At 40.4% G+C, this 72,089-nt stretch overlaps 1 protein-coding gene and 1 pseudogene across 2 annotated transcripts; both read left to right on the top strand.

The window, feature by feature from the left end:
- Positions 1–31,311: 31,311 nt before the first annotated feature.
- LOC147371010 (male-enhanced antigen 1 pseudogene) lies at positions 31,312–32,200 on the top strand (annotated as a pseudogene). Its single transcript, XR_015165699.1, has one exon. The product of XR_015165699.1 is annotated as a male-enhanced antigen 1 pseudogene (transcript).
- A 1,495-nt stretch (positions 32,201–33,695) lies between these two features.
- On the top strand, positions 33,696–65,959 carry ADH4 (alcohol dehydrogenase 4 (class II), pi polypeptide). The gene is made up of 9 exons (XM_086406699.1): positions 33,696–33,803; positions 36,603–36,704; positions 37,661–37,802; positions 39,624–39,711; positions 49,953–50,184; positions 54,523–54,783; positions 59,922–60,057; positions 60,542–60,680; positions 65,550–65,959. The coding sequence occupies exons 1-9, from the start codon at positions 33,786–33,788 to the stop codon at positions 65,572–65,574; spliced, it is 1,143 nt and encodes a 380-aa protein (XP_086262825.1). The 5' UTR covers positions 33,696–33,785; the 3' UTR covers positions 65,575–65,959.
- The last annotated feature ends 6,130 nt before the right edge of the window (positions 65,960–72,089 follow it).

The raw sequence follows: 72,089 nt of genomic DNA, 5'->3' as shown, positions 1-72,089 counted from the left end.
CATCAGAAGCAAAAAGTTATGCTTCCTTACCAAGGAGTGAAAAAGATGGTCTCCTTGACTGAACCTGAGCCAGGCTGTTCTGAGCCCTCTTCTGACTAAGCCTTGACCTTGGATTCTGTCCTTAGCCTGCTTAGTCCTGCTGGATCATTAATCAGTATTACTCAACAATCCTGTTGGGTGAGTTTAGCAAAACTTCTCCATTCTCAGTATCTAATCCAAGTCCTCAACCCTCACCCTTTATATCTTACCATCCTAGCATGACTTCAGCAAGAATTTATTGAATTGGTGTACCAAAAATAATCCTATTCTGAATGATTCCTCTTAGCAAACTTCCATTGACTCCCAACCTGCTCCTTAGTATAAATCTCCACATGTCCTCATTACATTCACAGTCAAGCCAGATATCTCTCCCATACTGCAAAACCTTCATTACAGTTCAGTTCAGTTTAGTTCAGTCACTCAGTCATGTCCGACTCTTTGCAACCCCATGAACTGCAGCACACCAGGCCTCCCTGTCCATCACCAACACCCAAAGTCCACCCAAACCCATGTCCATTGAGTCGGTGATGCCATCCAACCATTTCATCCTCCATCATCCCCTTCTTCTCCCGCCCTCAATCTTTCCCAGCATCAGGGTTTTTCAAATGAATCAGCTCTTCACATCAGGTGGCCAAAGTATTGGAGTTTCAGCTTCAGCATCAGTCCTTCCAATGAATATTCAGGACTGGTCTCCTTTACGATGGACTGGTTGGATCTCCTTGCAGTCCAAGGGACTCTCAAGAGTCTTCTCCAACACCACAGTTCAAAAGCATCAATTCTTTGGCACTCAGCTTTCTTTAAAGTCCAACTCTCACATCCATACATGACCACTGGAAAAACCATAGCCTTGACTAGACAGACCTTTGTTGACAAAGTAATGTCTCTGCTTTTGAATATGCTGTCTAGGTTGGTTCATTTCAGTAGTCCCTCTTCAATAGTGTTCCTTACCATCTTTAGTGTCATGAATAATTTTGTCTTTAATAGGATTCAACTGCAACTGAAGGTTATTAGAAAGTAAAGGTAGCCCAAGAAAATGACTTGTGTGTTTTCACTGAATCATCAAAATAGTCTTAGTTTTTTAAAAACATGAATGAATATAATTTGTTGGGCTTAAATTCAATATTTAAAGAGAATGTAAGACAAGAATTAATGTCACATTGTTCTTCAAAAAGTTACTGTCATGAAAGATAAATAAAGCCTAAGAAATTGTTCACAATTAAAGGAGACAAATGAGATATGACAACTAAATTCAATATATGATCCTGGACTGGAATTTGCACTCATAGGGAAAAACATGTCATAAAGGGCATTATTCGGAGAAGGCAATGGCACCCCACTCCAGTACTCTTGCCTGGAAAATCCCATGGATGGAGGAGCCTGGTAGGCTGCAGTCCATGGGGTCACGAAGAGACAGACACGACTGAGGGACTTCACTTTCACTTTTCACTTTCATGCATTGGAGAAGGAAATGGCAACCCACTCCAGTGTTCTTGCCTGGAGAATCCTAGGGATGGGGGAGCCTGGTGGGCTGCCGTCTGTGGGGTCGCACAGAGTTGGACACAACTGAAGCGACTTAGCAGCAGCAGCAGCAGCAGCAAAGGGCATTATTAGGAAGTGGTTAAAACTAGAATATGGACTTCTTTATACTTAATTTTTTTTTTTTTAAACAATCCCAACTTACAAAAAAAGTAGCAAGTGCAGAACAAAGAATATGTCTTTTGAACTATTTGAGAATAAGCTGACAATATCTCACAACCCCCAAATACTTTAATGCATATTTTGTACAAAGATATTCTTACAGTAAGAATATCAAAATCAGAAAATTAGTATTGATATTCTTTGATCATTTAATCCTCAGACCCCATTTGAATTTCTTAACTGTCCCAGTAATGTCCTCAGACCAAAAGGATATGTTAGGTAGTTAGAATAGGAAAAGGGAGTCCTGAATGGCGGTGGCTAAAAGACAAGGAAGGGAAAAGCCCGCAAAAATAGAACAAAGGAAGGTCCGAGGACCATAGTGAGGACCTTAGGTACAACAAACAGCACTCCTGGCTAGCTCAATTTACATAGTACAGGCCCAGGGGGAGGGAAAAAACATATAAAAAGAGTAGCCAAAGAGCTGGGGTGTCTCTCTCGCGCATGTGCACTCTCTCTGTCTCTCTCTCACTCGCTCTCTCTTTCTCCCTCTCTCTCTCACTCTCTCCTTATGTCTTTTGGGTCGGCATGCCCTCATGCCTCGAGGATGTATTTTCCTTTATTTTCTACATAAAACTGAGCTGTAACACAAGCTATAACACTGATCTGTCCAAGACCTGAGACAAGGTCTGTCTGAGGGCTTTAACATACATCACTTCAAATTTTAATCTGTGACGAGACAGAACTGAGGAAATTACACACTCCCCTGACAGATCCATTTCGCAATCACAAGTCGCATGTAGTTATTATGTCTCTTTAGTCTTTTAAGCCCTCTATCTCTCTTTGACTGTTATGGCCTTGGTGCATGCATTCTAAGTCTTTTAAATCATGTCTGACTTTTTGCGACCCCGTGGACCGTAGACCACCAGGCTCCTCTGTCCATAGGGATTCTCCAGGAAAGAATACTGGAGTCAGTTGCCAAGCACTCTTTCAGCGGATCTTCTAGACCCAGAGGTCAAACGTGTGTCTCTTATGTCTCCTGCATTGGCAGGCATGTTCTTTACCACTAGTATCACCTGGGAAGCCTTATGGCCTTGGTACTTTTCTGTTACCTTAAAAATTTTTCTTTTAAATAAAGAGATTAAAAAAAAAAGAATCAATGGCATTACTAGAAATTTTGTGACTCTAATATTAATATTTATGTATGTATAAGTTGGGCTTCCCAGGTAACACAGTAGTAAGGAATCCACTTGCCAACACAGGAGACACAAGAGACACAGGTTTGATCCCTGGTCAGAAGATCCCGGAGAAGGCAATGGCTACCCACTCCAGTATTCTTTCCTGGAGAATCCCACAGACAGAGGAGCCTGGCAGGCTATAGTCCATGAAGTCACAAAGAGCTGGATATGACTGAGCTACAGAGCACATACCACAATGTACATATTTTCAAGCTTCCAACCAAGTCTCAAGACTGAGAGAATATTGCTAAAGCAGTAATTACCATGTGATCATAGTGTTCTTTGGAACCATTGAGAGTTCTATAATAATCTATACAAAGTAGATTAGGTATGAAATTTCTGTTTTCTTTATTTATTTAATTTTTTTTTACTTTACAATATCTTATTGGTTTTGCCATACATTGACATGAATCCACCATGGGTGTACATGTGTTCCCCATCATGAACCCCCCTACCACCTCCCTCCCCATCCCATCCCTCTGGGTCATCCCAGTACACCAGCCCCAAGCACCCTGTATTCATTTCACATACGATAATTTACATATTTCAGTGCCATTCTCCCATATCATTCTGCCCTCATCCTCTCCTACAGAGTCCAAAAGACTGTTCTATACATCTGTGTCTCTTTTGCTGACTCGTATACAGGGTTATCGTTACCATCTTTCTAAATTCCGTATATATGCGTTTGTATACTGGATTGCTATTTTTCTTTCTGGCTTACTTCACTCTGTATAATAGGCTCCAGTTTCATCCACCTCATTAGAACTGATTCAAATGTATTCTTTTTAATGGCTGAGTAATACTCCATTATGTATATGTACCACAGCTTTCTTATCCATTCATCTGCTGATGGACATCTAGGTTGCTTCCATGTCCTGGCTATTATAAACAGTGCTGCGATAGACACTGGAGTACATGTGTCTGTTCAATTCTGGTTTCCTCGGTGTGTATGCCCAGCAGTGGGATTGCTGGGTCATATGGCAATTCTATTTCCAGATTTTTAAGGAATCTCCACACTGTTCTCCATAGTGGCTGGACTAGTTTGCATTCCCACCAACAGTGTAAGAGGGTTCCCTTTTCTCCACACCGACTCCAGCATTTATTGTTTGCAGACTTTTAGATAGCAATCATTCTTACTGGCGTGAAATAGTACCTCATTGTGGTTTTGATTTGCATTCCTCTGATAATGAGTGATGTTGACCATCTTTTCATGAGTTTGTTAGCCATCTGTATGTTTTCTTTGGAGGAATATCTATTTAGTTCTTTGGCCCACTTTTTGATTGGGTCGTTTATTTTTCTAGAGTTGAGCTGCAGGGGTTGCTTGTATATTTTTGAGATTAATTCTTTGTCAGTTGCTTCATTTGCTATTATTTTCTCCCATTCTGAAAGCTGTCTTTTCACCTTGCTTACAGTTTCCTTTGTTGTGCAGTTCGGTTCAGTTCAGTTCAGTAGCTCAGTCATGTCCGACTCTTTGCGACCCCATGAATCGCAGCACTCCAGGCCTCCCTGTCCATCACCATCTCCCGGAGTTCACTCAGACTCATGTCCATCTAGTCAGTGATGCCATCCAGCCATCTCATCCTCTGTCGTCCCCTTCTCCTCCTGCCCCCATTCCCTCCCAGCATCAGAGTCTTTTCCAATGAGTCAACTCTTCGCATGAGGTGGCCAAAGTACTGGAGTTTCAGCTTCAGCATCACTCCTTCCAATGAAATCCCAGGGCTGATCTCCTTCAGAATGGACTGGTTGGATCTCCTTGCAGTCCAAGGGACTCTCAAGACTCTTCTCCAGCACCACGGTTCAAAAGCATCAATTCTTCGGCGCTCAGCCTTCTTCACAGTCCAACTCTCACATCCATACGTGACCACGGGAAAAATCATAGCCTTCACTAGATGGACCTGTGTTGGCAAAGTAATGTCTCTGCTTTTGAATATGCTATCTAGGTTGGTCATAACTTTCCTTCCAAGGAGTAAGCGTCTTTTAATTTCATGGCCGCAGTCACCATCTGCAGTGATTTTGGAGCCCAGAAAGTCTGACACTGTTTCCACTGTTTCCCCATATATTTCCCATGAAGTGGTGGGACCGGATGCCATGATTTTCATTTTCTGAATGTTGAGCTTTAAGCCAACTTTTTCACTCTCTCTCCACTTTTACTTTCATCAAGAGGCTTTTTAGTTCCTCTTCATTTTCTGCCATAAGGGTGGTGTCCTCTGCATATCTGAGGTGATTGAGATTTCTCCCAGCAATCTTGATTCCAGCTTGTGTTTCTTCCAGTCCAGCGTTTCTCATGATGTACTCTGCATAGAAGTTAAATAAGCAGGGTGACAATATACAGCCTTGACGTACTGCCTTTCCTATTTGGAACCAGTCTGTTGTTCCATGTCCAGTTCTAACTGTTGCTTCCTGACCTGCATACAAATTTCTCAAGAGGCAGGTCAGGTGGTCTGGTATTCCCATCTCTTTCAGAATTTTCCACAGTTTATTGTGATCCACACAGTCAAAGGCTTTGGCGTAGTAAATAAAGCAGAAATAGATGTTTTTCTGGAACTCTCTTGCTTTTTTGATGATCCAGCGGATGTTGGCAATATGATCTCTGGTTCCTCTACCTCTTTTAAAACCAGCTTGAACATCTGGAAGTTCATGGTTCATGTATTGCTGAAGCCTGGCTTGGAGAATTTTGAGCATTACTTTACTAGCGTGTGAGATGAGTGCAATTGTGCGGTAGTCTGAGCATTCTTTGACATTGCCTTTCTTTGGGATTGGAATGAAAACTGACTTTTTCCAGTCCTGTGGCCACAGCTGAGTTTTCCAAATTTGCTGGCATATTGAGTGCAGCACTTTCACAGCATCATCTTTCAGGATTTGAAATAGCTCAACTGAAATTCCATCACCTCCACTAGCTTTGTTCCTTGTGATGCTTTCTAAGGCCTTGACTTGACTTCACATTCCAGGATGTCTGGCTCCAGGTTAGTGATCACACCATTATGATTAACTTGGTCGTGAAGATCTTTTTTGTACAGTTCTTCTGTGTATTCTTGCCACCTCTTCTTAATATCTTCTGCTTCTGTTAGGTCCCTACCATTTCTGTCCTTTATCGAGCCCATCTTTGCATGAAATGTTCCCTTGGCATCTCTAATTTTCTTGAAGAGATCTCTAGTCTTTCCCATTCTATTGTTTTCCTCTATTTCTTTGCATTGATCACTGAGGAAGGCTTTCTTATCTCTTCTTGCTATTCTTTGCAACTCTGCATTCAGATGCTTATATCTTTCCTTTTCTCCTTTCCTTTTCGCTTCTCTTCTTTTCACAGCTATTTGTAAGGCCTCCCCAGACAGCCATTTTGCTTTTTTGCATTTCTTTTCCTTGGGGATGGTCTTGCTCCCTGTCTCCTGTAGAATGTCACGAACTTCAGTCCATAGTTCATCAGGCACTGTATCTATCAGATCTAGTCCCTTAAATCTATTTCTCACTTCCACTGTATAATCATAAGGGATTTTATTTAGGTCATACCTGAATGGTCTAGTGGTTTTCCCTACTTTCTTCAATTTACATCTGAATTTGGCAATAAGGAGTTCATGATCTGATGTCCAGGGAGCAGTGGCTGCACGGGTGCAGGAGGGCCTAGAGGAGCTATTCCACATTCAAGGTCAGGAGGGGAGGTGGTGAGGAAATACCCCTCATCCAAGGTAAGGAGCAGCGGCTGCGCTTTGCTGGAGCAGCTGTGAAGAGATACCCCACTTCCAAGGTAAGAGAAACCCAAGTAAGATGGTAGGTGTTGCAAGAGGGCATCAGAGGGCAGACACACTGAAACCATACTCACAGAAACTAGTCAATCTAATCACACTAGGACCACAGCCTTGTCTAACTCAGTGAAACTAAGCCATGCCCGTGGGGCAACCCAAGACAGGCGGGTCATGGTGGAGAGAGGTCTGACAGAATGTGGTCCACTGGAGAAGGGAATGGCAAACCACTTCAGTATTCTTGCCTTGAGAACCCCATGAACAGTATGAAAAGGCAAAATGATAGGATACTGAAAGAGGAACTCCCCAGGTCAGTAGGTGCCCAATATGCTACTGGAGATCAGTGGAGAAATAACTCCAGAAAGAATGAAGGGATGTTAGCCATCTGTATATCTTCTTTGGAGAAATGTCTATTTAGTTCTTTGGCCCATTTTTTGATTGGGTCATTTATTTTTCTGGAGTTGAGCTGTAGGAGTTGCTTGTATATTTTTGAGATTAGTTGTTTGTCAGTTGCTTCAGTTGCTATTATTTTCTCCCATTCTGAAGGCTGCCTTTTCACCTTGCTAATAGTTTCCTTTGTTGTGCAGAAGCTTTTAAGTTTAATTAGGTCCCATTTGTTTATTTTTGCTTTTATTTCCAATATTCTGGGAGGTGAGTCATAGAGGATCCTGCTGTGATGTATGTCGGAGAGTGTTTTGCCTATGTTCTCCTCTAGGAGTTTTATAGTTGCTGGTCTTACGTTTAGATCTTTAATCCATTTTGAGTTTATTTTTGTGTATGGTGTTAGAAAGTGTTCTAGTTTCATTCTTTTCCAAGTGGTTGACCAGTTTTCCCAGCACCACTTGTTAAGAGATTGTCTTTAATCCGTTGTATATTCTTGCCTCCTTTGTCAAAGATAAGGTGCAGTCACCATCCACAGTGATTTTGGAGACCAGGAATGTAAAATTTACCACTGTTTCTATTTTTTCACCATCGATTTGCCATGAAGAGATAGGACCAGATGCCCTGACACAAGAGGGGTGATGGTGCTCACATTTTTTAGGCTCACTTGTTCAGTCGTGCTGAGGGGAGAGAGGAACACTGCAAACAAATATCACTGGCGTGTGCTCACAGTGATTCATCCACACTGGGTTTGCCCCTGCTCACAGCGTGTGTGCTTTCCCAGTCTACACTGCTCAGGCTGTAGGTTGCTCTGCCAGGAACTGTCTGGTGCGGGCCCTGGGTTGCATGCACTCCCCACATCTAAGCCGCTCAGGTTCAGGTTCTCGGGTACTCCACAAAGGTGCAGACTTGGTTGGGCCTGCGTTTTGTGCCCGTCCCAGGTCAAGCAGCTCAGGTGACCAGGTGCTTAGCAAGCACAGTCACCCCCAGTTGAAGGCTGTGACTTACTGCCCTCCCCCCCCGCTCCCCCCCCCCCCCCCCCCCGTCCCAGCTACTCTGTTTTCTGAGTGTACAAAGGGTGTGCCTTCTCAGGTGTGCCGTGTGTCTCTTCTGGGGAGCTGATCTCTGGTTGCAACCCTCCCAGCAAATGTCGACTGTCCAGAATCGCAAGAAGTCTTGGTTAGCATCGAAGTCAGCTTGCAATTTGGTATAGGATGCTTCTCTGGAGCCACGATTGTCCCCTTCCGGCTCTGGCTGCCGTCACCTGCCTGTCTCTGAAGGGGGATGGGCCAGTCTGCAGCTGGCTAGCTCTGCTCAGTTCTTTGTTCTGTGAGCTGGCCTGGCAGTGTCTTAGGTTAGGGCTTTTCCTGGGTTAGCTATCCCACAGATTGGATTGCTATCTCAAGCTAGTTCCCTCAGATTGCCCTCGGGGCATTCAGGCCCAGTCCTTACCCTAAGCAGTGCAACCCACCCCTCCCTGTCCAGCCCCCGCTTGCTAGTGGGGGATGCGAGCGTCTGGGCTGCTGCTCCACTGGGAGTTACTGTTAGGCACGTAATCTGTGGGTTTTAATTTTTTGTTTATTTTTCCTCCTGGTTATTTTGCCCTCTGAGATTCCAAGGCTCACCACAGACCCACCGGAGAGAGTGTTTCCTGGTGCTTGGAAACTTCTCTCTTTTTTAAGACTCCCTTCCCGGAATGGATCTCCATCCCTACCTCTTTTGTCTCTCTTTTTATCTTTTATATTTTGTCCTACCTCCTTTCAAAGACAATGGGCTGCCTTTCTGGGTGCCTGATATCCTCTGCCATCATTCAGTTGTTTTGTGGAATTTGCTCAGCATTCAAATGTTCTTTTAATGAATTTGTAGGAGAGAAAGTGGTCTCCCCGTCCTATTCTTCCGCCATCTTGAAATTTTTGTTTTATAGTGACCCTTACTGATTAACCTAGATCTTACATAGGTGGTCCCTATTAGATGCAATCCCCATTCTGAGATTTCTAAATTGATTACTTAGGACTGGTTTATGAGCTCCACGCAGGAGTGGGGTTCAGAAACCAGTCCGAAGAAATCAATTTATATGCTACAGCTAAGACACAAATGAAACTAACTCCATAATAGAAAACAATGAAGAAAACACAAGGAGAATAAAAATAAGATTTCTAATTAGGGACACCCGTGGTATACATTTGGGGATTTCAAAATAAAATTATAAAAGGAATGAAATATAAATATCAAAAATATGCCAAGAGCAGAAAAATTAAAATGAATAAACCTCCATAGTTGGATATGTTAACTATATTCAGTTCAATTCAGTCACTCAGTCATGTCCAACTCTTTGAGACCCCATGAATCCAGCACGCCAGGCCTCCCTGTCCATCACCAACTCCCAGAGTTCACTCAAACTCATGTCCATAGAGTCAGTGATGCCATCCAGCCATCTCATCCTCTGTCGTCCCCTTCTCCTCCTGCCCCTAATCCCTCCCAGCATCAGAGTCTTTTCCAATGAGTCAACTCTTCGCGTGAGGTGGCCAAAGTATTGGAGTTTCAGCTTTAGCATCAGTCCTTCCAATGAATACCTAGGACTGATCTCCTTTAGAATGGACTGGTTGGATCTCCCTGCAGTCCAAGTGACTCTCAAGAGTCTTCTCCAACACCATAGTTCAAAAGCATCAATTCTTCGGCACTCAGCTTTCTTCACAGTTAACTATATTAGAATATGTAAATGTTCTTTCCAGCTTCAAACGGTTGAAATAACAAAAGATCAGAAAGAGGATTCTTACAGTATCAACCCAAGAATTTGGGATTTCACTTTGTGGGTCCTACCAAATGAAACATTTCTTCTTCCAACATAGTTTCTTAAGTTTCACGACTTTTGAACTGGAAGGAATTTATAAAAGACAAGATCTAGTTCAAGTCTTTCACTTTTAAGATGATGAAATCTAGGCACATGGATGACCATTCACTCTCAAGATTAAATGGCTGAGTCTGCTCTCGATCCAAGGTCTCCTGATTCTTAGTCCAGTACTTTACCCCTACATAGAAAAAGTCATTGATTTTGTGATGGATAGGGAAATCCTATCCACATGTAACTATAGGAATGACAATTTCCTCAGCAATTTACCACAGATGAACGTAAAAGATTGAAAACCTATAAGGTAATCTATCTAGCTCATCTCTTCATAGATTCTGCCTCTTCCTTAAATTTATGAGAAGCTAGGAGTCATCTTTGTTGATGGGACCAGGTATGGTCATTAAACTCCCTGGAAAATTAGAATCTAGACCAAATAAAGTGTTTTGATTCAGCCTCTTCCTAGGAGTCTGGCTTAGGAATATGTGACCTGGGGAAATAGTAATCATAATTTCAACCAAACGAAGAGAGATCAAAAGAAGGCCCATCTGCAGCAAGAGGAATGAAGATGCACAGAAAGAAGAGAAATGGAGACATTCCCATGGAGGCCTACTGCCTAGTTTCAGTTCCTGCCTGAGGCTGATTTGACTCTGCTTTGGAATTCCATGATACATCTCTGGCCAAAAGCCAGGTCAAGTGAGATGCTGCAATCAAACAATCCCAAGTAATTCTATAACCTTTGCAATACAAAATAAAGTACATTTCAAGCAGTCCTTTATTTGTGTAAGGTGATATTCACCAAAATAGGCACATCTTTTTTCTCATTAGCCATAATATATTTATACTGATCCATTAATATTTCCTCATGCAATCCTCTTTGTAATCCTTCAACACAAACATTAGCAATTTAACAATTTGATCTAAAATCCTGGAATGGAGAAAATCTAACTCATAACAGTTGAACCAATGACACTGACATAGCACACTTAACCTATTGGCTGACACAGAGAAGCATGTGGTGACTGATACATGCATGAAACACACACAAATGGAACAGGGAAATCATAAAAGTAGGTGTCAATATTTTTCCATGTCTCTTCATGGGAGGTATTGTTTTGACTTTGAGCCATTAATTTTCTTTAAGTAAATGTATATCTAGAGTAGAGAGTAAAGAGCATTTATCCAGGTTTATTGTGATACTGTTTGATTCCCCAATATTATTCTTCTCCCAGATGATGTAATTAAGCCAAACAGCACTTTTAAATATATTCCCTTGCAATTATTTGCCTAGAGATGAGCATGTGATTTGAGTTGGCCTAATTAGTTTACAATCTCCCATGAGTTTAACTGGGTTATACCTGGCTTTATTTCTTTGTTTTCCAGAACCCCTCATCCTGGGTGATATAACTTTTTTTCCTTTTTTTTTTTTTTTAAGATTTTTTTTTTATGTGGACAATTTTTAAAGTTTTTATTGAATTTGTTATAATATTGCTTCTGTTTTATGTTTTGGTTTTTTTGGCCTTGAAACACATGGGATCTTAGCTCCTTGGCCAGGTATCAAATCTTCACCCCTTACACAGGCAGGTGAAGTCTCAGCCACTGGATCTCCAGGGAAGTCCTTGATGTTTTTTTTCTTTTCTTGAACTGCAAATCTAGTCAGAAAATTCAAACCAGTTTCTTCTCTCTCCTTCTGCCTTCCCTCTCCCCATCTTTCAATTTCATACAAACAAGGAAGTATATAGTACCAATCAAGGACTGTAATCAAAAGGAAAAAGAGCCTTTGATGAATTTCATAGTGACAGTAAAGCAGAGAAAAAAATAAAGTGAGGGTTCTTATTGACATCACTGAACCACTAAATCAACCAACTGCAGAGCCAGTCCTGCCCCTGGAAATCTAATTAAAGTCATAATGATCTTAGGAAGCTAGCTTGAGTCAGAGATTTCAATCATTTTTTTGAACAAAATATCTTGAATAATTTAAGCCCTCCTTACTCTAAACAAAATAACCCAACTTTCTTTTGATTTCCCAAAAGCCAACTGACTTGTCTGAACTGTGAATTCTAATTTGAGTTTCATAAATGTATGTACTGATCAGCAAGGATATGGGCTTTGCTGAGATCAGCAATGCATTTCTGACAGGCCCTGTATATCTCCGACTATAAATTAGGACTAACTGGCATCACAGTGTGCAGTCACCTAGGAGGTTTTTGTGGGTTTTCTTGGCTGCACTCTGCAGCATTCGGGATCTTAGTTCCCTGACTGTGCCCTCTGTATTGGGAGTACAGAGACTTAACCACTGGACTACCAGAGAAGCCCCACCTATGAGTTTAATTTTATGCCTCTTTTCTCAGAACTACCTTATCCCTAGATGAAAAAAAATCCTGTTTTTTTAGGACTTTAAAATTAGTAGGATTATCATGGGCCAGATGTTTACTTCATGCAATGTGAGTATATTAATCTGTATTCAAAAATATACTTTAAAAAGATGAATCACATAAACTTATTTAAAGTGTAAGAGTAATCATCTCCAAAAATACATAAATAGCTAATTTTCTCTGTAATTTTTACCGACTTCCATTTATTCCATCCCACCACCACCCCTCCCCTCAATCAAGAAAAAAATGCAACAGTTAATATGCATTTTAAAAATACCTCCAAAAGTAACTGTTCTGTCTTAGCCCAAACCATCTCAGATTAGAAATATCTTTCTTTTTATTAAACAGTCTTGACTGTAAGATTATGAGAAAAACTGCAGCAATGCAGAGCAACAGTGCTCTGGGGCTGGGAGAGTGCCGCCACTCCTGCTGAGGAGTGTCCCAATCTCCTCTTGGGAAGAGAATCAGAGACAGCCACACACCTGCATCTTGCTAGCCAGATTTACTGCCCGAAGACAAAATCACCATTTCACTCAAAACTGCTTTCACCACCAGCAAATGCTCTGTCATTTGGTTATTACTACTTTAGTATCTTCTCACTGGCATAAATTAAACTATCTTTATAAAATCACGACCCATGACCTCAGGCCTGTTTTCTCTATAAAACCCTTATGGGAAAACAAAAGTCTCTTAACAACATGGGTGATTGAACTTCTAAGCCACTTAACAAATGACATTAGGAACACTGGTGAAAATAATTAAAATCAACAAACAAGATGTTTGTTAAACCTGAAACTTAAGTTACTAGGTTTACTGAACAAACTACACCCTTTTTCTACTGTGTTCCAGCTCTCCCAAATAATACTGTCCTTTATAGTTTCAAGTTAATTTCCAGGAATCTGTCTTATTTCACCCACCACTTTTCCAATTCATCAGTATGATTCCTCCCCTTCAAGCCAGGTTTAAAGTTATTATATTTATGGATACATATTTCTGTAGGTTTCATATGTCAGTCCTATTTCTCTGATTAGATTGAAGACAGGGTGTTTCTCTTTTACCTAATAAATAAGCCAAATACATAGCACTATAACCAAAAGTGAGGTCTGGCTGCTTGCTGCTCCAAAGCCAACAAACAGGCAAGGTTAGTGGAAAGGAAAGTTTGCTTTATTTTGGATGCTGGCAACCGGTGGTGGGGTGGGGAGGGGTGGGAACTCCTGTCCAAAGGCCAACTCCTCCCACCCCAGGCCACTGATAATCAGTTGGCAAGAGCTTTTATAGATGAAGGGAGGGGGCTATATTCGGAAACAGCACTGTCAGCTCTGACATTCATCTTTTTCTTTTAATAATATGAAAGACTTTTATTTCATATTGGTTTGTAAAACGCCATAAAGGAAGGATTGAAAATTTTTACTGTGTAAAAGTACAAAATAAAATTTTCTTAAGGTGATTTTGAGATTTAGCCTTAGGTCATACTTGTGGGTCTAGATCTCCAACAATCATCTTGAAATTGGTCAGAAGTGGTCTGACCAGTGTCATCTTGATTGTCTTAAGTAGAGCTAATCTTCAGTTTCAGGTTGGTTTGTTCCCATTTCCTTAAGGCCAGTTCTTGGAATTGTGACAGCTTATGTCATGGCCACAGTCTGTCAACAGTAGTTAACTTCTACCTGATGGTGATTTCAGTATCTGTAAGACAGCTCACAGGATATGGCTCAGAATATTATCTGTAGCCCTTGAAGAGGAACTAAAGGTCCTTAACTATGGTTAATTACAGCTATTATCATTTAGTCTCCCTGCCCCCAATTTTTTTTTCATTTCTTTATTAACTTTTTAAAAATCAATTTATTTTTTAATGAAAGATAATTCTTTACAGAATGTTGTTGTTTTTTGTCAAACCTCAACATGAATCAGCCATAGGTATACATATATCCCCTCCCTTTTCAACCTCCCTCCCATCTCCATCCCCATCCCACCCCTCTAGGTTGATACAGAGCCCCTGTTTGAGTTTCCTGAGCCATACAGCAAATTCCCATTGGCTATCAATTTTACATATGGTAGTGTAAATTTCCATGTTACTCTTTCCATACATCTCACCCTCTCTTCCCCTCTCCCCATGTCGATAAATCTATTCTCTATTTCTCCATTGTTGCCCTGTAAATAAATTCTTCAGTACCATTTTTCTAGATTCTGTATATATGTGTTAGAATATGATATTTATCTTTCCCTTTCTGACTCATTTCACTCTGTATAATAGGTTCTAGATTCATCTACCTCATTAGAACTGACTCAAATGTGTTCCTTTTTATGGCTGAGTAATATTCCATTGTGTATATGTACCATGATTTCTTTATCCATTCATCTGTTGATGGACATCTAGGTTGCTTCCATGTTTTAGCTATTGTAAATAGTGCTGCAAGGAACAATGGGATACATGTGCCTTTTTCAATTTTGGTTTCCTAAATGTATATGCCTAGGTAGTGGGATTGCTGGGTCATATGGTGGTTTTACTCCTAGTTTTTTAAGAAATCTCAATACCATCTTTCATAGTGGCTGTACCAATTTACATTCTCATCAAAAGTGTAAGAGTGTTCCCTTTTCTCGACACCTTCTCCAGTATTTACTGTTTACAGACTTTGATGATGGCCATTCTGACCAGTAGGAGGTGATATCTCATTGTCCTTTTCATTTTCATTTCTCTGATAATGAGCAATGTTGAGCATCTTCTCATGTGTTTGTTAGCCATCCATATGTCTTCTTTGGAGAAATGTCTGTTTAGGTCTTTTCCCCACTTTTTGATTGGGTTGTTTGTTTTTCTGGTATTGAGTTGTATGACATGCTTGTATATTTTGGAAATTAATCCTTTGTCAGTAGATTCATTTGCTATTATCTTCTCCCATTCTGAGGGTTTTCTTTTCCTTTGCTTATAGTTCCCTTTGCTGTGCAAAAGCTTTTAAGTTTAATCAGGTCCCACTTGTTTACTTTTGTTTTTATTTCCATTACTCTAGGAGGTGGGTCTGAGGTTATTGATATTTCTCCCAGCAATCTTGCTTCCAGCTTGTGTTTCTTCCAGTCCAGCGTTTCTCATGATGTACTCTGCATAGAAGTTAAATAAGTGGGGTGACAATATACAGCCTTGACGAACTCCTTTTCCTATTTGGAACCAGTCCCTTGTTCCATGTCCAGTTCTAACTGTTGCTTCCTGACCTGCATATAGGTTTCTTAAGAGGCAAGTCAGGTGGTCTGGTATTCCCATCTCTTGAAGAATTTTCCACAGTTTATTGTGATCCACACAGTCAAAGGATTTGGCATAGTCAATAAAGCAGAAATAGATATTTTTATGGAACTCTCTTGCTTTTTTCATGATCCAGCGGATGTTGGCAATTTGATCTCTGGTTCCTCTGCCTTTTCTAAAACCAGCTTGAACATCTGGAAGTTCACAGTTCACGTATTGCTGAAGCCTGGCTTGGAGAATTTTCAGCATTACTTTACTAGTGTGTGAGATGAGTGCAATTGTGCAGTAGTTTGAGCATTCTTTGGCTTTTCCTTTCTTTAAGATTGCCAGGAGAAATATCAATAATCTCAGATATTCAGATGACACCACCTTTATGGCAGAAAGTGAAGAGGAACTAAAAAGCCTCTTGATAAAAGTGAAAGAGGAGAGTGAAAAAGGGCTTAAAGCTCAACATTCAGAAAACTAAGATCATGGCATCTGGTCCCATCACTTCATGGGAAATAGACAAGGAAACAGTGGAAACAGTGTCAGACTTTATTTTGAGGGGCTCCAAAATCACTGCAGATGGTGATTGCAGCCATGAAATTAAAAGATGCTTACTCCTTGGAAGGAAAGTTATGACCAACCTAAATAGTATATTGAAAAGTAGAGATATTACTTTACCAACAAAGGTCCGTCTAGTCAAGGCTATGGTTTTTCCAGTGGTAATGTATGGATGTGAGAGTTGGACTGTGAAGAGAGCTCAGCGCCGAAGAATTGATGCTTTTAAACTGTGGTTGATGCTTTTGATCTGTGGTGTTGGAGAAGACTCTTGAGTGTCCCTTGGACTTCAAGGAGATCCAACCAGTCCATCCTAAAGGAGATCAGTCCTGGGTGTTCATTAGAAGGACTTATGCTGAAGCTGAAACTCCAATACTTTGGCCACCTCATGCGAACAGTTGACTCATTGGAAAAGATTCTGATGCTGGGAGGGATTGGGGGCAGGAGGAAAAGGGGACGACAGAGGATGAGATGGCTGGATGGCATCACTGACTCGATGGACATGAGTCTGAGTGAACTTCAGGAGTTGGTGATGGACAGGGAGGCCTGGCATGCTGGATTCATGGGGTCACAAAGAGTCAGACACGACTGAACTGAACTGAACTGAGGAGGTGGGTCATAGAGGATCTTGCTTCAATTTATGTCATTGAATGTTCTGCCTATGTTGTCCTCTAAGAGTTTTATAGTTTCTGGTCTTACATTTAGGTCTTTAATGCATTTTGAGTTTATCTCTGTGTATGGTGTTAGGAAGTGTTCTAATTTCATTCTTGTACATGTAGCTGTCCAGTTTTCCCAGCACCATTTATTGAAGAGGCTGTCTTTGCCCCATTGTATATTCTTGCCTCCTTTGTCAAAAATAAGGTGCCCATAGGTGCATTGGTTTATTTCTGGGCTTTGTTCCATTGTCTTGTTCCATTGGTCTGTATTTCTGTTTTTGTGCCAGTACCATACTATCTTGATGACTGTAGCTTTGTAGTATAATTGAAGCCAGGAAGGTTGATTCCTCCACCTCCATTCTTCTTTCTCAAGACTGCTTTGGCTATTCAGGGTCTTTGTGTTTCCATATGAATTTTTTGTTCTGGTTCTGTGAAAAATGCCATTGGTAATTTGATAGGAATCACACTGAATCTGTAGACTGTGTTTGGTAGTATAGCCATTTTCACAATATTGATTCTTCCTACCCAGGAACATGGAATATCTATTTGTTTATGTCACCTTTGATTTCTTTCATTGGTGTCTTATAATTTTCCAGGTACAGTTCTTTTGTCTCCTTAGGTAAGTTTATTCCTAGATATTTAATTCTTTTTGTTGTAATGTTGAAGGGGATTGATTCCTTACTTTATCTTTCTGATTTTTCATTGTTAGTATACAGAAATACAAGTGATTTCTGTGTATTGATTTTGTATACTGCAACTTTGCTAAATTCACTGATTAGCTCTGGTAATTTTCTGATACTATCTTTAGGGTTTTCTTTGTAAGGTATCATGTCATCTGCAAACAGTGAGAGCTTTACTTCTTTTCCCATCTGGATTCCTTTTATTTCTTTTTCTTCTCTGAACGCTGTAGCTAGGACTTCCAGAACTATTTTGAATAAGAGTGGTGAAAGTGGACACCCTTGTCTTGTTCCTGCTCTTAGGGGGAATGCTTTCAGTTTTTCACCATTGAGAATAATCTTTGCCATAGGCTATCATATATGGCCTTCACTATGTTGAGGTAGGTTCCTTCTATGCTCATTTTTGACAAGTTTAAATCATAAATGGGTGCTGAATTTTGTCAAAGGCTTTTTCTGCATCTATTGAGAGTATCATATGATTTTTATCTTTCAATTTGTTAATATGGTGTATCACATTGATTGATTTGTGTATATTGAAGAATCCTTGCATCCCTGGAATAAACCCAACTTGATCATGGTGTATGAGCTTTTTGATGTGTTGCTGAATTCTGTTTGCTAAAATTTTGTTGAGAATTTTTGCATCTATATTCATCAGTGGTATTGGCCTGTAGTTTTCTTTTTGTGTGTTGTCTTTGTCTAGTTTTGATATCAGGGTGATGGTGGCCTCGTAGAATGATTTTGGAAGTGTTCCTTCCTCTGCAATTTTTTGAAAGAGTTTTAGAAGGATAGGCATTAGCTTTTCTCTAAATGATAGAATTCTCCTATGAAGCCATCTGGTCCTGGGCATTTGTTTTGGGGGAAACTTTTTTATCACAGCTTCAATTTCAGTGCTTGTTCATAATTTCTATTTCTTTCTGGTTCAGTCTTGGAAGATTGAACTTTTCTAAGAATCTGTCCATTTCTTCCAGGTTATCTATTTTATTGCCATATAGTTTTTCATAATAGTCTCTTATAATCCTTTGTATTTCTCCATTGTCTGCTGTGACCACTCCTTTTTCATTTCTAATATTGTTGATTTGATTCTTCTCTCTTTTTTCCTTGATGAGTCTGGCTAAAGGTTTGTCAATTTTGTTTATCTTCTCAAAGAACCAGCTTTTAGTTTTATTAATCTTTACTATTGGCTCTTTCATTTCTTTTTCATTTATTTCTGCTCAGATCTTCATTTCTTTCCTTCTACTAATTTTGGGGTTTTTCTGTTGTTCTTTTTCCAGTTGTTTTCGGTATAAAGCTCGGTTGTCTATTCGATGGTTTTCTTATTTCTCGAGGTAGTATTGTATTGCTATAATCTTCACTCTTAGAAATGCTTTTGCTGCATCCCATAGGTTTTGAGTTGTCGTGTTTTCATTGTCATTTGTTTCTAGAAATTTTTTGATTTCCCTTTTGATTTCTTCAGTAACCTGTTGGTTATTTAGAAACGTGTTGTTTAATCTCCATGTGTCTGTGTTTCTTAGTTTTCTTCTTGTAATTGATATTTAGTCTCATAGCATTGTGGTCAGAAGAGATGCTTGATTTGATTTCAATTTTTTTTAATTTACTGAGGTTTGATTTGTGACCCAGGATGTGGTCTATCTGGAGAATATTCCATGTACACTTGAGAAGAAGGTGTATTCTGCATTTAGATGGAATGTCCTGAAGATATCAATGAGATCCATCTCATCTAATGTATCATTTAAGACTTGTGTTTCCTTATTAATTTTCTGTTTTGATGATCTGCCCATTGGTTAAAATCTCCTACTACTATTGTGTTATTGTCAACTTCTCCTTTTATGTCTGTTAGTGTTTGTCTTATGTATTGAGGTGCTCCTATGTTGGGTGCACAGATATTTACAATTTTTATGTCTTCCTCTTGGATTGACCCCTTGATCATTATGTAGTGTCCTTCCTTATCTCTTGTAATCTTCTTTATTTTAAGGTCTATTTTGTCTGATATGAAGATTGCTACTCCTGCTTTCTTTTGCTTCCCATTTGCATGGAATATATATTTCCACACTCTCACTTTCAGTCTATATGCATCTTTAGGTCTGAAGTGGGTTTCTTGTAGACAGCATATATATGGGGTCTTGTTTTTGTATCCATTCAGCCAGCCTGTGTCTTTTGGTTGGAGCATTTAATCCATTTACATTTAAAGTAATTATTGATATATATATTCCTATTGCCATTTTCTTAATTGCTTGGGGTTGATTTTGTAGATCTTTTTTCTTCTCTTGTATTTCTTGACTATATAACTCCCTTTAACATTTGTTGTAAAGCTGGTTTTGTGGTACTGAATTCTTTTAACTTTTGCTTGTCTGAAAAGTTTGATTTCTCCATCAATTTTGAATGAGATCCTTGCCAGGTACGGTAATCTTGGTTGTAGATTTTTCCCTTTCAGTACTTTAAATATATCCTGCCATTCACTTCTGGCCTGTAGAGTTTCTGCTGAAAGATCAGCTGTTAAGCATATGGGATTTCCCTTGTATGTTACTTGTTGCTTCTCTTTGGCTTCGTTTAATATTTTCATTGTGTTTAGTCTTTGTTAATGTGATTACTGTGTGTCTTGGCATGTTTCTCCTTGGATTTATTCTGTATGGGACTCTTGGACTTGATTAACTATTTCCTTTTCCATCTTGGGGAAATTTTCAACTATAACATCTTCAAAAATTTTCTCATACCCTTTCTTTTTCGCTTCTTCTGGGACACCTATAATAAGAATGTTTGTGTGTTTTATATTGTCCCAGAGGTCTCTGAGACTATCCTCCATTCTCTTCATTCTTTTTACTTTATTCTGCTCTTCAGAAGCTATTTCTACCACTTTATCTTCCAGCTCACTGATTCGTCTTCTGCTTCAGATATTCTGTTATTGACTCCTTCTAGAGTATTTTTTTCAGTAATTATGTTGTTTGTCTCTGTATGTTTATTCTTTCATTCTTCTAGGTCTTTATTAACGGGTTCTTGCATTTTCTCCATTTTATTTTCCAGGTTTTTTATCATCTTTACTATCATTATTCTGAATTCTTTTTCAGGTAGTTTGCCTATTTCCTCTTCATTTATTTGGACTTCTGTGTTTCTAGTTTATTCCTTCATTTTGTATTATTTCTCTGCCTTTTCATTATTTTTCTTAACTTATTGTGTTTGAGGTCTCCTTTTCCCAGGCTTCAAGGAAAGTTGAATTCTTTCCTTGAAGAAGGTTGAATTCTTTCTTCCTTTTGGTTTCTACCCTCCTAAGTTTGGTCCAGTGGTTTGTGTAAGTTTCATATAGTGTGAAATTTGTGCTGAGTTTTTGTTTGTTTGTTTGTTTTGCCTCTGATGGGCAAGGCTGAGTGAGGTGGTACTCCTGTCTACTGATGATTGGGTTTGTATTTTTGTTTTGTTTGTTGTGTAGATGAGACTTCCTACACAGGGTGCTTCTGGTGGTTGGGTGATACTGAGTCTTGTATTCAAGAGGTTTCCTTTGTGTGAGTTCTCACTATTTGATACACCCTAGGGGATGCGGGAGCCTGCTGGGCTGCCGTCTATGGGGTCGCACAGAGTCAGACACGACTGAAGCGATGCAGCAGCAGCAGCAGCAGGGTTAGTTCTCTGGTAGTCTAGGGTCTTTGAGTCAGTGCTCCCACTCCAAAGACTCAGGGCTTGATCTCTGGTCAGGAATAAAGATTCCACAAGTGGTTTGTTATGGCATTCAGTGAGATTAAACTAAATATCTAAAAATGAGAAACCAAAGATGAACCCCAGACAAATGGCAGTTACAAAATAATGAAATAATAATTAAAATAATGAATATACACATATACATACGCACCCATGAACAAAGTAAAAACTCCAACAAAAATAAAGTACAGTAGACTGACCCAATGAACAAAGGAAATCAAATATTATATTCACCAGTTAAGAACAAAACTAACTAAAGCAAAAACTAGAAAACAAAACTAAAGCAAGGTGCCAAGGGGGAATAAAGCAATGAAAACAAAACTAACAAATATATTGAGAGGAAAGGAAAGAAAGAAAGAATAGATAAGCAAAGTTAAACAGAGGTAGATGAAGATTAACTACAAGGTTAACTGCAAGGGGAAAAGAACAGTAGGAGAGGCAAACAAAGGAATAAATGTAGAAAAAAATAGGTTTAAAAGAATTAAAATTAAAATTATAAAAAAGAGAAAAGAAAAAAGGGAAAAAAAGAAAACTTCACAGAATTGCAAAAGCCCAATGTAGAGGCAGAGGTTTATAACAACAAAAAAAGTGTGAGTGAATATACACACACACATATATATACACCCATAAGCAAAATCAAAACAGTCCAACAAAAATAAAGTACAATAGATTGACCCAGAAGGAAACCAAAAATTATATCTACCAGAGCAAAACTAACTAAAGCATGAATTAGAAAACAAAATTAAAGCAAGGTGCCAATTGGGGAATAAAGCAATGGAAATAAAACTAACAAATATGTTGAGAGGAAAGGAGAGAAAGAAAAGAAGGAAAGAATAGATATGAAAAGTTAAATAGAGATGGATAAAGAATATTTATATACATTAAAGATTAACTGCAAGGGGAAAGAACAGTAGGAAAAGCAAACAAAGGAATAAATGTAGAAAAAATAATAATCGATTTTTTAAAATTAAAATTAGAAAAAGAGAAAAGAAAAAAAAAAAAAGAGAGAGAGAGAGAGAAACTCCACAGAACTGCAAAAGTCCAACATAGAGGCAGAGGTTTATAACAATAAAAAATGTGACTGAGAATAAAAAAGCTTAATTGGATTCCATAGAGCCAATAAAATTGACAACTACAATAGAGGGGAGGGAAAAAAGGGGAGAAAAAAGAAAAAAAATCCAAAAGAATCTGTAGAACAAGTCAAAACATAAGAATAATAAGTGTTTTTCTTGAGTCACTTCTGTCAGAGTTCTTTCCCTCTCTGGGAGTCACAGGACACCTTACCTCCCTAGGATGCCCTCCAACTCTGTGCTGATCTCTGGACCTGCTTTGGGGGCAGCTCAGATTCTAATCTGGTCCTACTCCTGTGTATTCTTGCCTCCAATGCCCACAGCTATCAGAACTAGTGTGTTTTCTTTTGTGGGAGTTCTCAATGTCCTTTTATATATTCCATAGACACAGAGTCTGCCTAGTTGATCATGTGGATTTAATCTGCAGCTTGTACAGCTAGTGGGAAGGTTTTGGGTCTTCTTCCTTAGCCACACTGCCCCTGGTTTTCAATTATGGTTTTATTTCCACCTCTATATGTGAGTCATCCACTGGGGTTTGCTCCTGAGGCTGCCCTGAAGGATTTGGGTTTGCCCCTGCGAGGGCCAAGCGTGGAGGTGGTGCAGCTGCTTGGGTCACAGGGGTTCTGGCAGCACCAGGTACTCAGCGGAGTTGACAGCTAGGGCAACAGGAAATATAGTGCTCTAGAAGGGTACAGCAACAAGTATTGGCCAATACGCTCCAGCATTCTTACCTGGAGAAACCCTCTCCTTGATAGAGAAGCCTGCCAGACCACACAGTCTACAGGGTCACAAAGAGTCCAACATGACTGAAGTGACCCTGCACACACAGATGCAAGACATTTTTTGCCTGTGGCAGCTCTGCCCCAGTGAGAATTGAGCATGAGGGTGGCACAGATGCTTGGCTTGCAGGGACCCTGGTGGCGCCAAGTGTGCAGGGACATGGACTGCCTCAGGTGCAGGAGCTATGGCCCTATCAAAGTCTTTTTTCAAGCCTCTTGTCGCTCACTGCAGATGGTGATTGCAGCCATGAAATTAAAAGACGCTTACTCCTTAAAAGGAAAGTTATGACCAACCTAGATAGCATATTCAAAAGCAGAGACATTACTTTGCCAACAAAGGTCCATATAGTCAAGGCTATGGTTTTTCCAGTGGTCATGTGTGGATGTGAGAGTTGGACTGTGAAGAAAGCTGAGCGCCGAAGAATTGATGCTTTTGAACTGTGATGTTGGAGAAGACTCTTGAGAGTCCCTTGGACTGCAAGGAGATCCAACCAGTCCATTCTGAAGGAGATCAGCCCTGGGATTTCTTTGGAAGGAATGATGCTAAAGCTGAAATTCCAGTACTTTGGCCACCTCATTCGAAGAGTTGACTCATTGGAAAAGACTCTGATGCTGGGAGGGATTGGGGGCAGGAGGAGAAGGGGACAACAGAGGATGAGATGGCTGGATGGCATCATCGACTAGATGGACGTGAGTTTGAGTGAACTCCAGGAGTTGGTGATGGATAGGGAGGCCTGGCGTGCTGCAGTTCATGGGGTTACAAAGAGTCGGACACGACTGAGCGACTGAACTGAACTGAACTGTAGCTGACAAACAGAAGGCTTCTTTGGCCAGTCTTTCTCCATAGCTCTGCCCATTCAGGTACTTAAAGGGCTCCCTTGCCTGGGTCCTTCTCTGTTGGTCAGTGCATCAGGCACTTAAAGGGGCACCGTGGGTGGGGTCCTACTCCATAGTTCAGTGCATCACGTGTTTGATGGGCCAGCCTTTCTATTGTTCACCTGCCGATGCTGGCATGTGAGGAGAGAGAGGCTATGGTGATGGCTCCACCCTCTGCGTGTAGACTTAGCAGTACTGCCTTGCTTCCATGGCTGCCTGACTTTCCTCCACCAGCATTTCCCACCACGATCTCCTCCCTCACATCCCCTCAGTCTGCCTCTCTGCAGTCAACAGCAGCCCTCACTCTGGGATTGCTCCACAATCCCTAAACTCCAGCTCCCAGCCACTGCACCTTCCAGGGAACCAGGGTTCCTGTCTGGGGTATGTATGGCTGTGGCAAGGACCGTCTGATTCTCATTCCATTTAGGCTGCCACAGGTCAGCTGTTCCACTCTCAGCCTTAAATGTTTCTCCTCTGACTCAGACAGTTGCCCCAGTGTGGGGATTGAACTCCTGCTTCAGGTCCCCCACCCGCTGAGGGCAGGTCCAGTCCTACTAACACTCCTGTTTTTCCCCCTAGTTCCTTTGTCCTACTGAGTTTTGCATGGTTCTATATATTCTTTTCCACTTGTCAGGTACTCCTGTCCACTCTCAGCTAGTGTTCTGCATGCACTTGTGTGTCTGAAGGTGTATTCTTGATGTATCCGTGGAGAGAAATGTACTTCACATCCACCTACTCCTCTGCCATCTTGTCCCCCCCCTCCCCTTTTTTTTAAAATAAGACTTTTAGTTGGCATTTCAATATAAAACTCTCAAAAATTAATAGAATGAATACACAGAAAAGTAGAAGGATAGTGTATACCATGAACCAATACAACATAATTTAAATTATACAATTTTCACACAATAGCAGAGTACAAATTCTATCCAAGTTCCCATAGACTATAAACCAAGAGGCACTGGAACATATCCAAGGACATAAAACAAGGTGCAAAATTTTCATGATTAGTCTTGTCAGATTGTTTTTCTTTGCTTCTGCTTTTTCTCACTTCTGATTAAATTTATCCTTTGGCCAAAGTTTTTCCACACAGACAGTGTGTGGAAAATTTAATTTAATAAATAAATTTAATTTGTGTGGATAAAATAAATTTAATCTGTGTGGATCACAATAAACTGTGGAAAATTCTGAAAGAGATGGGAATACCAGACCACCTGACCTGCCTCTTGAGAAACCTATATGCAGGTCAGGAAGCAACAGTTAGAACTGGACATGGAACAACAGACTGGTTCCAAATAGGAAAAGGAGTACGTCAAGGCTGTATTTTATCACCCTGCTTATTTAACTTCTATGCAGAGTACATCATGAGAAACGCTGGACTGGAAGAAACACAAGCTGGAATCAAGATTGCCGGGAGAAATATCAATAACCTCAGACATGCAGATGACACCACCCTTATGGCAGAAAGTGAAGAGAAACTAAAAAGCCTCTTGATGAAAGTGAAAGAGCAGAGTGAAAAAGTCGGCTTAAAGCTCAACATTCAGAAAACGAAGATCATGGCATCCGGTCCCATCATTTCATGGGAAATAGATGGGGTAACAATGGAAACAGTGTCAGACTTTATTTTTGGGGGCTCCAAAATCACTGCAGATGGTGACTGCAGCCATGAAACTAAAAGACGCTTACTCCTTGGAAGGAAAGTTATGACCAACCTAGATAGCATATTCAAAAGCAGAAACATTACTTTGCTAACAAAGGTCCTTCTAGTCAAGGCTATGGTTTTTCCTGTGGTCATGTATGGATATGAGAGTTGGACTGTGAAGAAGGCTGAGCGCCGAAGAATTGATGCTTTTGAACTGTGGTGTTGGAGAAGACTCTTGAGAGTCCCTTGGGCTGCAAGGGGATCCAATCAGTCCATTCTGAAGGAGATCAGCCCTGGGATTTCTTTGGAGGGAATGATCCTGAAGCTGAAACTCCAGTACTTCGGCCACCTCATGCGAAGAGTTGACTCATTGGAAAAGACCCTGATGCTGGGAGGGATTGGGGGCAGGAGGAGAAGGGGACGACAGAGGATGAGATGGCTGGATGGCATCACTGACTAGATGGACATGAGTCTGAGTGAACTCCAGGAGTTGGTGATGGACAGGGAGGCCTGGCGTGCTGCGATTTATGGGGTTGCAAAGAGTCGGACACTACTGAGCGACTGAACTGAACTGAAAGTTTTTCCACAGACAAAAGGCTGGCAGAGGACATGAGGAAGAAGGAACATAGGGTCCTGCTACATTTCAGTACCACACAGCATTCTGTACCTCAAAAAGTTCATCTAATATCTGTTAAACCATTGAACAATTTCAAATTAGTTGATCATTATTAAATATTTTATATGTGTAAGGCACTGCAGAGACACAAGATGAGTAAGTCTTTGTACTAAGGAGGAAGGTCAAGGAAAGAACTCAGTGTTTCAGATTATAAGGCAGAATAGGATAGATGGTGTAAAAAACATACCAATTGCCCTGGATGTTCAAAAGAAGGGAAAGAATGGAAAGATCAGAAGAGGCTTCATTTGGAAGATGATTTCTGAGATAAGCCTTGAAGGAAAAGTAGTAATTTCACCTACAGAACTGGAGGTACAGGAAACAAAATTAACAAAGGAGGGTAAAAAGACACCCCACTCCAGTACTCTTGCCTGGAAAACCCCATGGATGGAGGAGCCTAGTAGGCTGAAGTCCATGGGGTCGCTAAGAATCGGACATGACTGAGCGACTTCACTTTCACTTTTCACTTTCATGCACTGGAGAAGGAAATGGCAACCCACTCCAGTGTTCTTGCCTGGAGAATCCCAGGGACGGGGGAGCCTGGTGGGCTACCATCTCTGGGGTCGCACAGAGTCGGACACGACTGACGCGACTTAGCAGCAGCAGCAAGAGATAATCAGGTGACAGCTGAACTTTTCAGCTTTGTTGAAAACTAATGCATTAGCTCCTAAAGTGTAGCTCCATACATATTAGTAGGTTAAAAATCCTTGAGTTACAGGATAGCAAATTCATATCTAATTTGATAGATCTATTATGCAACCATTTAGATTTTTGAATAGGAAATTAAATGATTTTAATGTCCCTTTGGAAATCTATTTTGAAGAAGTAAGAGACTAGGAGGTCAATGAAGAAGTTGTGAGAGAAATACCATTCAAGAAACAGTGAGGAATACTATTTCACACCTGCTAGGATGGCTACAATGAAAGAAAAAAAAAAAAGCAAGTATGGATGAAGAGTAGAGAAACTGGAAGCCTCATACATTGCTAGTTGAAAAGTTAAATGGTGCAACCATGACGAAAACGTTGGCAGTTGCTCAAAAGTTACACACAGAGTTAACTTAGCAATTTCATTCCTAGCTATATACTCAAAAGAATTGAAAAGATGTTTTCTACATGAAAAAACATACATGAATATTTTAGCAGAATATTTATTTGTAACAGCCAATAAGGGAAAAAATATATTCATCAACTGAAAAAATATAAATAAATAGTGGTATATCCATACAATATAATATTATTTGGCAATAAAAAAGGACATACTGATGCATGTTACAATATGAATGAAACTTGAAAACATTATGATAAGTGAAAATGCAAAAGGCCATACACTGTAAGATTCCATTTAAATAAAGTGTCCAGGATAGGCAAATTTACAAAGGCAGAAAGTGGATTAGTGGTTGCGCTAAGGATAGGCAAAGGGATAAATAAACTACTAAGTATCGGGTTTCTTTTTGGGGTGATGAAAATTCTGGAATTAGTATTCATGATGGCTGCATAATATTGTAAATATACTTAACAATCACTAAGCTGCATACTTTAAAATGGTCAAAATGCTGAGTTTTATGCTAAATGAATTTATCTCATTTTTTAAAAACAAAGAAGAAATACTGAAGAAATAAACTACAATGGTAGTTATGTGACTAGAAGGACAAATGAGGGAAATGTTAAGAAATTACAGCCTACATTTTTTTTTAATATTTAGGCTTTCTTTATTAAAAGTCAGGAGTTGATATTAAGCACAGCCAATAATTTTTGAAATTAATATGTTAACAGGAAAGCTGACATGAAACACAACATGAATTTCATAATTTGAACTCCACTGAGATATAGAAGCATAATTTTATTTTCTTATAGACATTTTTGACTACACAGTCAGTTTAATAATGGAAGGCAAGCTTATATCCCATTTGACATGCACATTCTGTTACAGTTGTGATTGGTGATTTCTGAGAATATTAGCTGTTGGATTAGAGGCAAATTTTTTATTAATTAATTTTTATTGAAGTATAGTTGTTTCACAATGTTAGTTTCTGCTATACAGCAAAGTGAATCAGATATATATATATATACACACACACACACACACACACACACACACACACACACATATATACACTCTTTTTTGGATTTCTATTTTAATGCAGAGTGCCAAAGAATAGCAAGGAGAGATAAGAAAGCCTTTCTTCGCGATCAATGCAAAGAAATAGAGGAAAACAATAGAATGGGAAAGACTAGAGATCTCTTCAAGAAAATTAGAGATACCAAGGGAACATTTCATGCAAAGATGGGCTCGATAAAGGACAGAAATGGTAGGGACCTAACAGAAGCAGAAGATATTAAGAAGAGGTGGCAAGAATACACAGAAGAACTATACAAAAAAGATCTTCATGACCCAGATAATCATGACATTGTGATCATTCACCTAGAGCCAGACATCCTGGAATGTGAAGTCAAGTGGGCCTTAGAAAGCATCACTATGAACAAAGCTAGGGGAGGTGATGGAATTCCAGTTGAGCTATTTCAAATCCTAAAAGATGATGCTGTGAAAGCGCTACACTCAATATGCCAGCAAATTTGGAAAACTCAGCTGTGGCCACAGGACTGGAAAAGGTCAGTTTTCATTCTAATCCCAAAGAAAGGCAATGCCAAGAATGCTCAAACTACTGCACAATTGCATTCATCTCACATGCTAGTAAAGTAATGCTCAAAATTCTCCAAGCCAGGCTTCAGCAATATGTGAACCATGAACTTCCAGATGTTCAAGCTGGTTTTAGAAAAGACAGAGAAACCAGAGATCAAATTGCCAACATCCGCTGGATCATCGAAAAAGCAAGAGAGTTCCAGAAAAACATCTATTTCTGCTTTATTGACTATGCCAAAGCCTTTGTGTGGATCACAGTAACCTGTGGAAAATCTGAAAGAGATGGAAATACCAGACCACCTGACCTGCCTCTTCAGAAATCTGTATGCAGGTCAGAAAGCAACCGTTAGAACTGGACATGGAACAATAGACTGGTTCCAAATAGGAAAAGGAGTACATCAAGGCTCTATATTGTCACCCTGCTTATTTAACTTCTATGCAGAGTACATCATGAGAAACGATGGGCTGGAAGAAGCAGAAGCTGGAATCAAGATTGCCAGGAGAAATACCAATAACTTCAGATATGCAGATGACACCACCCTTATGGCAGAAAGTGAAGAGAAACTAAAGAGCCTCTTGATCAAAGTGAAAGAGAAGAGTGAAAAGGGGCTTAAAGCTCAACGTCCAGAAAACTAAGATCACGGCATCTGGTCCCATCACTTCATGGGAAATAGATGGGGAAACAGTGGCTGACTTTATTTCTGGGGGCTCCAAAATCACTGCAGATGGTTATGGCAGCCATGAAATTAAAAGACGCTTACTCCTTGGAAGGAAAGTTATGACCAATGTAGACAGCATAGGAAGAAACAGAGACATTACATTGCCAGCAAAGGTCCATCTAGTCAAGGCTATGGTTTTTCCAGGAGTCATGTATGGATGTGAGAGTTGGACTGTGAAGAAAGCTGAGCACCGAAGAATCGATGTTGGAGAAGACTCTTGAGAGTCTCTTGGACTGCAAGGAGATCCAACCAGTCCATCCTAAAGGAGATCAGTCCTGGGTGTTCATTGGTAGGGCTGATGCTGAAGTTGAAACTCCAGCACTTTGGCCACCTCATGTGAAAAGCTGACTCATTTGAAAATACCCTGATGCTGGGAAAGATTGAAGGTGGGAGGAGAAGGGGACGACAGAGGTTGAGATGGTTGGATGGCATCACCAACTCAATGAACATGAGTTTGGGTAAACTCCAGGAGTTGGTGATGGACAGGAAGGCCTGGCGTGCTGCGGTCCATGGGGTCACAAAGAGTTGGACATGACTGAGGAACTGAAAGAACTGATATCAGATATTTTAACTTGCAAAAAAAAAAAAAAAAAACTAAAATCAAAGAAGCATAATTATATATAGGAAATAGAGGAAATGTGCATTAAAAAGCAAGAGCTAGTTTGTGCAGAAACAGAACAAATTCAATTTGAACATTTATGGATCCCAAATATGTTGTTTGGGTGTTTATACTGAGATTAATGAATTACTATTAAAATAATGTATATATTAATTCAATGGGTGAGAGATTATACTTTTAAACATATGTAACATTGGAAATTTTGAGAACAACACAAGTCTGAAAATCAACTGTTAGAAAAGGTAAAGCCATCCTCATGGAAAGAATCTACAATATTAATTTTAGAATTGGAAGACACCTTCACATTCAAAATCCCAGGGTTCTACCATTCGAAATCTCTTACCCAGTTTCCACTCAAAACACTTCTTAGCAGGTTCTTTATGAAAGAATATAAAAGACAGTCCGCATCTTCAAAGAAGCTCATCAAAGTGCAGCACAAAAAGAAAGGCAGAAAGAAGGTAAATACCTAGCATTCAGAAAATATGTTAAAGCATATTGGGTTTCCAAGGTAAATACTCAATTTGCCCAGCACTTACTAAGTACCTAGTATCTTTCAGGACTCTGAAGTACTCTGTGAAGGGTGTAAAATGTAAGTAAATACAATCATTATAGTTAAGGACACTGGAGGCTGGAGACAGAGTCGTTTTGCTTCATGTAGCTATCTATGTGTGAGCAGTAAGGAGATGGAAACACAATAAATGCTGTAGAGATTCAAAGAAAAAAAAGATCTTTTTTAAGAATATGTTCTTAAGGTCCTGAATAAGTTCAGGGCTTCCCTGGTGGCCCAGAGGTTAAGAACCCACCTACCAATGCAGAGGACACTGGTTCAATGACCCCTGGTCTGGAAAGGGATCATGCCCCCCTTGCCCCACATGCTGTGGGCAACTAAGGGCATGGGCCACAACTACTGAGCCCAGGCACCCTGGAGCACATGCTTCACAAGAGAAGTCACCACAATGAGGAGCACGCAACTGCAACTAAAGAGTAGCTCCCCCACTCCACCGCAACTACAGAAAGCTGGCACACATCAAGGAAGACCCAGTATAAGCAAAAACAAATGAATCTTTAAAAACAAAGAATATGTTCGTTTAGTAGGAAGAACTGGCAGCAGTAGGTGTTCTAATCAGGGGAACCAGTTTAGACAAAATCATGGAGGCAGGAAGGCAGGCACACAGTACATTGGAGGAGAGCTGGAAGATAAGTTCTGAAACACAGACTGGGTTGTAGATAAATGGTCTTGAATGCCAGAATGAGAATTCAGTAGGAGAGTTCTTGATGGTTTTAGATGAAGAGAATGATATAGTAAAAATTGTTGAAAATACTCATCTAGGGTTGGGTCGTGGGCTCTGAGCAGCCCCTGCCCGATGGCAGCAGTAGTTCTAGGGGGAGACACTGTGGGTCCTGAACGTATCTTCCCCAATCAGACTGAGAAACTGGGGCCACATCAGGGCCCCACGGAAGGCACAGAGGATTGGAGCAGTGAGGAACCAGAGGAAGAACAAGAGGAAACAGGGGCAGGACCAGCTGGCTACTCCTACCAGCCTCTGAACCAAGATCCTGAACAAGAGGAGGTGGAACTGGCACCAGTGGGGGATGGAGAAGATGTAGTTGCTGATATTCAAGATCGGACCCAGGCCCTGGGGCTTCATTCGCCTGCCGGACCCACCACTAGAAAGTGAGGACGAAGATGAGCAGGGAGATACAACATTGAACAACCACAGCTCTATTCCCATGGACCCAGAACACGTAGAGCTGGTGAAAAGGACAATGGCTGGCATAAGCCTGCCTACACCAGGGGTTCCTGCCTGGGCTCATGAGATATCAGATGCCCAGTGGGAAGATGTGGTACAAAAGGCCCTCCAAGCCTGGCAGGCCACCCCTACCTGGTAGTGACCACCCTGAGAGCTGCCATAACTCCCTACATTCCAGGCCAGAACCAGCACAGGACTGAACACATCCTGGTTGTCACATTCATCTCCATCCTCCCCAGCTCCCCTCCACATCAAGGCAAATCAGACTTCTTCTCAGAGACCCATTTTATTCAGTTCTGTACATATGGGGACATCGGCCCAAGCCCAACCCACCTTAGCACGTATCACTCTGTGGAGAATAAAGAACCCTAGATACATAGCCGGAAAAAAAAAAAAAGAGAGAGTACTCATCTAACAACATTTTGAAACACAGACTGGCAGAGGCAGCTCTGCATAGGAAAATCAGTTTTTAAAAAAAGGCTATAGTGATGACATAAGCAATAAGTAAGATTACTCTTATCTATCTTGTCTACATGTAATAATAAAAACAGAAAAAGGGAAATGAAAGGCACACGAGAGGTAGAATACACAAAGCTTGTAAACAATGCAGAAAGCAAGGTCAAGCGGGGTTTCAGAAGATTGGAGATGCTAGTGCCAAAACAGGCAAGTTAGAGAAAGGAGCCTGGAGTCAAGAAAGAAGATGAAATTATTCCGTGAACACTATTAAAATAGAAACATCTAAAAAAACAGAAACATCTAGGAGCACACAGAAACTCCTGGCAGAAGTTTGGATTAAAGAGAAAGAAGTCATAAAAATAAAATAAGAAACACTAGAAAGAAATTTTTAAAGGTCACTTTTTAAAAAATGAGGCCACTGACAATTTTCCAAAGAATTTTCAATTAAAATATAGAGATGGAAACCAGACAAGTAGAGAAGTGAAACCATGAGTAGTGAGAAAGTAGAAACGAAGAGTAAAAATCATACTTCTAAACATTGTGATAGAAAAACTTAGTCAATAATAGAATATTAGTTAAAGTTTTAACAAATATAAAGATAGTTCTACTATCTCTCTGGAGAAGATAGTAGAATACTATGGCTTTTTATCAACAGGATGAAAAGTATTTCAATATTTTAACAGGTGGCTTCACCTTAATAGGGTATGTTGGTTGCATAAAAGCCCTGAACTTTCCCTAAGGAAACTCAAGCACAAACACAACAAGAATACATGAAAGGAATTTTTAAGCAATCCTGATTCACTATACAACAGAAAATGGATGAAAAAATTGTGGTCAATTCATATAATGGAATACTCTACAGTATTCATATAATGGAATACTCTACAATAATTAAAATAAAGTGTAGCTATAGCCAATGTGGCTAAATCTCACAAAAATAGTTGAGAGGGAAAAAAGCCATGAAAGAACACATGACTCTATCCATATAACTTCTAATCTGTAAAACTAAACTATATTGTATAGAGAAGCATAAATCATAAAAGAAATGCAAGAAAATTATTACTAGCATTGTGAAAGAGAAGGATGGATATAGGAGGGATTCTGAGGCACTGGAGATGTTTGTTAATTTTATAACTATATGATAACTTATCTAATAGCTTTAATGACCTTTATAATTATCTGTTGACTTATCCAATAAGTTTAATGACCTTTTCTATGTTATCTTATATTTTGCAATAAAGGAAGAAAAAAAACAAGTAAACAAAAATCTCCCAATAACATTTGGAAGAAATGAGGGTTTGCAGCTGAAACAAGATAGCACAAATGATGACGTGAATAGAAGGGCAAAGTTTCAGATTACAGCAAACAAAAAGGAGAGAAAATGATTGGAGAACACAAGAGCTGAAATGGTATTTATTCAAAGTCAATTCATTACAGGACATGGAACACCCTGGATAGAAGTAGAAGAGCTTCTTAAATCAGAGAGAAACTTTGAGAGAAACTTCCAAGGCAAATTTCCCAAAGAAAATGGGCACCAAGGGAAAAGTAAGCAAATATACAATTTCTTTGATCAATTCTTTTGGGATTTTGTGTGTGTGCATGTCTCTTTATTGTAGAAGGCAATGGCACCCCACTCCAGGACTCTTGCCTGGAAAATCCCATGGACGGAGGAGCCTGGTGGTCTGTGGTCCATGGGGTCCCTAGGAGTCGGACACAACTGAGCGACTTCACTTCACTTTTCGCTTTCATGCATTGGAGAAGGAAATGGCAACCCACTCCAGTGTTCTTGCCTGGAGAGTCCCGGGGACAGCGGAGCCGGGTGGGCTGCTGTCTCTGGGATCGCACAGAGTCGGACATGACTAAGGTGACTTAGCAGCATGTCTCTTTATACATCTGCTAAAAGAAGTTTCCTTGGGTATTGCTCTCAGAAAGCAGCAATTTAAAGCTGATCAAAAGCTAAGTCCCAGGGAATTCCTTGGAGGTCCAGTGGTTAGGACTCTACACTTCCACTGCAAGGGCACGGGTTCAATTCCTGGTCAGGGAACTAAGATTCTGCATGCCACATGGCCAGCCGGAAAAAGAAGCTAAGTTCCCATCAAGAGATATATGGATAAAGAAGATGTGGTATATCCACACACGAACACACACACACACAATGAACATTCAGTTCAGTTCTGTTACTCAGTCATGTTGGACTATTTGTGACCCCGTGGACCACAGCACGCCAGGCTTCCCTGTCCATCACCAACTCCCAGAGCTTACTCAAATTCATGTCCATCGAGTCAGTGATGCCATCCAACCATCGCAACCTCTGTCATCCCCTTCTCCTCCCACCTTCAATCTTTCCCAGCATCAGGGTCTTTTCCAATGAGTCAGTTCTGCACATCAGGTGGCCAAAGTATTGGAGTTTCAGCTTCAGCATCATTCCTTCCAATGATTCTAAAACTCAACATTCAGAAAACTAAGATCATGGCATCCGATCCCATCATTTCATGGCAAATAGATGGGGAAACAATGGAAACAGTGAGAGACTTTATTTTCTTAGGCTCCAAAATGACTGCAGATGGTGACTGCAGCCAAGAAATTAAAAGATACTTGTTCCTTGGAAGAAAAGCTATGACCAATCTAGACAGCATATTAAAAAAGCAGAGACCAATTATACTTCAAAAACAAATAGAAAAAGAGGTCGGGTTTGTGGTTACCAGAAGCAGGGTGGGGGCAGGGAGTGCGGGGGTGGAGGGGGATGGAGAGAAAGAATTGCATGTAGTCAAAAGGTACAAACTTCCAAACCTCCAGTTATAAGACAAATAAGTAGTAGAGATATAATGTACAACATGGTAAATATAATCAACACTGCTGAATGTTATACTTAAAAGTTGTTAAGAAGGTAAATTCTAAGAGTTATCACAGGAAAAACTTTTTTTCTTTCTTTAATTTTATGTCTATATGAGATGATGGATGTTCACTAATCCCACTGTAGTAATCATTTATCATATATGTATGTCAGATCATTATCCTATATACCCCTTGAACTTAAACAGGGCTGCATATCAATCATATTTTAATAAATCTGAAGAAAAAAATAAAGATGATCAAAAGGATATGAGTGACCTCCATGCTAGGAATTTACTCTAGAAAATAACTGAATTTGCCAAAATGCTTACTACAAGGGTGTTCAATTAAATACTATTTATAGCAGCCCAAAAAAGAGAGATTTCAGTACCTGTGCCATAATCATAAAATTTGTATTTGTTAAAATTTTAGAAAAGAATATGGAAAAATATTCATTAATAAGTATAAAAAAATTATAAAATATTACATACAATTTTGTCCCAAGTGAAAAAGCTCAAAGGATCTACCTCAAAATCATAAAGTAGAAGACAAAATTACAGATGGGTTTTGTTTCTTTTTTTCTTATTTGCATTTCTATGTTTAATTTATAATAAGACTAATGATATTTAAAATACAGTTCAAATTGCATAACAAGTATCAAAAATACATGTTCATGTGAACAAAGACTAGGAATATCATACCAAAAGTAAACATAATAGCATTAGAATGAAGTATAGGTTTATTTCTTTCTACTTTCCTTCAATATTACTTATATTTAAAATTAAAAATAAAATTTTAAGGGGCTAAAATTATAGATTATAGAATCTTTAATGCTTAATTTCTTTTCATATATTTTTATCCAGGTTTCAAAGGGACAAAATCTTTAATGTACATTCCACTGATAAATTTAATAATTATGTAAGCCTCATCTCTTAAACTTATTTGTGCAAATGAATCACATGGGGATCTTGTTCAAAAGCAGGTTTTGATTCAGTGGATTTTGGACAGGGCTTATAGCTCTAGCAAATTCCCAGATGATGTTAATAACTGCTAGTGTCAAGGAGGTTCACATTTTGAGTAGCAAAGTTGTAAAACACATTCGCTCTAGCAATAAGGATTCAGGTAATGCAGAGCTGATAAATCAATCGCTCAATCATAAAATACATATTGGTCATCTACTCTCTCCAAATCCTATAAATTTATCCTCTCTGTTCTGGAGAGGGGAAAAAATCAAGGCCTTACATTAAGGTAAATTTTAAAACACCTGTTTTTTTCAAAAATTAAAAGTGCAATGACTATAATGTAGACTTTGACTTCCTATTGTCAATTAAGGTCCCTTGTCTTTACAATAACTATGTATAACATCCAGCCACAAACCCCAAAACTCTCTTTCATGAAATAATGGTATCAACATGTTCTTTCACTTTTTTCCACGATATTTTTCTTTCTGTCTTTCTTCCTCCCTTCTGTTCTTTACCCCTCGCCCTTTCCTCCTTTCTCCCTCTTTCTCAGATTATTAAATGCAAAGCAGCTATCGCCTGGGAAGCAAACAAGCCCCTCAGCATTGAAGAGGTTGAGGTAGCTCCCCCCAAGGATCATGAAGTTCGAATCCAGGTGAGTATGGAGTTTCCCAGGGCAGGATAAACAAGACACCAAATTCTGACTTGGCTTTGGTCAGGTCAGACCTACGTGGTTTGACTGAGAGTCTCAGGAGTTTCCCACTGTGGGGAATTACGTTTTTAGGTTCACATCAAAAACAGGTATTTATTCCCAGGAGGGATGAATTATAAGAATCAGACACAGGAATTTACATTAGATTAGAATTAGGTAGGTTTTCTTTTTGTTTTCCAGTTGCCAGGTATTGACAGATGTTTTAAAAGGAAGATTGAGAGTTTGGTTCAAAATAAGAAAAGATCTGAAGTGCTAAGGGTCTTGGGTGCTCACAGGAGGGAACAGAAGCGAGAGAGCAGGGAGAAGAGACGGTACTGAGCAGAGAGGCATCATAGGTGACAAGGTGGGTCAATTTCTCTATTTTCCCTACAGTTGACCTGGCTTATATTTTTCCTCGGGATCACCCAGTAAGAGATTTTGCCTGAGACTGAATGAGATATCCTCATGAACAGAATCTTGAAGAATAATGCAGGGATACTTTCTAATTAATTAAGATAATCTTTTATTTGATACAGCTCTTTTAACTATAAAAGTTTATTACCTCAATTGTATTTCATTTAGTTTCAATAAAATCTGAACAAGCCCTGGAAGCCTGTGTTCCCTGCACTCCCTCTAATAGACTTTTATTACCTTTGATTTCTCCCCTCCTAGAGACAGTGACTGCCAATTCTCTGTGTGATTTTTCAGGGACAGTGAAAGGAAGAAAACAAAGATTCATTAAGAGGAAAGAATATATCCTAATATATTTTTAATTGTTCTTTTTATTTTTCAAAATGCAGTTCTTTTATTGACCTCAATGAGTGTTGTTAAGTTTCAAGGTGTCATTGGCCTAAAATTATCCTAACAACCCTATTGATATAATTACAGAAACAGGACTCAAGTCTGTGATTGCTTTGCAGATAATTGCCACCGCCCTGTGCCATTCTGATGCCCATATTCTCCATCCTCAATTTGAGGGGGGGGTTTTCCCAGTGATTCTTGGCCATGAGGCTGCAGGAATTGTGGAAAGTATTGGGCCAGGAGTGACCAACTTCAAACCAGGTATTTTAATTTCTGATTCCAACTAAACGGAAACGTCAGGGTATTTCAGGGATAATTTCTGCTACAGTCTTGCCTTTGCATGCTATAATCAATCTCTACTTACATAAGGGGACCATCTTTTCCAAAGTGAAACTAAGACACACAATCTATCACAATCTAACAATGAGGCAGAATATCTGCAGTCAGAACTGTCTAATGAAATCTGGAAAACACAGTCACTTTATTTACATCCAGCATTGAGAAGTTGTCCTACGAAGCAAAGCTACAAAGTGAGCTTACACCGAAGCCTCCGTGGGGGCACAGATGACAATTTACAGCAACCTCCTCTAAATAAAACAGAACTATTTTAATGTATAAAGAATGAAGACCCTTAGGTAGCTTAAGTGGGAAACATTATGCATATGTCAATGTTAGCTGAAATGTTTTCTTGGGAACTTGTAAGATAAATATATATAAAGCATGACAATAGCTGAAATTATTTACTTTACATGTTGTAACAGATCCACCAAATACTGGAATATGAGCTATGCAATTGTCACTTATCTAGGATGAACCATATCCTTCTTTCTTCCTTTAATGAAGATGTTCCAAATTGAGAGGTATATTAGTATCTTTCTGTTAGGTAGTTAGAATAGGAAACAGGAGTCCAGAATGGCGGTGGCTAAAAAACAAGGAAAGGACAAGTCCGTGAAAATAGAACAAAGGAAGGTCCAAGGACCACAGTGAGGACCTCAGGTAGAACAAACAGCACCCCTGGCTAGCCCAACTTACACAGGGCAGGCCCAGGGGACAGGAAAAGACATAAAAAGAGGAGCCAATGGGCGGGGGGGTCTCTCTCTCTCCCGCACGCTGGGGCACTCTTCTCTTCGCATCTTTGGGTCAGCATGCCCTCACGCCTCGAGGATGGATTTTCCTGCTATTTTCTAAATGAAATAGAGCTGTAACGCAGAGCTGTAACGCTAATTTGTCTAAGAGCTATAACACGGTCTGTCCAAGACCCGAGAACTGTGACAAGCTGAGGGCTTTAATGTCTCATCACATTTCTATTCCAAACAAGATTATAGAAGCAAATTGCTCTTCAAAATTTGGAATCTTCAAATAAGTCCAGCCAATTAAGGCACAGCTCTGCCACTTACTGGCTGTGTAACCTTAGTCAGCTAAGTCACTTTTCTGTGACTCAGTTTAGATTTCCATTTTCTAAAATGGGGATAATAATAGTACCCATCTCAAAGAGTTATTCTGAGAATTAAAGAGATAATATATGCAAGCAGTTAGAATGGTGACTGACACATACTAAAGGTTGAACAAATGTTAATTATCATTATTGGACTTTAGTCATCAGAGGCTAGAAGTCTTTGTTAAATTCAAATTGAATAAAAAGTAGAAAAATGTAGAATTTGAGTGAACTATGGTGAAACATGGAGATGATATATAATTTACTCTCCATATCAAGCCTATTGCCCATATCTCCTATAATTAAGGTGTTTACAAATGTAATAAATAATAGGCATGACATAGTAAATAATAGTCATGATGCAGAGTGTTGCAAGGACAACAAAGTGTCAGACAGGATTCTGCACTTGAAGGTATCAATACAGATATGTTGCTTGACTGTCCAGCAGAGAAAAAAAGAAAAAAGATAACATATGCAGTACTTGGGAGAATCAGCAATCTTGTAGGTTAACAAAGTATTGTAGCTACCTATACTTCCTACCGAATATAAGATATATACAATAAAGAATAGTGTTTTCCACCAATTCGCCTGGTGAAAACTATAAGTAACAACCGTGCATCATCCAACACTTGGCCTTTTTTTTCTAGGTGACAAAGTAATTCCACTCTACGCACCTCAATGTGGAAAATGCAAGTTCTGTCTAAGTCCACGCACAAATTTTTGTGGAAAACTCAAGTAAGCTCTATAAGCTATTAGTAAGATAGCTGGTACAAATATTTTGAGCAGTACATTGGCATACCTAAATGGAGTTGAAAATGTTCATATTCTGTACCCACCAATTCTTGGTGTGTACAAGAAGCCATTGCAAAATCACACAAATGGACATGTACTAGTATGATCACTCCACATTGTAATAACAAGAAACTGAAAATATGGCAAATGTCTATCAATAGGAGAACATATTAACAATCACTGTGTAGTAACACAATGGAATTACCACATAAAAGTGAGAATGGCTAAACTTGCTCTAAATGTTTCAACCCAGAATAATCTCACACTTACAATGGTAAGGGAAAGAAGCAAGTTTATGACATATATTTAGCCATATACAATAACAATACCATATACTGTATTGTTTATGGTTTATGTGAATATAGTAAAGAAAATGATAAGTGCCAAATTGAGAATAATAGCTACTCAAGGTTGTTGCTGAGCCATGAAAGACTGGGATTCTTGGCCTCCAGAGGAGAGGAATTCAGTCTGTGGCCAGCGACAAGGCTTGATCTCTCAGAGTTTTGTGTAATAAGGTTTTTTTAAAGTATAAAAGAGAGAAAGCTTCTGTCATAGATATCAGAAGAGGGCAGACAGAGTGCCTCTCCCGACCCCCCGCTAGTCTTTAAGGGGATATTATATAGTTTCTAGCAGGCTGCTAATTAGAGAAAGGAAATGTCTCAAAACTCAGAGTGGTACCAGGCCTCTCACCCACAACATGCATTTTGAGATAACATTGGCACAAGGTGAGTCATCCCGGGCCATAAAACCATTGCCGTGAATCTTGAACAAAGGCAGGTTTCCAAGCAAATATATGGTTTCATTAACATAGATTAGGAGAACAATTGTATGAGTAAAACATATTGGGCTCTGAGTCTTAGGTGGAACCTACTTGAAGACAGACTCTAGGGTAAATACATAGTTCATTAACGTAGCTTAAGAGAAACATTTCCATAAGAAAAATGCATTGGTTTGCTCAAGGTTTGAGAAAAGTTAAGTTCAGGTGGAGCCAGGTATTGTCATGACAACACAGAATTTTAAAAGAAACCTTTTAAGTTTGTATAGAGAAGGGGAAAAAAATCTGACACTTGTAGTTGTTTCCTTCTGCCACTTCAGAGAGAGATAAAAAATGTCTGACTCTTGCAGCCCATTTCCTCTGTTTGGAGACCCCTAGCCTTCCTGCCTTTTACCCTATTATTCCCGCCTTTTCTTTTAGGAGAATTATGTTGCCTAGGGAAAGGGGAGTCATTCTCGTTCCGTAACTGCTTCCAAGCTGGTAAGAGGCATTGTCCCTAAATTGATGAGGCAACATATTCTCCTAACCTTCATATTGAGGGTCTCTGATCCAGGGGCCTCAAGTAGTAGCTGGTGGAAGCTGCCGCAGTCAACAGGAGTTTGAGTCAACCATTTGTAACTTAAAAACCTTCGTGTAACTAGAAAGAAATCCAGCTACACTGTTACAGATGCAGGGAGCAAACAGCAAAAACAGAACAATAAGCAAAAAGTCACATTATGTCCATAGTTAAGGTACAAAGTGTTGCACCTGTTGATTTTAGGGTTGTTAGATGTCATCAGATTAATGAGGCATCACATATAATTGTTGTCATCGAAGGTAGTCACAGATTTGCAGTAAGTCCTTTTCCTGAAGTGGAAGGACTCCCATCATGGGAAGCTATCCACTGATGAAGAGTGGAGCACTCCACAGACCCAGTAATTACATCGATTGTGGAATGCAGTGTGGGAGTGAGCCCAGGACAGGAAGGCATTATCTTGAGGATCAAACAGCAGACTCAGGAATTTTGGAGTCAGCAGAATCAGGCTCATATAGATGATCAGGTTATTGTACTGAATAATTGTACTGTATTGTACTGAATATTGTACTGTACTTTTCAGATTATTGTACTGAAAAGTACAAAGTAAGACATAGAAAGTAAAGGCATAAAATGGCATCACTTAGTTCTGGTCAGGGTGCTACTTCTTAACTCAAGTGTGGTACACCCACAAATCAATTCCTGGCACTTTGACAGCTGTGGGAGAAGAAAGAATAACCTGGTAAGGGCCTTCCCAGAGAGAGGGATTGGCCCCCCAGATCCCAGTACTTTTATCAGGACCTCTGTTCTTGGCTCAAACAGAAGCTTTTTTGACTCAGAGGCTGGGTCAGGAGTTACCTCCCAGAGTTCCTTTAATGCCTGTTGAAAAGCTAAGAGCTGAGTTACATAATTAGTTAATTCCAAGGCTTTAGGAAAACTTTTCCATTGAGCATTTTCAGGAATTACTGATCATCCATCCTCAGACTGTAACCATCCTTTATCAAAGGATGATAAACTTTGCTCCTCTTTTCTCATATCTTTCTAATTCTTCCTCAGTATATTGTGGTTTTCCTTATCCACAGGACCTGTCCAGATCAAAGGCCTCTGTCATGAAGGGGTTTCCTTAAGTGCCACCTTTCTGACTTGACAGCCAGCTGATTACCCTTTACTCCTGTCCCTGCTGTGCCCTTTGCAATGCATAACAGCTACTTCTTTCGCACAATATATAGCAGTTAAAAGTCTCTCTGAAATGTGCTTAATAGGGTCTCCTGTTGCTATTTTAAATTGTCTTTCTTTCCAATTTGCAGCATGAGCATGTAAAGTCAAATAAGCATACTTAGAATCAATGTAGATATTTACTTGCTGCCCTTTGCTTAACTCGAGAGCCAGAACCACAATCTCCACTAGCTGAGCACTCGTTCCCTGGGAGAGATTTTGCTTCTAAAACCTGTTCAGCCATTACCATGGCATAACCTGCTTTATGCTTCCCATCCCGAACAAAAGAACTACCATCTGTAAATATTTCCATGTCAGGATTGTCTAATGGGGTATCCGTCAGATCTTCCCGAGCTGCATAAAGTTAGAAATTGGAAACAATCATGATCGGGTGTTTCATTTTCTTTTTCAGGAAGGAAAGAGGCAGGATTTAAGTTTCCACAAACTTTAAGATTAGTTATTCGTCCTTCTAACAACAATGACTGATATTTAAGAAGCCAACTGTCATCCAAATATTAACCTTAGAGTTTAAGAATACACTCCTATAGGCTGCTGGTGAGGCCTTTGGGGTTGTGTCAAAAATTCCAAGGCCATACCTTTTATTTCAGTGACAAATTAATTTCTGACCCTGTGGGCAAGCTTCAAGCTGGAGCTTGCAGGAGAGCAGTCTGAAGAGCCTTAAAAGCCTTTGAGTATCTGGGGACCAAAGCAGCTTGTCAGTTTGGGCTTGTTGAGTTTCAGTTATAAGTTTATACAAAGGCCAGGCAAGTTCCCCATAACTGGGAATCCAAATGCAGCAGTACCCTACGATTCCAAAAAAATCCTCTCAATTGTCTTAAAGTCATAGGTAGAGGATGATTTAATATAGGTTTAACTCAGAAAGCAAACTTCAAATCAATGACTGAAAAATACTTGACTCATTCAGGAATTTCAGACAACAGAGTACAAGGATTAGGCACCATGGGGTGTAAAGGAACTACAGCCTCATTTATTGTTTGTAAATCTTGAACTAGTCTCCATTTATCATTTGACTTCTTTATACCCAGAATAGGAGTGTTGCACGGATTGTTACAGGGAATTAATAGCCCCAGCTCCTTTAAATTCTCAATAATGGGTTTTAACTCTCCCTTAACCTCAGGTTTCAGTGGATACTGCTTTTTATGTTAAAATAAATGTGGGTATTTGAGCTTGACAACTACAGGGATAGCGTTTTGTGCTCGAACCACAGACTTTCCATCAGCCAACACTCTCGGATTTACATTTTGTTCAATTAAAGGGAGAGAAAGGGAGGGCTCTATATTCACAAAAACAGAGGCATGGACTTTACTCAGTATATCCCTCCCCAAAATGGGTGAGGGAGACTCTGGCACGATCAGAAACTCATGTGAAAATAGCAGAGTCCCAAATGCATACTGAAATAATAACATTTGGCTTGTCCAGACAGTCCCATTATGGAAGCAGATCTGGGAGAAAGTGGGCCAGAGGCTTCAGTAAGCACACAGTAAGTTGGCCCAGTGTCCAAAAGGAAATCGACGGATTGGCACCCCCACAGTTATTAATACTCAGAGTTCCTCAGATGTAATTAGGACGGGAGCTTGTATGGGGACCCCTGGGCACCTTCAGTCCTGATTGTCTTGAGAGTTTGACCCCTGAAACCTACGCCTCTGGGGGCAGTCTCTCCTCCAGTGTGGTCCCTTGCAGACCAGACATGGAGCCAGGGCAACTTAGATGCCTGAGGGCAATCCTGTTTGAGGTGCCCCTCCTTTCCACGGTAATAGCAAGCCTATCCCTTTTCACCTGGGTCCTTCTGGGAATTTTTCTCAGGCTGTTTAAGAATGGTTCGGACAGCCATTATAAGGGTTTCCACCTGTTTTGTCATTCTCTGCCTTTCTTTTCCTCACATTCCCTGCCATAATAGACTGTCTGAGCCTGCTGCAACAGATTATCTAAAGACTGATTTGGCCTATATACCTGTTTTACAGCAGATATCTGGAGCCGATTGAGTGAAAAATCTATCTTTTAAGATCACTCTTCCCTCTTCATTTTTGGGATCAGTCTCCGTGAATCTGCAAAGGGCTTCCCTCAGTCTATCTAGGAATTCACCAGGAGCTTCCTTCTCTTCCTGTTCTGTTTTCTGTTTGCCAGTTTGGCACAGTTTAAAGACTTATTTTAAAGTCACGTGTTTGCCTGAGCCCAAAAATACATCTGACAAAATGACTCTGATCCCATCTTCCTTTAGCTGTGTTACAGTCCCAATCTCATTCTATAGTTGGGACCGCCTGATTCTCAGTGGGGAGAGCAGCTATCTTGTCCTCCATCTTCCCCACTGATTCATTACCAAGCCATTCATCTCCATAAGCAACCACTTTCCCCAAAACTCGAGTTTTTGAGGCAGGAGTTAATGTTTGTCTCAAGACATACATCACACTCTTCCAAGTAAGGTCATAAAGCAGAGTAACACCCTTAAAAGCGCTAATATATTTTTCTGGGTACTCTAAACAGTCTCCTAGATCCTCCTTGATTCTTTGTATTTCTTGATAAGAAAAGGACTTATTAACTCTCATAGACTGATTATTTCTCCCAGTGGGTGCTTCATGAAGATGCAACAGCTTGTGTGGCTGTTCCTCAGCCCCTCTGGCTGCTCTGCGCATATGATCCCAGGAATAGATTGGAGAAACCTACTTTTCTTTATCTCTTTGTCTCCTGTCTTCCATCTCATCCTGTATGTCACCCTTAGCTTTTGCTGTTGATAAGGCCCACATTGTATTAGAGAAGGAAATGGCAACCCACTCCAGTGTTCTTGCCTGGAGAATCCCAGGGACAGGGGAGCCTGGTGGGCTGCCATTTATGGGGTCGCACAGAGTTGAACATGACTGAAGTGACTTAGCAGCAGCAGCAGTTCCCACATTGTAAGGCAAGTGCAGAGAAAAAGAGACTGAGCCAGGCAGTCAGGCAAGAAAAAGGAAATTTAGTAGAGGGAAAAGAGAGGGTGACTGGCTCTTAAGGAGAACCAGCATTCTCCCTTTCTGACGTAGTCCTTCTTATAGCCCACCAGTGAAAAGTTCTCTGAAGGGATGGTCACACAGCTGGAGGTCTGGAATCTGGTGGTCTTGCAGCTTTGAGAACTTAGGTGCCAGTGAGATAACCGAATGCCATTTGGGCAATTTGATCAGTCTCACAGATCACTGTGATTTATTCTTTGTTTGTGAGGTCGACATAAGAAGCCATCTTATCAATGAGGCCCCATGTGGGCCCTATCACACATGGGGTCTCATTGTCAGAAAACCCGGGAGGGAAGATCCACTGCAACTGGGTGGGCTCCTCTCATGAGCCCACCTCCAGTGGTCCCCTCCCTTGGACCTTGCCAAGAAACTGAGATGAGCTCCGGGATGGGACTCTCCACTTGCCTTGCTGGAGCGACATCCACACACCAGCCCACATTTCATCCATCGGTTACAAGGGTGAGTGAAATCCCATTCCCTCGGATCCTCTCTCTCTAGCCTCTTTTCCAAGTCCTAGCGCTAGGCAGGAGGATCTCCACGGCCCTAGGGCCCTCAGCCTTGCACCCCATCTGACTCTGAAATAGGGGACTCCCATTACAAAGCAGACTATTGTTACTCTCTGAGAAAGTCCTGAGAATGGGGATGCCTTTTCTCTCAGACCTTTCTCCTCACTCTTGCCCTTGTCTAACCTCCCTATTCATCCATAATGGGAAATTCTCAATCCTAGCCCTCAAAATCTATTCCTCTAAGATGCCTTTTCCAAAACCTAAAAGCCTTGGGCTTCCAAGGGGAGATAAGACCAAAAAGGCTTATTTACTATTCTAACATTGGCTGGCACAACACAGATTTGATAACAGGCTCCAATGGCCAGAAAACAGAACTCTCAATTATAATACCCTATGGGACCTTGATAACATCTGCTGCCACAACGGCAAGTGGTTAGAAATCCCTTATGTTCAGGCTTTCTTCACTCTCTACTCTCAACGCTCTCTCTGTGAATCCTGTTCTACTTCTCAAATACTCTTAGCCTATCCTAATACAATGTCTCCCGATTCCTGATCAGACTTTTCTTCTTCTTCCTTAGACCCTTCCAACCACAGCCTACCCCCTATCGCTCCCAATCCCCTTGCCTGTAATAAGCTCTGAGATCTCAGCCCCACCCTGTACCCTAAGGGTCCCAAGGCTTTACCCAGACCACCCTAGATCTCTTCCCCATAGCCAGTCCTGAACAACTTTAAAACAGGAAACTTCACCACGGACCCCGTTCCTTCCCCTGCTCCACTCCTCCCTTCAGGGGAAGTAGCTGGAGTAGAAGGCATTGTTAGGGTTCATGTCCCGTTCTCCCTCACGATTTGTCTCAGACTGAAAAGCATCTTGGCTCCTTCTCCTCATACCTGGATAATTATCTAAAAGAATTCAAGTGTCTTACCCAGTCTTATGACTTAACCTGGCATGATATTTACATCATACTTTCCTCCACTCTTCTCACAGAAGAGAAGGAATGAGTATGGCAAGCCTCTCAGGCGCATGTTGATGAGATACACAGGACAGATGACACTAAGCCCGTAGGGGCAACAGCTGTCCCCCGAGAAGATCCCAATTGGGATTATCAGGCAGGGAGACCTGGACGAGCAGCCCGTAATCACATGGTTGCTTGTCTCATTGTGGGCCTTCAAAAGACAGGGCATAAAGCCATCAACTTTGATAAGCTCCGGGAAATAACTCAAGGGCTAGATGAAAACCCAGCACAATTTCTAGCCAGGTTAACAGAAGCGCTACAAAAATATACAAAATTAGACCCCACTTCAGCAGAGGGCACCATTGTCCTTAACACCCATTTTATCTCCCAGTCATCCCCAGATATCCAAAAGAAACTAAAAAAGGCAGAAGGCCCTCAAACCCCTCAACGAGACCTTTTAAATTCAGCCTCTAAGATTTTCAATAACCGGGAAGAATAGGCAAAGCTAGAGAAGGCCCAAAGAGATCAGACCAAATGCCACCTTTTATCCCTTGCCCTATGTGGCTCCAAGCCACCATCAACCAACAAAAGAAGGAAGCCACCTGGACTCTGCTTCAACTACGGCAAAGAAGGCCATTGGACCTGCTCATGCCTAAAGCCAAGGCCCCCTCCAGGTCCATGTCCCAGCTGTGGCATAATGGGACATTGGAAGGTCAGCTGCCCAAATCCACCTCCAGGGATCCAGACATTCCCCTCCAGGTTCTGAGCAGGAGTCCTCCAACCCAGCTCTGCCCAGCTTCCTCAGATTTGCCACTGAAGACTAAAGGTGCCCAGGGCCCCAGGCCCCAACTCTCATCACCTCTACAGAGCCCAGGGTAACTCTTACAGTGGCAGGACCACTTACAAGCCTTCACCAACTGAACTATCCACGAGCTACTTCTAACTCACTCAGATTATCAAAAACTTCGACCCCACACAAATCCCCTTGGCCTGCATTCTAGCCTTTTCTTATCTTACCCCCACAATGTCTTATCTTACCCCCATGATGCTCCTGTCCTGCAGGAAGCAGTTACAGAAGATTGACCTTTGGCCTTTATCCTAAATCAAAAAGGCTGGAATGATAGGGCCCACATGGGGTCTCATTGATAAGATGGCTCATTATGTCGACCTTGCAAATGAAGAATAAAATCACAGTGATCTGTGAGACTGACCAAATTGCCAAAATGGCATCCTGTTATCTCACTGGCACTTATCTTCTCAAAGCTGCAAGACCACCAGATTCCAGACCTCTGGCTATGTGACCATCTTTTCAGAGAATTTTTCATTGGTGGGGTATAAGAAGGACTCCGTCAGAAAGGGAGAACACTGGTTCTCCTTAAGAGCCAGTCAGTCTCTCTTTTCCCTCTAATAAATTTCCTTTTTCTTGCCTGACTGCCCAGCTCACTCTCTTTTTCTCTGCACTCGCCTTACAGCTGTCTGAGCTTCTCTTACTTCAAATGTCTGAGTTTCTTTGAAACCAGCGTAGTCTGAGGTCATAATGAGACAGGGGTTGTTTGGACCTCTTCTTGGGCAGTTTGAATCTCAGTTTGGGTTTTTACTGAGGCAATCCTTCTGGGCGGGGTGGGGGGCCTGACTTTCAGTTTGGAGCCCTGGGTAAGGGGGCAAAGTAGGAGGACAGGAGGGAGCTGAAGGTTTCATACCCAAATCTATGCCCTTAGGACATAAGTCTGGCATGTCTTGCAGAGAAAAAGGTCAACACATATGCTACTTCTACCCATTTCCTTTGTTTTCTACAGAACTGGTCTAATTGTAAAATAGTATTATAATTAAGATAATTATATCCAACTGGCCACCGTTTGCCTTCCTCCAATGGATACCGTGGCCATGCAGTATCACATAGGAAGATCAGGCATATCGTCTTTATGCTCTAAGGATCAAATCTATCCCAGTTTTTCAGGATACAGTTCAAAAGAGTGAAGCTGGAATTGTTAGCTCCCACCTGTAAGAGAGAAAAAAAGTGACCAGTGCCATCTTTCTACTGGAGGCGTCCCTCCCTGCTCTAGACGGGGGATGTAGACAGACTTTCCACCGAAGCTTTCCTTCCCTGGTCCGACTTAAGTCTGTCCCTTACTGACGCAGGCACCATACTCGTACCTCCTGGTTCTACCACCAAGGCGGGGTGAAGATGCACCAGGGGTATACCTGATGGCATCCCAGACTGATTTTCTGTTCTTTACCTGCCTGTTACCCTCTCACTTCTACAGAGGATGAGAGAGAAATGCAATGCGTCACAGTAATTTATTCCAAGGCCACATGGATTGGAGCTAGATTTTGAATCTAGGCAGTCTGGATCCGGAGTCAAAAATCTTAATTGCCTTATTTTTTCTTAGACTATAGAAACGAAATATTTATCTTTAGTGCTAATTGAAACTAGTTATTTCAGAAGCTAAAATTTTACTACTCATATCTATGCATGCATGCGTGCTCAGTTGCTACAGCCGTGTCGGACTCTTTGCAACTCAATGGACCATAGTCCTCCAGGCTCTTCTCCCCATACTGTACCTCAATTTACTCATCTATAAAAAGGAGACAATAATACCTACTTCACAGGGTTGTTGCAGATATTCAAAAAATGAATAGACCCTTTTGCAAACCTCTAATGAAATAACAGATTTTGGCAATGACCATCAGCTCTTTCCAGCATCACAAAGAGATAAGCTATTACATGCCTCCAGGTGAGGCATACACTACATACGCTATTTTAGCAATATTCCTAAAAAACATAAAATTTGAATCAGATCAAGCATTTAAATCAAAAATACTAGTTTAGGGGAAATACAGCGATGGAGAAATTATGCTAAACCAGATTACAGGAACATAATCAGAAAAATCTAGAGTGAAGAAAATTCTGTAGGACAAATAACTATTTATTCAACAAAAAAAAACTGCAGGGGAACAAACAAGGGGTAGGGTGAGAACCTATAAATCAAGAGACATAAGAGACATACCAACCAAATGAAATCTGTAGAATTAAAAGAATCTTTTAGCGACACATACTGAAATATTTACAGATGAAACAGTGATGTCTGAGATTTACTTGAAAATAGTCCAAAGTGGGGAGGGTAGGTGCTTGCGTCAGGGAGCAGGTAGGTACTTTCTTTCAGGAAAGTAATCAGTTGTCCATCAACTTTCCCTTTTTTGTATCTTTTTTTTCCCTAGGCATTTTAAAAATCCTATGGGTGATCAAAAATTAATGGAAGATGGAACCAGCAGGTTTACCTGCAAAGGAAAACCAATTTACCATTTCATGGGGACCAGTACCTTCAGTCAGTACACTGTGGTCTCAGATGTCAACCTTGCCAAACTAGAGGACGATGCCAATTTAGAGAGAGTTTGTCTGCTTGGATGTGCATTTTCAACTGGCTATGGAGCTGTCATCAACAATGCCAAGGTAAAATGGTTAATCACCAGGCTGTGTAAGATAGATGTTACTGGGAGGCAGCATGATAAAGCAGCCAGATTTATCTTCAAAAACTGGCTCTGTCATTTATTACCTTTGTAATTCTAGGCAAGGTATTTAACCTCTCCACTCCTCTCTCTCTCTACTGTAATATCTATTACAAATAGCTGTGGGATAATTAAATCATATTACATATGTAAGACATCTGGCCCAGAGGCTAGCACATAGCTGGCATCCAGTTCATGTTAATTTCCTTTCCTTTACTAGTATGTTAGATTATTGACTATCCCTGATTTAAGCACAGTCTGCTTAAACATGTCCCCTAAACATGTCCCTTGTCCTGGGACAACAGATCCGGTCAAGAAACAACAGAAACTACACCCATATAGCCACCTAGTTTCTCCCCGATGCAGCAGATTAGAAAGTGAAAGTGAAAGAAAGTGAAGTCGCTCAGTCGTGTCCGACCCCGTGGACTGTAGCCAGGCTCCTCTGTCCATGGGATTCTCCAGGCAAGAATATTGGAGTGGGTTGCCATTTCCTCTCTCTCAAATGTAGTAATTCATCTCTACATCTCCCTTTGCCCCTTTGTGGCTTCAAGGGAGGATCTCAGATGGCAGCCCTGATGGTGGCAAGATGCGTCCCTGAAATTCCATGTTAGAATTTAGAAGCTTTTACAAAGCTCTGACAGACTAGAGAGATGTCACTATCACTTGGATGCTTCAAACGACCTCCTTTTTTTTCTTTTTTTTTTTAATTTGTACTGCCTGCCTGCAAGCAAAGGCTCCCCTTCCATCCACTCCCACTTCCTCCTCCCTCTGGTGCCACCTGAGAAGCTGGTCCCCAGGCCGCCCTCGCTGTCCTCATGCAGCACCCGATAGGTGAACCCACCCCCTTGCCTCCAAGTGCACCCCCATGGGCAGATCTGAACACATTATCCATCTTTCTTGTCTTCCTGTCCTTGGTTACCCTCTCTTCCTCTCTCCATCTGTCCACTAGCGCTCGCTCTGCCTATTTCAAGGGCCTCATTCTGAGCTTCGGGAGGCTGAGAGAAAGCACAGAGCTGCCAGAGTCAGGCACACGTAGGTTTCAACCCCGCTTTACCACTTCTGCGGGATTTTGCATGTTCAGTTGCTAAGTTGTGTCCAACTCTTTGCAACCCGGTGGATTGTAGCCCACAAGGCTCCTCTGTCCATGCGATTTCCCAGGCAAGACTACTGGTGACCTCCTTATTTGAACCTCCTTGACATCAATCTTTATCCCTTAACTCTAAACTGCAAAATGCAACCAGCTTGGTCTTCCTAAACAACAAAATCTGGAGATTTCATTCCCCTTTAATTATTCCCCTTTTCTTTCAATATGCTAGTCATTCTTTCTATTTCCTTTCATGGCTTGCTGTTCCCCTGGGCCTGACCCCCAGTCTCTGAGTTCTAAATGTGGCCTCTAGACTTTTCTTCACACCTGGCTCCCACCAACACTGCCTGGAAAGCTCCCCTACTTCTTCTGTCTGACTCCATTTATTTGTCACTTCCCATTGGAAACCTACTCCATCCTCCCAGGCATGCATTGGGCATCCCTCACAGTTTCCCCTAAAGTATCTGTATTTATCCCTTTCTTCCTTCTTATCACACTACAGAGATATTTCCCACTTATTTCTCCTTCTTATTAGATGATTTGTTCCATAAGGACAAGAATTCTCTCTTGTTCGTTGTGATGGCTCCGGGGCCTAGCCTTGTGCCTGGCACATAGTATGAGCTTGGAAAGTTTTCAGCAAGTGAATGAATAAAGCCAGGTTCATACGTAACCCCTAAAACATCTTGGTGAGGCTTGGTCCTCAGCTTTGCAATCCAACTATTTTTTTTATATAAGATTACATAGAGTTGATCAGTGTCAAGAAAATGAAGTCAGCTGAACCAAAATAAAAGGCTGATCTAGTAGCCAAAATATCAAGATACAACTTTTAGTTGAGAATTATATCAGTCAAGCAGATAGGGATGCTATTCTTGGCTCTCGGTATATTATCTCTTTCTAAAAATTCATTCATTCATTTATTCATTAGCAAAAATTTAAGACTATATGAGAAGTCAAACTAATCTGAAGGCTCCTACAGGAAGGGTATTGTTAGTTTGGAGAAGTTAAGAGCTGATGTGACCCTGGCATTCAAGGCATATTTTCCTCTAGATAACACTGGAGACACAGGAAAGAATTACTGTTCTTTGCTACAATCACCAGCACCACCACCACCACAGCTACCTTTTCACCCTGCCCTTTTCTGGACTCCATGTTGACTATTACCTTCTACCACTTTAGTCTTTCTTCAGGGATATTAACCCTTGAGATTCAGCCATAATTTTCTTTTAAATCTAGTCAAAGCTTACCTAAATTCCCAGAATCTGTTCTTCCCGATGCTGAAGAACAGCTAATCCACCTCATGAGATACTCAAAAAAGAGAAATAAATTTGATAGGAGCAAGTAAAAAGAAATGAATTGTCAGTAATCTAGACAAAAGGCAAGAGCTTTAATAATTTTTAATTTACCTCTGAGAAGAAAAGTGATACAATAACTCTGATTAATTATTAAGGACCATTCCCCTTGTTCTTATCAATCTGATTGCATCCTTTATTGCCAAATTAATTACATTTCATAGAGATCTTTGAAAGCATAAAAATGTCCTAAGAGTGTTGTCTGTAGATAGATAATCATACACTATTTAAAGCTCTATTTTTAAGTGGGGTTATACCTTATAACCTTCCCTTGTGGCTCACATGGTAAAGAGTTCACCTGCAATGCAGGAGACTGGGCTTCAGTCCCTGGGTCGGGAAGATCCCTGGGAGGAGGGCATGGCAATCCACTCCAGGATTCTTATCTGGAGAATCCCATGGATAGAGATGCCTGGTGGGCTACAGTCGATGGGGTTGTATAGAGTCGGACATGACTAAGTGACTAACACAAATAAAAAAACAAACAATACTTTATAATGACCCCCCCACCCCAAACTGCAATTAAAGACACTTTTACACAAAATGTCCAGTTGTATCACACAATTGGTAGTGTACTCAGTTTATGCACTGTTGTAAGCTATGCACAACTGTGTACAACATTGCTTCAATGAGAAAAATGCATGTCTACTTCCAATTAGACTTACTGGCGAACTTTATAACAGTCTCTGGAGAAATACATTTGGAAATATACTAAACTCATACTACAGTATCATAGTAAAGATTACATAGTATGTATAGAACAGTATTCTGAATATTTGCAAAATATATATATTCTTTTTCCCTGAGTAGCAAAAGCCAGTGTATGCATGTCTGCTGCTGCTGCTGCTGCTAAGTCACTTCAGTCATGGACAGCTCTGTGCGACCCCACAGATGGCAGCCCACCAGGCTCCCCCACCCCTGGTATTCTCCAGGCAAGAACACTGAAGTGGGTTGCCATTTCCTTCTCCAATCCATGAAAGTGAAAAGTGAAAGTGAAATTGCTCAGTCGTGTCCAACTCTTAGCGACCCCATGGACTGCAGCCTACCAGGCTCCTCCATCCATGGATTTTTCAGGCAAGAGTACTGGAGTAGGTTGCCATTTCCTTCTCCAGGAGATATTCCCGACCCAGGGATTGAACCCAGGTCTCCCACATTGTAGGCAGATGCTTTACCGTCTGAGCCACCAGGGAAGATCTATTTTAAAAAGAAACCAATAAGCCCTTTAAAATGTGTGGGCTTCAGTTTTTGTTCTCATAACACTAAAGGGAAAAGGAAGACAAGAGAACAATTTTTACTTGGGTTTGTAGAATTATGAGCTGATAATTCTAATTCTAAAGCCTTCAAATGTTTCTTCAAATTTAGCCAGTGATTCATACATTTTCACATTGGCAAATTTCCCCCATTTAGCTATATCATTTAGCTTTACAACAGACAGGCTTTTATATATCTGTTCCTTCCCCCACTTAGGAGAAGGCAATGACACCCCACTCCAGTACTCTTGCCTGGAAAATCCCATGGATGGAGGAGCCTGGTAGGCTGCAATCCATGGGGTCGCTAAGAGTCGGACACAACTGAGCAACTTCCCTTTCACTTTTCACTTTCATGCATTGGAGAAGGAAATGGCAACCCACTCCAGTGTTCTTGCCTGGAGAATCCCAGGGACGGGGGAGCCTGGTGGGCTGCCGTCTATGGGGTCGCACAGAGTCGGACACAACTGAAGCGACTCAGCAGCAGCAGCAGCAGCAGCCCCCACTTAACTCTGTCCCTTTTTTTGCTCCCACTTCACTCTGTCCCTTTTTCAAAAATGGGACCAGCTGCTTGAAAAGTTAATTTATAATGTTCTTGCCTGCAGGTCACACCTGGTTCTACCTGTGCCATCTTTGGCCTAGGAGGTGTCGGTCTCTCTGCTGTAATGGGTTGTAAAGCATCAGGAGCTTCCCAAATCATAGTTGTTGACATCAATAGTGAGAAGTTTACAAAGGCCAAAGCCCTTGGAGCCACTGACTGCCTCAATCCTAAAGACCTAGACAAACCCATTCAAGAGGTCATTGTTGAAATGACCAATGGAGGTGTGGACTTTGCCTTTGAGTGTGTAGGCGGAGCTAAAATCATGGTATGTATTTTTTTTTATAATAGATATAATAAATATTGCTTATTGACATAATTGACATTGAAAATATATTAATATGTTTATATTTAATATTAATACTTACGTATACATAAGTTAACTTTCAGAGAAGGCAGTGGCACCCCACTCCAGTACTCTTGCCTGGAAAATCCCATGGACGGAGGAACCTGGTAGGCTGCAGTCCATGGGGTCACTAGGAGTCGGACACGACTGAGCGATTTCACTTTCCCTTTTCCCTTTCATGCATTGGAGAAGGAAATGGCAACCCACTCCAGTGTTCTTGCCTGGAGAATCCCAGGGATGGAGGAACCTGGTGGGCTGCCGTCTCTGGGGTTGCACAGAGTCGGACACGACTGAAGCGACTTAGCAGCAGCAGCAGCAAGTTAACTTTATATAAGCAATACTTATTAATATATTAGATGCCATTATACATTACATAACATGTAATTAATTTTTATTTGTTATATTGCTAATTACTACTTAATATTAATGTGTTATTAACATTTGTTTATTCTTTCACATGAAATTCAGCAAAAACATTAAGAGAAAACTTACAAATTAAAACTTTATAAAGGAATTGTCCTATGAGAAGTGACGGAAAAAGAAAAGGTAGTCCTAGAAGAGGGAATAGAGAGGGTGACTGGTGTCCCTCCTAACAGCCAAAGGTATCCACTCTCACATTAAAATACAGCCAGGAGAGGTTAGCAACCTGCAAACAAGCCAGTTCTGTCCAAGAGATCTAAATAAATGGTCTGCAGAATTAGGTCCAAATTACGTGTGAAATTTTCAATTGAAAAATCAACAAGCTGCAAAATTAAATCTAAATCCTTTTTTCCTAAACACTACAGTTTTGATTCATTCAGATTTCTTCTCCTCTCAGGACAGGAAAGGAGGGCCTTTCTAAGTGCAGGGTCCTGAGCAACTGCATGATTGCAGATCCACACCTCTAGTCCTGTATGTTCTGCTCCAAAAGATGGGATAAAGAGCCAACAGGCAACGTAGGGATTAGTTAGCCTCCAGAGTGCGCAGCCTTAGTCTCCAGCAAATACTCGCCTAATGCATATTTGCTCAAAGACACCATTAGGAAGGGTTTGTTTTGTTTTTTTAACAAGATGATTAGAGAAGTCATCAATTAAATTTTCTGTCTATGGAGAAATTAGTGAGAACTTTTCTTTCATTAGTGAGAACTGTGAAGTATTAATAGTTATGACACTATTTCTTTTTATTTACACTTTCACTCAGCCTGGCTCCTAAAACTCTCCTCTAAGGAGAGGCTTTCCAGGTGGCACTAGCAGTAAAGAACCCATCTACCAATGCAGGAGACACAAGAGGTGACGGTTTAATCCCTAGAGAAGGAAATGGCAACCCACTCCAGTATTCTTGCCTGGGAAATTCCATGAACAGAGGAGCCTGGTGGGCTACAGCCAACAGGGTTGCAAAATGTGTATGTATGTTAGTCACTCAGTCGTGTTTGACTCTTTATGACCCCATGGACTGTAGCCCACCAGGATCCTCTGTCCAAGGAATTTCAGGCAAGAGTACTATAGTGGGTCACCTTTCCCTTCTCCAGGGGATCTTCCCAATCCAGGGATTGAACCTGGGTCTCCACACTGCAGGCAGATTCTTTGCCATCCAAACACCAGGGGTCGCAAAGAGGCGGACACAACTGGGCACTGCTGCTGCTGCTGCTGCTAAGTCGCTTCAGTTATGTCCGACTCTGTGCGACCCCATAGACGGCAGCCCACCAGGCTCCGCCTTCCCTAGGATTCTCCAGGCAAGAACATTGGAGTGGGTTGCCATTTCCTTCTCCAATGCATGAAAGTGAAAAGTGAAAGTGAAGTCACTCAAGCATGTCCGACTCTTCTCGACCCCATGGACTGCAGCCTACCAGGCTCCTCCGTCCATGGGATTTTCCAGGCAAGAGTACTGGAGTGGGGTGCCATTTGCCTTCTCCACAACTGGGCACTGGGAGGCTATAAAGAATGCAATTCTGTAGTTCAGTCTCCCAGGAACAGGCTTTGCTGATTCTTCTCCTCAGTTCTCACCTGACATGTCTTCCCCAGGAGAGAATGGAAACTGGAAAGAGCTGCTGAGAGCAATAGGCCGCCCTTCCTGGGTCTTGCCTCTCAGAACAGTTTCACTGCAAATAGTGTGACTGCTTAAGAGAGGATCTGGCCATTAATAAGCGTATGCACCTATGTGCTCAGTTGCTCAGTCCTGTCTGACTCTTTATGACCCCACAGACTAGCCCACCATGCTCCTCTGTCCCTGGGATTTCCTAGGCAAGAATACTGGAGTGGGTTGCCATTACCTCATCTAGGAGATCTTCCTGACCCGTGTCTTCTGCATTGGCAGATAGATTTGTTACCACTGCACCACCTGGGAAGGACTCAATAAATGCTATTACTGAAATTCATGCAGGGAGGGCTCCTTGTCCTGCACTGCTCCTCTGCAGCCAAAGCTTCAGGCCCTACTATTTAAATTGTCCTTGGAACCTGAGGACTGCAATGTGCTACATCCATTCCTCCACTTCCCACGGCTCACATGTTTCACAGCACTGAAATTCAGCCTATTTAACCTTATTTTTCTAGTACAGAGATTCTCAAAACTTTAGAAGTATCTGGGGAGTTGTTTTTCAGTGTCAATGAATAGATCCATATCTAGGATATTCTCACACACTGGGGACCAAGGTACTAATATTTATTACAAGTTTGTCAAGCTGAGAACCACGGATCTAAATCTTTCAGGTTCCATTATTATCTTATTTATTACACCAAGAAATGTATTTTAAATTATGGAGCAGAATCACACTAGAGAATCCAAATGAAAAGAGATGGGTTTATTTAACCACAAAAAATAAGCTGCCTACCCTTCCACAAAGGGAAAGGAAAGCTAAATTTCTAGATTGTTGAAGACATTCCAGTAATGGGTATGAACTTGATTCTGATTATTTCTAATGCTCTAAAGCAGCCTAAGAAACCCAACAAAGCAATTAGAAATTTACAGTAATGGACAATTTTATAAGATTTTGAGAATTAAAAATAATTCTCATCAAAAGTTATCAGAGGCTACTAAATAAAACCCTATATTTGCATATAATACCCATTTAACTAAGTCATATTTATGGAGGTCAATTCCCTGCTTGGAGAAAAGCTCAGAAATGGAGAAAAGGGCAATAGGAAAGATATTAAATTTAAAAACATAGAGGAGGGTTCTTTGGCAGTCCTGTGGTTAAGACTCCACACTTTCACTGCAGAGGGCACAGGTTTAATCCCTGGCCAGCGAACTAAGATCTTATTTGGCAAAACTAAAACAATTATGTAAAGTTTAAAAAAAAAAAAAAAGATCCCTAAGCCACATGGCACAGCCAAACCCCAAATGGGAATAATCTAAGCAGCTCCCTTAAGGTAACAAGAAGTGCCTGTGTTGTTTTCCTCTCTTTGTGGGTTCTTCTGTACAATATGCGTTAAACAAAAATGCTTCTGCCATACAAGAAATGTAGAAAGTAAAAGAGTTGCTATTGAGAAATGTTAGAAATTTTCAAAACTATAAATAAACACATATTCAAATAAAGATTTCAAAACACATTCTAAAAGTTCTAGGTCATTTTCCATCCCTAGTAAGACAGACAGAGACAACGAGAGAAGAGGGAGCGAATATACCGTACTTCAGACTGCTTCTTTCATATAGTGTTCAGTGATGAAAAGCAACAGTATTTCTAGTGGAACTTCTGTAAGTAAAGTCACCTTGTGAAGTAAAAGTCACCTTGACAAGTGAGAATCAAGTTGACTACGTACTATGGCAAAGGAGAAGAAAATGGCACCCCACTCCAGTACTCTTGCCTGGGAAATCCCATGGACAGAGGAGCCTGGTAGGCTACAATCCATGGGGTCACAAAGAGTCAGTCACAACTGAGCGACTTCACTTTACTCACTTCACTCACTTCATACTTTATCACTGGAGAAGGAAATGGCAACCCACTCCAGTATTCTTGCCTGGAGAATCCCATGGACAGAGGAGCCTGGCGGGCCACAGTCCATGGGGTCGCAGAGAGTCAGACATGACTGAAGTGACTGAGCACTCATGGCAAAGGATATGGGGTAAATTATACTTTTCTTCTATAACATTAGTCTTAAAAGATTTTTAAATGTTCCACTACACCACAGGGCTTCTATGTGGAATGGCCATCCACAAGTTTATATTTTTCTTAAACTTATTTATGTTTTCAATCTTGGCATTTCATATTAACTCCAAACCTGCAGTGGTTAATATAACAATATTTTTTCTTCTCTCATGCAAAGATCAGTGCAAATCCTCTGGGTCCCTGTTTTCCATGTAATGACTTAGCTATGAAGGAAGTTCTAATTCATGGCTTTACAATCTTAACACGAGGTTCTCTGGGTTGTTAGAGCAGAAGGGATAGCTGGCAGGCTGCCCACTGGCTTTTCCATTTTGGCCAGGAAATGGCACACATCACTCTGGCCTGTAGCCCAGAACTAGTCACGTGACTCTATGTAACCTCAGGAGAGCTAAAAACTATAGGGAAGCAGATGAAATGTTTGATGAGCAGCAGCCACTATCATTTTCTGTTTAACTGTTTTGTCTTCTGTTTTAAATAGCATTTCTTTTAATTTATCCTACATTGAGATCTATTAAGTTTCCAGTATATGCCTCATATTTACTTATTCACTCTCTCTTCATGACTTAATTTGGATCCTAAGCCTCTGGAATTGCAAATATCTTTGCATATTCCATTGTAAATGGTCAAAAACTTGTTGATTTGAGTTTACAATATCATCTATAGATCTTTCCTTAACTTCATGTATGTGTATTTTTCTTGACATACAATGAAATACACTATAGGTTCAGCATAACTGTGGTATTAAACAGAGTAAAATATGTTTCGTTTCATTTAAATATCATTTTTGATGATGTTCAGAATTTTATTGGATGTGCTATCTGAAACAGAACATAAGTGCCTTAAGTCTCAATCTATATTATGACCATAAGGTCATAATGCAGAATTGTGTAAATTTTCCCTGAAGCATTGAACATACCCACATTGCAGTTCATGTTCTACTTTTCTACCTACTCAGCTAATCTTTTTTTGTTTGACCTTCCAGAGAGCTGCCCTGGACAGTGTAACAGTAGGTTGGGGAGTATGCACTATCATTGGAGTAAACGTTGGTGACAATGGATTGAATGTTTCTGCAATGGAGCTATTAATGGGCCGTACTCTAACTGGAACAAGCTTTGGTGGTCAGTTTTTGTTTTCTTTTTTCTTCATAGCAGTACTCAAATTATCATAATGAAGGTTACTGAAAGAAAAATTATTTTTTTTAAATATTGAGTGCCTAGAACATATCTGAAGACTATATGAAAGCTATTTATTCTGTTGATTACTTGAAAGTAAACAGAATTTTTATAGAAGGATAACTGTAATTTGCAAATTGAAATTCATTTTACATTAAAATAGACCAACATAGGGGAACAAAAGGTAGACTTGGATCAAACTGAGATAATTCCTTATCTAAAAATAGAAAATAATCTTGAATTTTTCTCTTGAAAAAATTTAATAGATTAAAAATACAAAAATAAATAAATAAATAAAGATGGCAGGGGGATAATCTATTTAAAACAACCCATATCTGACCTAAAAATTTCATTCATTTGACAAACACTGGTTAAACTATCCCTTCATGTCAAGACCCATGTGTTTATTTGACATTTTCGGCAATTACAGGTTGGAAAGGTGTCACTTCTGTTCCAAAACTGGCTGCTGACTACAAGAATAAGAAATTGGATTTGGATGCATTGGTGACCCATACCCTACCTTTTGACAAAGTCAATGAGGCATTTGACCTAATGTACCAAGGAAAAAGGTAAATTACCAGATGAGTGAGCAGTCTGAAAAATCTTTACAATGATTCTATTTTCATTTGATGTTGAAAACTAACCAGTTTGTCTTTTCTGACACTTTCCACATTATCAGAAGTACTTAAAACCCTTAAAAGATTAAATAGTGGTCATTTGGAAAAGAGAAAATCTTCCTACTCTATCTCCATAATATACATGGAGTATATTAAGTCATGTCTGATTCTTTACGACTCCATGGAGTGCACCACACTAGGCTTCCCTTGTCTTTCACTATCTCCCAGACAGTCTTTCATTGTCTCTGGCTAAGTTCTCTCTCTTTCACTAACTCACTCTCTCTTTGCTCAAAGTTATATCCACTGAGTCAGTGATGCCATCTAACCATCTCATCCTCTGTCGCCCACTTCTCTTCCTGCCCTCAATCTTTCCCAGCATCAGGGTCTTTTCCAATGAGTCAGCTCTTCACATCACGTGGCCGAAGTATTGGAGCTTCAGCTTCAGCATCAGTCCTTCCAATGAATATTCAGAGTTGATTTCCATACACTGTTCCAAAATAGAGTGATGGTATAAACTGACATTTTCCCCTTCATAAACAATTTTTAACTCAGTTGGGGCTACTCTGGAGAGAGAGTGATTTCTAGATTATAATGTCAGGTTCCTTTGGTACATTATTGCCCTAGATCTGGAATCATTATGGTCTGCAATTGACATAGAAGGCCCACTCCAGGCCCTTAATTATCAGATTCAAATGAAAACCATGAAAATGTGAGCAGTTGGGGGCAGATGTCCAATACTTCAAGGATGTCCCAACTCTCTCATTTTCTAGGTTTGTCATTGGTATCCTGTAAGTAATTCAAGTCTACAATTTCAGCTATATTGTCCTCTCTTGGCATAGACCCTAAGAACTGATTTATAAAAGTGTCCCAATTATGGGATCCCTAGTAACTGTGGAGCAAGACTAGGATCAATGATTTTGGTTAAAATAACCACAGCATTGGTCAATGGGAGCAAAGGACAAAACACCAGGAACAGTATTGAATAGAGAAAATGCAAACAGGCAACAAAAAGAAAATATATCACAAAAGAGGCAGGGGAAAACCATACAGTTAAATGACAGGAATCTGAAGCAGAGAATAAATGTTGCAAAAGAAGAAAATAGGTCCACAGTATGAAGACCCAGGATATTTCCTGGGGAAGAAACCTGAGAAAATATCTCTACTACATGAACTTCCTAATTTGCTAATGTGTTCATTGCAACATATCAAAAGGAACTTCAATTAAAAAAAAAAAAAAAAGGAAATCAACCCTGCTGAGTGAGGTGAAGATGATTTTCTTTGCAGTTTGAGAGCAGACTCCCTGTGTTTTCAGATAGCTTAACAGAAAAGGAATGTGTGAAGAAGAAACTGAATCTCTTGCATGAATTTCTGCAAATAGAAATAAAGAAGCAGTTATGTGACTATGCAAATTACATAAAGAAGAATTATCAGTGGAGGGCTACTTGGGTAAAATCAAATCCTTTTTATATAAAGATCTATCCTTAGAGAACAGAACTCAGGCTTTCAGTTGGGAAGTGAATGGATGTCTAGAAAACAAGTGGTAAAGACTGCAGAATGAGAACAGCAGAGGAAAACGAGTCCCCCAATCTTGTTTCTAAACTTTGTATACCTAGAAAAAGCAAGTCAGATGAGAAACAAAGTTTAGGCCCACCCAGGATTATAAGGCAAACTAGCAGGCAGACCACCATCACATCTCATTTCACAAGGAGACCTGAGGAAGAAATTGAAAGACCAAAACTGGACAATTTTGTCAATGAAGAAGAAAAGAACCAAGAGGAAAAAAGACATAAAGTCACATCCAGAGAACCAGTTGCTAGATCACTTGCTGCAGAAGAACCAGAAAGAGTAAAACCCATAAACACACTTGGAAGTGGAAGAACAAAGAGATGAAGAGATTTAGAAGTCAAGCAAAGAACCAATACCTAAACAGAAATCTAAGGAGGAGCCACACAGAACCAGAAGTTCAGGCTGAAATGGATAAAGGAGATAAGAAAGATGGAAAGAAACACAGAAGACAACCCAAAGATTCTGGCTGCCAGAGACCTGAAGAAAAATAACCTGAAAGAGTAAAATCACAAGTTTCTCATTACAAAGATAAGGGTGAAAAGTTCTGGAAACTGGAAGTCCAAGATTAAAGTGCCAGCAGAGAGGAGAAGCGATGCAAAACTACATCCAAAGACCCAACTGAGAAAAAGAAAAAACAGCTCAAACTAAAACAGTGGTGTCCTCCAAGCACCACCCGCTGAAGTGCATTCAATGCAGACAGTACCTGGATGATATCACATCAGACTTCTTGGACCTGTTCCTAGTAGCCAAATGTGAGGACATGTAGCTTTTCACACATCCACAGCAAAGTAAAGGTCTAGAAAGTTCTGTCAGAAAACTAGGCCTTGGAGAGGGGATGGATTCTGATGCCCTGATGGCAGAGGATGATAGGGAGACCTATATCTACAAGCAGTGGTATGATCAAGACTATGAGAGATTTGACTTCCCTCCAAAAACTCAGCTGATGGAGGAAAAGTAAAAAGTCTACACAAGCTGTGCTTATCTGACTGAAATGAGGCAACAAGAAATTCCCAAGACCACAGAGCAGCTTGAGCACCTGGATGGCCGAGTTCCCTACAGTTCAGTTACCAAGCATATCATTCAATATCAAGTGGGTGAAAGTGTATATACCTGTACCCTGAGGCCTCCACATTGGACATGCAGCTATTCAGTCCTGTAAAACACTCACAGAAGGAGCCTATGGATGAAGATCTGAATCCAGAATACTACAAGAAATATATCAAACTATGTCAAAGGCAGAGACCTGGACACCCCTGAGCTATACTGAATTGGCCACAGAAGACATCTTCTGTATAAAGAGTAATGGCAAGCCCAATGAGAGAGACATCAAGGTCAGACAAGTTCTACAGGTGGGCAAAGGCCTCTGCTCTTCCAGGAGGCAGTAGACTCTGCCAGAAAATCATGCCTACAATGGAGTTGTAACATTGCACACATGGTGGTGTTTTAAGAGTTAGGTAGAGGTAGTTCTTTTTCCAAATGTTTCTAATTATCTGTGGGCACTGACAGTAACCATAACTATCTGTCATAGCCCTTGCTTTTAGACCTCTATTTTAAAGTTGCAGAGCTCTTTCTGCAAAAGAAATCCATGAGCAGAAGTCCAGTGAATGACAAAAGCACAGGGGTGGAATGTGTGGGCTCTGTCTGAGCCACCCTCCCACAGGGATCCTTGAGTTCGTTTTATGACTGTCTGCATTCTGCTCCTTCTCATGAGTCCCTTCCCACTCCCTGCTCTTTCTGGGCTCTCCTCCCTTCCTTTTTACAGGGTCTCTCCCTGTCCATACTTTTCCTAATATCTTGACTTCACTCAGTCTTTTTCTGGGGTCCTAACAGTGGTTAGGAGCTAACCTGAAACTAATTCATACAGATATAAAGTTGCTTTACTTCCTACCTATTGCAAAGTGAAGATTTTCTAGAGGAAAAAAAAATAATAAAAGGAAAAATAAGCATTATTCTTTAAGCTACAAAGAATAACTTAGACTGTGTAAGCCCCACAATATCTTGTACAATTTCAATAACCCTGTAAGTAGTATTCATCACATTAGGAGTTAGATTAGGATTTAGGGCCTTACTGGGCTTTTCTAGTGACTCAGATGGTAAAGAATCTGCCTGCAGTGTGGGAGACCTGGGTTTGATCCCTGGGTTGGGAAGATCCCCTGGAGAAGAGAACAGTTATCCACTCCAGTATTGTGGCCTGGAGAATTCCATGGACAGAGGAGCCTGGCAGGCTACAGTCCATAGGGTTGAAAAAGAGTCGGACATGACTGAGCAACTTTCACTTTCACTTTAGAGCCTTACTGGCATTCATTGCTCCTCCAGCACTCTTTCTCAGTCATGGCATATATCCACAAGGACTGCTAAGTAGCAGCAAAACGGAAAATGTTGTACTACTTTACCAATACCTGGGCAAGGCTGCCACACTATACCATGTAGGCCTGATAATCAGTGGTAGAATGGAGGCCGAGGGGTAGACCACCTGAATGGAGGTCTCCTGCTTCCCCCTGGCTCACCAAGAAAACCAGTTGACTGCCCACACAGCTAGAAAGGTGGCAAAAGAGAAGGCAGAGGATGGGCCTCCCCAAGGATGCTGATACATCCAGGTATGCTGATGCCATACAGGAACAGGAAGTACAACTGAGGTTAGACCCTCTGCCATACCAACTGATAGTAGCAAGGTAGTGGAGGGAACACAACACCCAGTTGGCCTCTTAAGGTCCAATGGCCCTGACTTATGAGGTGGAAAGGCCACAGAAGTTCTCCTTCCATCAGAAGGTGTAGCTCCAGGTCCTGGGTGAAAACAGTACATAGGCTGGCAACCTGCTGATGCCAGGGATTTCACAGCTCCAACAGTAAGGTCCAGGAGAAGATTCTATATATTGAAGGAGTAGAAATCTTTGAATTCTCCGAAAGCAGCATTCTAACACATCAGCCACTCGTTTTTTTGATGCCCAATTTACTCTAAGCTACAGGAGAGCCAAGAACAGTTACCCCCCTTCTCTATAACATCAGTGGGCAACAAGAACGTTGCCCAGAGTCAAGTGAGGGTCTCCAATTTTTCCCCAGATTACTAACACCATATGAAATATTAGTAATGTCATGAATGGAAGTGGGTGACAAGATAAAAGAAATTAGGCTTAGCGAAGTAGGTATCTATACAGAAATATTAAACCAAATCTTGAAACAAACAAAAAAAATTGTGGATTTTGGTGAAATTTACCATGAAAATTATACTGATTGTTGTTTTATTATTATTAACAGCATTCGAACAGTCCTGCTCTTTTGACAACACCAGGAAGAATTTGGAATACTAGCTAACTAAATCTGAACCTGTCTAGTTAATCCGTTACCTGATATGATGAATAATGATAGCCATGAGTTTAAACAGATATTTACAGTTAACACCCAATATATCAATATTTCCTATGTTAAATAACCTTGATAGTTGATATGTTTATGAAGAGAGTCATAGGATGTTTAGGCATTGTTTAAAACTAGTTCTGGAGAGCTGGAAGTGGGGAATGAAGGGGTCATAAATAAAACTAGATTGTCTATATGTCTATAATTTTTTAGGTGGGGTGATAAATATATGGGGTTTCATTATACTGCTCTCTCTACTGTTGTATATGTTTTAATTTTTCCATAATAAAAATCTTTTTACCAGAAAAAAATCATTATGGATATGTAGACTACAATAAGATATAGATATCTTTAAAACGTACATCATATATGTAACACAATTTACAGTAAGTAACAAGCTGCTGCTGCTGCTGCTGTTGCTGCTAAGTCACTTCAGTCGTGTCCGACTCTGTGCGACCCCATAGACGGCAGCCCACCAGGCTCCCCCGTCCCTGGGATTCTCCAGGCAAGAACACTGGAGTGGGCTGCCATTTCCTTCTCCAATGCATGAAAGTGAAAAGTGAAAAGTGAAAGTGAAGTCGCTCAGTCATACTCTTCCTTAATTAGCTGCTAAATAATTTTAATACCTGTTAATTTCTCTTAGCTCCACTTCACCACTGCAAACTATAATCACAAGTGTGGGATATCAGAAACTATATAAATGAGTGTATAAATATATATTTTTTTAAAGAAAATATATTTATACTCTCTAATTTCCATTTTTATTAAATAAGACCCCTTTTTTATTTAATTATCACAACATACAATGTGAACATCTATTTACTAAATTTGTACTAAATAATCTATTAATAATTTATATTAATCTATTTTCTATATTCAACTAGAAATGACAAAGAACAATGTACTTATTATAAATGTAAATAGAGCTATAAATAGTTGCAAGACATAATAGACAATAAGATTAATATGAAAAGCAAAATGAGAGTTTTCAAACTGTTATACTAACAGATTTTACAATGGACAGTTTAAGATAGATAATAATTCAGATCAGAGTAACAAAGACTATTTCTCAGTTTAGGATAATTTCTGAAATCTACCAGTTTGGGGTTTTTGTTTGTTTGTTTGTTTGTTTTAACGTTTACCACACACTGAACTCTGAGAGAAGATAAACTTCTCTGAAGCTTTGGCTAGGAAGGTAGTAATATCTCAAAGTAGAAACTTATATTTCTGTTTATTTAAATTCTCTCTCATTAGAAATAGCAGCCAGTTAATCCATCAGTTAAGGCTCCCTTTGTTGGCATTGTGGGGGATAGGATGCACCCCATGTGTGGCTGGCCTTTCTCATGCTATTCCCTACGTTAGTTCTGTTCTTTCTCCTCATGCCCTGCCCTCCTCTCCTTGGCTTCCTCAGTCCTTCCCAGGTCTAGCTTGAGACCCACCTCCTCTCAGATCTTGGCAGCCACAAAGCTGTATTTATTCCCTGATCTCCGGCTCTTAATGTCTTCAGTGAAATCTTACCACATGCAGCTTCTTCCATTGTTATTTTCAAGTCTATGTTGGTAAACTCCTTAAAGGTAGAAAAATCCTTGAATCCACACTTCTATTAGAAATGCTCAATGGATACATTTTGTCTGATACCAAAATTTATCCTCACAATGTTGTAGCCATGCTTTCCAGGAAACAAACTCACTCAGATGGACAATGTAGATAGTGGAGTGTAGTTTATTACACCTGCAGGCCCAAGGCAGAGTCTCTTTTTAGCCAAGGACCCCGACCAGTCTTTGTGAAAATCTTACATACCCTAAGTGTACGTGCCCAAACCTGCCTCCCCAAATTCCCTGAAACTAGTCTGAACAAACGAAAAGAAAGATGCAATCAAAGTTAACCCGTGATTCAGATACCTTATGGCACCCCACTCCAGTACTCTTGCCTGGAAAATCCCATGGGCGGAGGAGCCTGGAGGGCTGCAGTCCATGGGGTCGCTAAGAGTCGAATACGACTGAGCGACTTCACTTTCACTTTTCACTTTCATGCATTGGAGAAGGAAATGGCAACCCACTCCAGTGTTCTTGCCTGGAGAATCCCAGGGATGGGGGAGCCTGGTGGGCTGCTGTCTATGGGGTTGCACAGAGTCGGACATGACTGAAGTGACTTAGCTGTAGCTGTAAGCCTAGGTAGTTAACAGTGAACAATGATCAATAGGCCTGTGGTCATACCCCAATAAGCATAATAGAATTTATATTCTATTTGGTTACACAGATAATTAGGGTATTCTTTCAGGCGATGGAGAGTCTAGGTACGAGCCCTGGGGCTCTTCTATGGGGGCGGGGGGGGGGGGGGTCTGGTTTTCCAGTTGGTATGTCGTTTCCATAGATACTGGGCATATAGTTCAAAGTCTACAGTCCAGCCCAAGATGGAGTCCTGCTTTCAAGATGGAGCCTGTTCTGTCTGTTTCCTCCTTCAACAAGTCTCCGAATAGTTTGTATTAGACCTTTTGAATGAAATTTTTCTAAAACATTTCTGTACCTCTCTTTTTTTCCTATATAGAGAAACGCAAATCTAACTCTAATAACTTAGAATAGCCATTAGGAATATTATTTTTAATTAGTAATATTAATCAATTAAAACTATTAACTAATAAAGTTAATTAGTAAAATTAATAACTAGGTTAATAACAATTAACTAAGCTGTGAAGCAGTAGTTTCCCTCTCTCTCTCCAAACACTCATGCTCACCATCCCTGCCGCTATCAGTCTTCTATTTTTCCACATCTGCTTCTTTGATTTGAAAAACAAAAAAAGTCTCATTATTCTTAACAAAGATGCTGGGAATATTTATGAAATCAGTGAAAACTCAGGATGATACGTATGGGGTTTAAGTCTTAACCATTATCATTCCTTTAGCAGCAAAGGACTTTTTTCTCATCCAGGTCCCCAATTGAAATTCCTAGTGAATTTAAATAGTATAATTCTCCCAAATGTGCATCTAATGTCTAAGTTACCCAAATAGCTCTCTCTTAAAGTAAGAAATAATGCTGTTTTTACAGAATATTCCAGAAACAATAAAAATCATGCAACAACAATTCATTTGCTAATATGCAGAAAACTTCCATTTAAAACCTGCACTTTAGAGACATATAAAATAATCTGCAAACTACTGACAACTGTATGGTTTTCTTGAGGGCTCTAATAGTCATCTGTTACTTTTTAAATGTTACTTTAAAATTTTTTTCTTTTTCATTATGGTTTATTATAGGATATTGAATATATTTCCCTGTGCTATACAATAGGACCTTGTTGTTTATCCATTCTACATATAATAGTTTGCATCTGCTAGCCCCAAACTCTCAATTCATCCCTCTCCAAAATGTTACCGGTTTTTTTTTTGGCTGTGCCTCTTGGCTTGTGGGATCTAACCAGCAGTGGGAGCTCCAAGTCCTAATCATTGGACCAACCACCAGAAAATTCCCTAAAATGTTACTTTTTGAAATACCAGGGGCAATACAAGTTATAGTATTTCTAGGGCACAAAGCCACTGAAACAAAACTGAAATGGAACTTGACTCCTCCAAAAGAAAAATATGAAATGAAAAATCCACCAGGTAAAGGTTTGTATTCTCTAACATAGTAAGATACACAGGTGTGTTTTTTTAAGGATATTGTGACCTGCAATAATTAGAAATCTTTAAAAATGCCAGTTAACAGGGTGAATAATACCTGAATAAAAGCAATACCATCACTTTTTCTTAGAAGGAAAAAAAAAGATTTCTTAAGAGATATTAACTGTCTTCAAATGTCTTGGACTGTCATTGTTTTCTAAACGCTACCACAATGCCCTCTGGTGTTTGTTTCTTTAATATTTTTCCATCTATTTGCTTTGAGAAAATGGGCTTCCCTGGTGGCTTAGATGGTAAAGAATCTGCCTGCAATGTGGGAAACCGGGGTTCAATCCCTGGGTTGGGAAGATTCCCTGGAGTAGGAAATGGCAACCCACTCTAGTATATTGCCTGGAGAATTCTATGGACAGAGGAGCCTGGCAGGCTACAGTCCACGGGGTCACAGAGTCAGACACAACTGAGCAACTAACACTTTCACACACTTCCTTTGAGAAAAAGAATTCAGGGAGACAACAGCGATTTTCACATATATCACAGTTGACATTTTTAAAAGTACTTTCATGTACATTACTTAATCTGATTCTTCAAAATTATCACTGGACCACAGCTTTTTGAGAGCAAGGCCATTTTTAATATTCTTTAGGTGCTTTGCAAAGAGGTCAAATTTTTCTTTATGGTTAAAACTAAAGTTTGCCTCCCTAGTTCTGTTCTCTAGAGCATCACAAAATTCAGTCCCTCTTCTAGCTGCAGCCGCCTAACACACCTCTTTCTCCCTTACCACATCCTCTTTATTCCTGATTACATATTGCTAAGTATTCTTAAACTTGATATTCCACACGCAGTCTGAGAAACACCTATTCTGAATAATATACCATTAAATGCAGGTTATATTTGTATATTCTTTAGTCAGTCATCTCCATTGTTGACAAATATTGAACTGTGTAAAAGCCCTAAATATTTCCTCTCTGGAATGCTATTAAACCAGAATGCACTTATTCTATCACTTAAACCCAAGGATAGACCATTTTTCTTCTCTGAAGTTTCAAGGTCTTTTTAGAAAGAATTTGTACGTATATTAGGCATTTAATAATTAAAAAGGAGAGACTTTCTTGGTGGTCCAGTAGTTAAGACTCCATGCATCCACTGCAGGGCGACACAAGTTCTATCCCCAGTCAGGGAATTAAGATCCTGCAGGCCACACAATATGGCCAAAAAGTAAAATAAAAATAGAAGAAGGAAAACAATAGCCTCTTTATTTTACTGTTATTAAATAACATTTTTATCCCTTTCTCCATTTCCATCAATAAAATTCTTTTTATAGGCCTGCTTCAGTTCCGTTTAGTTCAGTTGCTCAGTCTTGTCCGACTCTTTGCGACCCCGTGAATCGCAGCATGCCAGTCCTCCCTGTCCATCACCAACTCCCGGGGTCCACTCAGACTCACGTCCATCAAGTCGGTGATGCCATCCAGCCATCTCATCCTCTCTGTCGTCCCCTTCTCCTCCTGCCCCCAATCCCTCCCAGCATCAGAGTCTTTTCCAATGAGTCAACTCTTCGCATGAGGGGGCCAAAGTACTGGAGTTTCATCTTTAGCATCATTCCCTCTAAAGAAATTCCAGGGCTGATCTCCTTCAGAATGGACTAGTTGGACCTCCTTGCAGTCCAAGGGACTCTCAAGAGTCTTCTCCAACACCACAGTTCAAAAGCATCAATTCTTCAGCGCTCAGCCTTCTTCACAGTCCAACTCTCACATCCATACATGACCACAGGAAAAACCATAGCCTTCACTAGAAGGACCTTTGTTGGCAAAGTAATGTCTCTGCTTTTGAATATGCTATCTAGGTTGGTCATAACTTTCCTTCCAAGGAGTAAGTGTCTTTTAATTTCATGGCCGCAGTCACCATCTGCAGTGATTTTGGAGCCCCCCAAAATAAAGTCTGACACTGTTTCCATTGTTACCCCATCTATTTCCCATGAAGTGATGGGACTGGATGCCATGATCTTCGTTTTCTGAATGTTGAGCTTTAAGCCAACTTTTTCACTCTCCACTTTCACTTTCATCAAGAGGCTTTTGAGTTCCTCTTCACTTTCTGCCATAAGGGTGGTGTCATCTGCGTATCTGAGGTGATTGATATTTCTCCCGGCAATCTTGATTTCAGCTTGTGTTTCTTCCAGTCCAGCGTTAAGTTAAATAAGCAGGGTCACAACATACAGCCTTGACGAACTCCTTTTCCTATTTGGAACCAGTCTGTTGTTCCATGTCCAGTTCTAACTGTTGCTTCCTGACCTGCATACAGATTTCTCAAGAGGTAGGTCAGGTGGTCTGGTATTCCCATCTCTTTCAGAATTTCCCACAGTTTATTGGGATCCACACAGTCAAAGGCTTTGGCATAGTCAATGAAGCAGAAATAGATGTTTTTCTGGAACTCTCTTGCTTTTTCCATGATCCAACAGATGTTGGCAATTTGATCTCTGGTTCCTCTGCCTTTTCAAAAACCAGCTTGAACATCAGGAAGTTCACAGTTCACGTATTGCTGAAGCTTGGCTTGGAGAATTTTGAGCATTGCCTTACTAGCATGTGAGATGAGTGCAATTGTACGGTAGTTTGAGCATTCTTTGGCATTGCCTTTCTTTGGGATTGGAATGAAAACTGACCTTTTCCAGTCCTGTGGCCACTGCTGAGTTTTCCAAATTTGCTGGCACATTGAGTGCAGCACTTTCACAGCACTGTCTTTCAGGATTTGGAATAGCTCAACTGGAATTCCATCACTTCCACTAGCTTTGTTCGTAGTGATGCTTTCTAAGGCCCACTTGACTTCACATTCCATG

Source organism: Bos grunniens, chromosome 6 (genome assembly GCF_055505025.1).
Source record: "Bos grunniens cultivar Pamir isolate PY7600 chromosome 6, Bosgru_T2T1.0, whole genome shotgun sequence".
NCBI lineage: Eukaryota > Metazoa > Chordata > Mammalia > Artiodactyla > Bovidae > Bos > Bos grunniens.
Note: the sequence above shows the minus strand (reverse complement) of the source record. Positions and strands in the feature narration are given on the sequence as shown.

Excerpts from the sequence above, each read along its gene's own strand:
- ADH4 (XM_086406699.1), top strand. Across the intron at positions 50,185-54,522 it reads CTGTCATCAACAATGCCAAG|GTCACACCTGGTTCTACCTG; the intron begins GTAAAATGGTTA and ends TCTTGCCTGCAG. Across the intron at positions 54,784-59,921 it reads TAGGCGGAGCTAAAATCATG|AGAGCTGCCCTGGACAGTGT; the intron begins GTATGTATTTTT and ends TTGACCTTCCAG.